This window comes from Chrysochloris asiatica, unplaced genomic scaffold (genome assembly GCF_000296735.1).
Source record: "Chrysochloris asiatica unplaced genomic scaffold, ChrAsi1.0 scaffold00039, whole genome shotgun sequence".
Taxonomy (NCBI): Eukaryota; Metazoa; Chordata; class Mammalia; order Afrosoricida; family Chrysochloridae; genus Chrysochloris; species Chrysochloris asiatica.
This window is the reverse complement of record NW_006408557.1, coordinates 9,803,919-9,867,279: the sequence shown is the minus strand read 5'-3', so window position 1 is coordinate 9,867,279 and position 63,361 is coordinate 9,803,919. Positions and strand designations below refer to the sequence as shown.

At 39.8% G+C, this 63,361-nt stretch overlaps 2 protein-coding genes and 1 pseudogene across 2 annotated transcripts; 2 read left to right on the top strand and 1 right to left on the bottom strand.

Moving 5' to 3' along the window:
• The first annotated feature begins 5,719 nt into the window (after positions 1–5,719).
• Positions 5,720–7,295, top strand: LOC102836678 (annotated as a pseudogene).
• A 118-nt stretch (positions 7,296–7,413) lies between these two features.
• CRNKL1 (crooked neck pre-mRNA splicing factor 1) lies at positions 7,414–30,388 on the top strand. The gene is made up of 14 exons (XM_006860647.1): positions 7,414–7,649; positions 10,099–10,251; positions 11,045–11,136; positions 11,733–11,891; positions 12,701–12,867; positions 17,187–17,365; positions 20,120–20,290; positions 21,238–21,429; positions 22,743–22,802; positions 23,593–23,673; positions 26,517–26,756; positions 28,289–28,390; positions 28,809–29,057; positions 29,927–30,388. Exons 1-14 carry the CDS (start codon positions 7,599–7,601, stop codon positions 30,092–30,094), a joined length of 2,064 nt encoding a protein of 687 aa, XP_006860709.1. The 5' UTR covers positions 7,414–7,598; the 3' UTR covers positions 30,095–30,388.
• Positions 30,389–43,829: 13,441 nt separating this feature from the next.
• On the bottom strand, positions 43,830–59,769 carry NAA20 (N(alpha)-acetyltransferase 20, NatB catalytic subunit). Its single transcript, XM_006860646.1, has 6 exons — positions 59,717–59,769; positions 55,135–55,159; positions 51,661–51,751; positions 49,443–49,578; positions 44,442–44,587; positions 43,830–43,915 (listed from the first exon to the last, which is right to left on the bottom strand). Exons 1-6 carry the CDS (start codon positions 59,767–59,769, stop codon positions 43,830–43,832), a joined length of 537 nt encoding a protein of 178 aa, XP_006860708.1.
• Between the last annotated feature and the right edge of the window lie 3,592 nt (positions 59,770–63,361).

Below are 63,361 nucleotides of genomic sequence, written 5' to 3'. Positions count from 1 at the left end.
CAACTAAGAAGAGAAGGACTAAGAACTGGTGGCCAGGAGCAGACTTGCAGAATGTGCCCTTTGGAGATGTAAATTATTATATATGCCTGAGTGGGGTTTTTTGTTTGTGTGTTTTTTAAAAAGCTAAAGTGGATAGAGAGAAATACTTTTAACTGATGGTATATTGAGGGGATTATAATCAATGTAATGAAGCAAGGTATATGAATTGTTGAATGTGAAACTGATGATGTGCCCTGTAAACTTTCACTCAATGCACAATAAATACCTTAAAAAAAAAAAAGTTCTCAGCTTTATCAGGGTAAAACCCCTTCCAAGACTGAAACTCCAAGACTGAAACTCCAAGGGAACATGAACAAGCTTATAACTAGTGACTGCCCTAGTCTACTTGTGAGTAAAAGTGGGGACATGCAGCAATGAAGGCATAGGCTAAATTTGGTCATGTCCCATAAACACCTGTCAACCTTGAGATGAGAGAGAGAGAACAGGAAGAGCTGGCTGGTCTGAAGTTTAGAGAGATTTGGGAATTCCCAAGCCCATGGACAACTGACCTAACCACTGGGAGCTAGAATCGAGAGTGAAGGGGTCAACTGGTCAGAAGTAGGGAAGGGGAGTGTTAGAGTACCCAAACTTGCAGATGGTACCCATTTAAATAAGCTTAGATGCCTTGCTGATCAGAACTCAAGCAGAGGAAGATAAAGAAATTGAATATAGGAAGCAAGCACAAATTGCTACAATTTGATGAAGTAGACCTATGCTTATGGAAGTAATTTCCCAAAATTCCAACCGAAAGAGAAGGAGTTATCATATGAAGGATCAAGCCCGTCCCTTCAGTACACAGGGTTGACTGGGACAGGCAACTTAGACGCTGGCTATCAAAAATGGGGGCCTATAAAGGCATGTGTGGCACTGTGGGTTAATACACTGGACTGTAAAGTCGGTTTGATCCGCAAGGTCAGGGGTTCAAGCTCACCAGGTGCTCTTCGGAAACCCTATACAGTGTTGCTATAGGTTGGAACCAACACAACGGCACTTAACAACAATAACAAAGGCATGAAGTAGCTGGCTTAAAAGCTTTCAAGATTGTGCTTAGTTTCAGAATGTGGAGGGTAAAGTAGAATCCATGCTTTTTTTCCCCTCTTGTTCAGATGGGTCTGGTGAAGAGGGATTGGGAAGGATGGGGATAGGATTCTTTTGATTCAATAGTGAGTAACTGTCATGATGACTAATTGAAATTGTCACAACTGTAAAGGTAGAAGATGTGCAACAAAAAATGAGAGTAAGTTCATCTTTCATTTCAGAAACAGAGGACCGTAGGACCATCAAGAAGGAAGAGCAGCAGCATTGCCATGTGGGTAGGAAGTCCTGGAGCAGCCAAGGTTCAGGGAATGGGACTGCAGTCATGGGGTCAGATCTCAAATGCCCTTCTTATATATCATCCAGAGAACTCTGGGTTTCTTCTTCCTGAAGATAACAGAGGAACTACAATGACTAGTTTGGGGAAGAGGAGTGGGGTTGACAGAAAGCAGAGAAGTCTGACTTCTAGGGCACCAGTCATAGCACACAATTTGCACATCATCACAGTCACCGATGGCTTACAATTATTTTAGGAATGTCAGACACTCTCCCTACATGATGGATTGAACTGTGCCCCCCAAAACTGCATTTTGTAAATCTTAACTCTTATACCTGAGATTGTAATCCCATTTGGAGAGGAATTTTCTTTATGTTATTAATGAGACAGTAGTCACATAGCGTGTGTTTTGAGTCAATCTATTCTGAGCTATAAAAGGAACAGATTAAGCAAGAAGCAAAGAAGCAGAGATGGGGGAAAAGAAATACCAAGTCACCTGGAGATTGCCCAGCAACAGAAACTCAGGAGACAAGGGCCTTCTTCTGGGGAGAAAAATTTCCCCTACAGCTGCCATTCTGAATGTAGACTTTTAACCTCCTGAACAGTGAGAAAATACATTTCTGTATGATAAAGCCAAAAAAACAAAGAAGGAAGAGCAGGAGTGTGGATCCTAACCAGAAAAACAGCAACAGCAGCGATATAAGCAGAGGCGATGACATAGATGGAGCAGCTAAGGACACCAGACCCATGGAATGAGTAAGGCTGTGTGCCTGTGGGCAGGAGGCTGGCTTGCAAAATATGCCCTTTGGCTATTTAAATGAATATAAATTTTCTGTGTGTTTTCTATACATAAAAAAATAAATAAACAAAGGCGGGTATGGGGAAAGAGGTAAATACTGTTAACCGATGGTGCATAGAAGGGATTATAATCATTTCAATGAAACAAAATATGATTTGTTGAGTGCAAAACTGATGACTTGCCCTGTAAACTATCTCTCAATTCACAACAAAGGCTTTTTTAAAAATATCTAGTTAGATCATTAAATTGTCTCAAAGGAGGTCTGGTAGTATAGTTGGGCTGCTAACCTCAAGGTCAGCATTTCGAAACTACCAGCTGTTCTGCGGAAGAAAGATGAGGCTTTCTACTCCCAAAAAGATTTGCGGCCTCGGAAACCCTATGCAGGGTTACTATGATTCGAAATCAACTCCATGGCACATAAAATCAACTCCACAACTGCCACAAATAGTCTCAAGAAATAATAATGCCAGTAAGCTTAAATCAATTCCCTGAGTCCTTGATGTAGCATAGAAAGAATCTCCACTAAAAGTATTTTGTGTGATACATCTTCTCTTCTAATACTTTCAATTCACTTAAATATGTTCACAAAATAAGTAATATACTTCAATTGGTACAAACTTTTAAAGTATTTTCCCCTTGAAATACAGAATTGCAAATAAAAGTGTGACCAACGGAAGAACAAACAAGATGGCGAATCAGGTGGAAGTGTGGTAAAGGGGCTCCGCCAGCAACAACACAAAGTAACCCACCAAGCAAGCTCAGGGGATGGTTCCAGAACTCTGAACCACATATAAAGGAATATTTAGATGGTTGGAATACTTACAGCTAGGGAAATTTGTGGCAGAAGCAAGAAATCCATTGCTTTGTAATTCGAGACACTTAGCTGCTCGAGGAGCCGCCATCTTGGGTGAGACCAAGCGGGGAAGGATCGGAGAAGCCACAGATGCCTGGCAGAACCGCAGAGATAAAGGTGTGGACATTCTTCTTTTTTGGTAGCTGTTCATTGGTATCTTGCTGTTTGCGCACCTCCATTCGGGTGACTATAGGGGTGCCTGAGTTAGTGGGCACCCCAGCCCCACCCTCAGAGGGTTCTATTACGCATGCACACAGATCTCCTTGAAATTTAAAGAGATAGTTTCCAATTAAAACCAAACTGGCCACAGCCAGCCCTGAACTGTTTACAACTAGAAAAAAAGGCCTGAAAGGGGATTGTGGAGCGGGACAAGCAGACAAAAAAAGGAAATAGGCCAAAAATCAAATCCTAAGTTATGCCAAAACGACCAACAGTGGCATCTTGAAATTTCTCAAGAAGAAGAATGAAAAGAGAAGCCCATTTCCTGATCACATCTACCTGGAGGCAATCAGAAAGCATAAAAAATACCAAAATACATACCAATCTAAGTATTAAGGCCACAGATAACCCCTGAAGATGCCCAAAAAACAGAAGTAGATGACCATATCTGCACATGTCCAGAAATGATATAAGGTGACTGAGGCAAATGAGCTTGAAGTAGACCTACACTCCATACTGGAAGACGAGCAGGCTTTGGAAATGCCTGAGAAGGAATTCAGAAAAATGATTATAAAATGTATAAAAACACTATACAATGGAGTTGAGAAAAATAAGGAAGAAGTCAGGAAAGTGCTACAGGAACAATCAAATAATATAGATACAGCATTGGAAACAATTCAAAACCTACAGAAAGAGGTCCAAATGATTAATAATAGAATATCAGAAATGGACGCTACAATGAAAGGGCAAAAGAGTAGTAGAATTGAAGAGATAGAAGCCAGAACTAGTGAGCTAGAAGATAAATCTCTCAACACTACTAAGATAGAAGAATAAACACGAAAAATGACAAAAAAAAAAAAATCTGAAGAAGGCCCAAGAGTCATGTTGAATAACATGAAGAGGAATAACATAAGAATTATTGGCATTCCAGAACAGGAACAATCACACAGGTCCACAGAGGAGATAGTTGAAGAGCTTCTGGAAGAAAATTTCCCTAACATCATGAAAAGTGAAAAGATAAGCATTCAAGATGCTCAACGAACCCCAGGATGGATAGACCCTAAAAGACAATCAAACTCTCCAAAGTTAAAGACAGGATCTTGAAAGCAGCTAGGGAAAAGAGAAATATAACATACAAAGGCAAGCAAATCAGATTAAGCTCAGATTTCTCATCAGAAACTGTGCAGGCAAGAAGGCAATGGGGAGACATATATAAAACCCTGAAAGAAAAAAACTGCCACCCAAGAATCGTCTACCCAGCAAAGCTGTCAATCAAATACGATGGTGTAATCAAAACATTCCAGAATAAACAGAAGCTAAGGGATTTTGGCAAAGCCAACCCTGCTATGAAAAACATCCTAAAGGAAGTTCTGTGGACTGAGAACCAACAAGAACAGACAACAACTACAGCATGACATACATGACAGCATCAACCTGAACTCAATCGACAAATGGAAGAGTCAAGAACAGAATAAAATTATAAGAACAGAGGATCTGAGAGGTCAGTCTAGGATCAAAACAATTACAATGTGAAAAAAGGTAAACTTAGAGGAACAGAGATCCAGGTGGTGGGAAGGTCAGGTAGATTGCTGGATAAAATAGACTGTCTTAAATGGAGGGAAGAACTAATGGAATATAAGGTAACCACAATGGTGTTGGGGTGAGGGGTTTACTTTGGGCGTTGGGGAGGGCAATACAAGAAGGGAAGAGGAGGCAGAAAAACAAGATAGAGAGGGGAACACTGAGACAAAAATTCATGGCCTAGTGGGACAGAGGGAAATAGTGATGCATACTCAATCTTGGAACAACAGGGCTCTGGGATACTGGGATCTCAGTATAGCTTGAAGAGGGTAAATAATACTAAAATCCTCGACTGCCTTACGTATATTAGTTTCCCTTGCCTACTATTTTAAAACAGACACTTGAGTGGGATAGAAATGAATGTTGGGAAACATGATTAGAAAAAACTTGTAAGCATGCCTTCAGCCTATGACTGATTGGAATACCTAAAAGGGGTTCTACAACTTGCCCAGTGATATAGGCCTCATTCAAAGCCTTTACAGAGTATAGGACCTTAGGTGGAATCCTGAGTCCCATCCACAACCTTGTGAGGTGAGACATTCCCACTAGAAAGGACAAGCAGACTGGAACAGCTACAGTGACAGATAATGCATCTTCATGATGAACCTGACCTATACTCAGAGCGGTAGTTACTCTAAATATCACCAACAGAGAGGGAAAGAGTTCTCAAATCAAGTTTCAGTGCTATCCATTCTGTACACAGGGTAGATAGGAAAAGGCAACTTGGACATTGGCTACCTAAAATGGGGGGATAATAAAGGCACGAAGGTTTCAAGAGGGAGTTTAGCTTAAGAGTATGGAGGAGAAGAAAGAGTCCCCACTGAATAGCTGCCATCTTGTCTGGATGGGTCTGGTGAAAAGAGATGGGGATAAGATTTGTAAGATTCAATAGTGAATAACTGTTATCATGACTAATCACAACTGTCACAACTGTAAAGTAGAAGTTTTGTAACAAAAAAGGGGGAGGGTTAATCTTACAGTCCAGAAACAGAGGACCCTATGACCATCAAGAGAGGAAAGCACAAGCAGAATGTGGGACCTTATCCAGAGAAGCAGCAGTGCCAGAGATGGAGAAGGGGAGTGGCTGAGGACTCTAGATTCATGGACTAAGAAGAGAGGGACTAAGAGCTGGTGGCCAGGAGCAGCCTTGCAGAATGTGCCCTTTGGAGACGTAAATTAGTATATATGCCTGAGTGGGTTTTTTTGTTTGTGTATTTTCTAAAAAGCTAAAGTGGATAGAGAAAAATACTGTTAACTGATGGTACATGGAGGGGATTATAATCAATGCAATGAAACAAGGTATATGATTTGTTGAACGTAAAACTGATGATGTGCCCTGTAAACTTTCACTCAATCCACAATAAAAACCTTAAAAAAAAAAAAAAGTGTGACCAACGCATCACACTGCAATTAATAGTCCCAATATCACATCTTGACCATCAGAAAACATTCCCAACATTGGCCCCTTCATTTTCTGAAAAATTCTAGGGTTTCTGTAGGTTTGACTGTTTTTTTCTTGTTTGTTTCCTTTGTATTGTTTTTTCTTTGCACTGCCTTTGAACAACAACAAAAGAGGAGTATCGAAAGGGGCACCTACAGTCAACACAAACCTTGTCTTCAAGAACTGTGCTAACAACACAATTTATTTTTTGTTTTGTTTTGTTTTTTTGCTAACCGAAACACTTTCAACTTTGTCAATTATTCAGATAATGGACTTACACGATTTAGAACATACTTTTTTAGATAGGGTAAAACAATGACCACTATGCTATTGTAATTCACTGATTTCTTTCTCTAATAAATTATTAAAATTTTCAAAAGTCCCAACTTACTGGACTATGTAACCTCTCACTGAACACACACACAAATTTTTTTTCAAAGAAATAAGACATTTGTGAAAATATTGAAAACCTTTAAGAATGTCAGAAATAAAACAAGTGCCACAAGAGACATAGTTTTGTTATGTTTCCTCCAATGAAGATGAAGTGCTTAAAAAATAAACACTATGTTGTTTTTTAAAAAGTGAAACTGAAATACAAACACTTTCACACTGTGCAAGGTTTCTAAAACTGATGTACCTGTTGATCTGAGACGGGCTTAGGCCCGACTTCACCTTGCTTTTTATCTGACTTTGTTTTGTCAAGTTTGCTTCTACTCTACTAAGAGTTAATCTTTGCACGGACTTAATCATGCAGCTAAGGAAATGTTGCTCTCTGCGGTCAAGTTAAGAATGTGGAACTGACACAACGGCATTTATAACAAACATTTACAACTTCGGAAACGTTAGGCGGAGTCACTATGATTCGGAATCGAGTCGACGGCAGTGGGTTTGATTTTGGGACTCCAAACAACCGAGGGGAGTGACCCTCAGAGATTTTTAAACCTATACTGTAAAGCGAATCTCCGACGCCCGGGAGCGCTGCATCTCGCCGCTTAGCATGCTGGGAGTGATAGTTTCCGCCGCCCTTCTTTCCCCGCCCTTCAGCCTATCCGTATCAGAAGTGTCCGGTGGCGCCTTGCCGAGTAATAGCTATCTCAATCTAGAGGTCTGAACCGGTGATGCGCCCGTGATGCCCGAGACCCAGTCTACAAATCTCTCCGTGCCAGGACGGCGCTACCCACCTTAGGAACAGCTCCAGAGCGGAAGCCAGTTACTTCACCAGCTGTAGGGAGGACGCGCGTTCGTTACCATGGAAACGACGCTTCTTCCGTCACGTCACGTGCGAGAAGTCAAAGGTCAATCAAGTTAGGTCGCTTCCGGTTCCTGGGTCTTGCTTGTTGTCAGAAATCTCTGGGGCGCTCGGGATCCCTCCAAGCTAACTTCTACATTTTAGTGGTTTCCTAGTGTTGCAGACATGGCGGCCTCCACCGCGGCCGGAAAGCAGCGGATTCCCAAAGTGGCCAAGGTACGCGATAGCTACCCGGCGGCCTTGTGATAAGGCATCGGGATATTGGGTGGAATTGGGGGCGGGGGCCGACTAGGAAAGGGGCTGCCTCCAGCCCATCTTCCTGGGAACCTGGGCTGGAGAGGGTGTTGTCCTAGATTAGACCCACCGCTAACGAATTTAGGGGACGAGGGAGAAAGGGTCAGCCGTGGCGAAGCGCGTGGCCTCCGTTTGGAGAGGTGCTTTTGCAGGAAAGGGGAGGGTCATTCAGCAAAAATATGCTGAACCAGGCTCTGCGTAAAGATGCTGAGAAGTCAGCCTTCTAATTCGGGCAGCAAGCGTTACTCAGATAAGACAAATACTGGTAGAAGATGTCCTGTGCTTGAGTGGGGTCCGAGGGAGAGGAGACTATTAGGGGATCTTGAGCGAAAGTTTCGCAGAAGTGATATTTAAGCTGAAAACGGCTCATAGCGACCCTATACAGGGTTTCTGAGTCTGTAAATCTTTACGGGAGCAGAAAGCCTCATCTTTCGCCCGCAAAACAGCTGGTAGTTTCGAACTGCTGACTGCGGTTCGCAGCCCGATTCGTTACCACTATGCTACCAGTAAGCAATAAACTTGATATTCCTATTGATGGGTATTTATTCCTATGGATGGCTGATACTTAAACACAATCCAAACCAATTAGCATTGATTACGACTCGTAGCCACCCTCCTGAATGGCTTAGTATGTGACATTAAACCTTTACAGACACTTTTCTCTCTTTCTGTCTCTCCAGCCTAGATGCCACTCTTGAGGTTGGTTGTTGCAACGTATTGAGATGACATCGTATTGATAATGTACATAAAGCACTTAGTACAGCGTCTAGCACCTATGGTCATTAAATATGAGCAATCTTCAGTACTTTTGCCATTATTCCACATGTGGCATTAAATCTCTTTATACTTCAATTCCATAAATATTTATTGGACACCTTATATGTAAAAAGGAAACGATACTGAGTTAGATGCAGTATAAAAGAGCACTGTCCGATAGAAATCTAATACGAACCACTTACATAATTTAAAATGTTCTTGTAGCCACATTAAACATTAAAAAGTGAAATCATTTGAAATAATGGTTAATCCAATGTGCCAAAATGTTGTCATTTCAGTATGTAATCAGTTATTAAATTTAATCTAAAAACTTTTGATGAGATAGTTTACATTTTTTTTCATACTCTTCAAAATCTAGTTTGTAGTTTACACTTATAAATGTCTCATTTTGAACTCACCACACTAACTTTTGACTAGCTTGTTAGACATAAGACCTCAAGAAATTCACACTCTAATGATGGGAGCTTTCTGAATATGACCTCTGACTTAAAATGCTATTAAAAACCGCCTATCATCTACCCAGGGTATTATAAGAAGTTGAAAAATCCCATAAGTAGAGGCATAATGGGGAGCCCTGGTGGCTCAGTGTTTAAGCACTTGGCACTTGCTAACCAAAAACTCTGTAGTTCAAGCCTACCAGCAACTTCAGGAGAAAGGTATGGCGTTTTGCTTCCGTAAAGATTGGTGCTCTGGTAGCGTAGTGGTTATGAATCGGGCTGTGAACTGCAAGGTTAGCAGTTCGAAACTACCAGCTGTTTCACGGGAGAAAGATGAGGCTTTCTGCTCCCATAAAGATTTACAGCCTCGGAAACCATGTACAGGCTTGCTATGAGTCGGAACCGACTCAACGGCACGTAACAACAACAAAGATTGTTGTTGTTAAGTGCCCTCAAGTCAGTTCAGACCCATACCAACCCTGTATAAGATTTCTGAGGAGTGGCTGGTAAGCTTGAACATCTGACTTTGTGATTCAAACTGACTTTGTAGTCCTATGCACTAACCTCCACCTCTTGTGGGCAATTCTACTCTGTCTTGTTGGGTCACTATGAGTTGGACTCAACTTGATGGCAATGAGTTTAGCAGTTGTAATGCTAGATGTGCTACATTGTCTTGACAAAGCAAAACCCCTGATGAAGATTTTGTTGTACTAAGTTAAAAGAGCAAACTTGATATAGTTTTAATTACTTTTTCTCTTGAGACATTTTTTACTTATGTTTTTAATAATACCATATATATAGAAAAGTAGCGTAGTGGTTACGAATCGGGCTGCGAACCTTAAGGTCAGCGGTTCGAAACTACCAGCCGCTCCGCGGGAGAAAGATGAGGCTTTCTACTCCCGTAAAGATTTACACCCTCGGAAACCCTGTACAGGGTCGCTATGGGTCGGACCCGACTCGATGGCACTTAACAACAACAACATATAGAAAAGTAATGTTTTTTCCTGTTCACCCTCATTAAAATAAAATAAAAAGATGGGAATATGTCATACTAACAAGATATCTTTAGTATTATAAAGTTTGCAAACTAAAGAATGTTTTGTTCTTTAACCCTTGAACACCTGCAAAATATAAAAGTGTCTTTTGTCTTAAAAAAGGTGAAAAACAAAGCCCCGGCTGAGGTACAGATAACTGCAGAGCAACTCCTAAGGGAAGCTAAAGAAAGAGAACTTGAACTTCTTCCACCTCCACCTCAACAGAAGATCACAGATGAAGAAGAATTAAATGATTACAAACTAAGGAAAAGGAAGGTCAGTCAATGCGTTATTTTTCAGAGGGCCTATTCATATTGCTAGAATTTGTAGGTCAGTGTGAATAGTTGTTCATTGATTCAGGAGTCTTTCAAAGGTCGTGTTTTCAGCTACATGAAGACTATAACTTCTGGTTACCAGATACTTATAATTTACTGAACTATCTAAGTATGCCATGGTTAGCTATTTTAAAGTTTACAGAAATTCAGTTCACCACAGAATTCATTTTTGGTGCTAAACTGAAGATAGCTAAAGTGATGGAACAACTGACAGCTGTAAGGTCAGTGCTTTGGTACTTCTGCCTGTTCCACCTGTGTGCTCAGAGTTAAGACTAGGGAAAGAGTGGGACCTGATCCGACTTTCCTACTTTAAAATCAGGGCTTATTTTAAACCAGGATTCTTGTTCTGTATACTTACTGGCTATTTTCAACAGGTTGTGTATGAAATTCTGAAACATTACCGAGAAGACCTAGGGTAATAGTCAAATACATTTTCTTATTAGGAACAATTTTAGTGTGTAGTGCTTGTTTGTCTTAGGCAACAGGAGAAATCTGAATAATTACGTTAATCTTCATATCTAAGGTTTCTCTTTATTTGTATGTAAGACTTTAAATAAGCACCTGTGATTCACGTCCTCTCTAGTGAGTTTCTTACTCTTCAAAATTTTCAGGATGGCATTTCCTTTAAATAAGATTTGAAGAAATGACTTTTTTAATGCAAGAATTGATAAGCAAAGGGTGCTGTCATTTTTAGTTGATTTCTTTGTAATTTGACCCTTTTTGCATTTCTCTAGACTTTTGAAGATAACATAAGGAAAAATAGGACTGTGATTAGTAACTGGATAAAGTACGCACAATGGGAAGAGAGTCTAAAGGAGATTCAAAGGTAAAACTGTTGAGAGGGTAATTTTTATACTTAAGCATGCCATAGATAACAGATACAGAATAAGAAAAAGTTAAAGCCCAAGTAAAAGATTAAGTATTCCACTGAAACCCAACAGCCAACAGGATAAAAGTTCTGAGTGTGATCAGTTCTGACCTGACCCTTCCTATTGTACAGCTTCCCCCTGTTCTAGCATATCCCCTGCCTGAACACATCATGTCTCTTAACCTGGACACTGGGTGTTCTCTCGGTAAACAAAATCTCTTTGAAGTTCTTAATTCTGAAATTACCTACTACTTAGCCTTTTCCATCAGACATTTTTATTTTTTCTGTTCTGCTTTCTTATGTACATTTATCACATTATAATCACCTGCTTGTCTCTCTCTCTCTTTTTTTTTTTTTTTTTTTTTTTTTTTTGGTCTATCTTTTTATAAGAATTTGCAAAGTCTTTGAGAACAAGCCTCATGTCTTTTTACTTTTTTGTGTCCTGCACCTAAACACCTGTTGAAATCACAGGTAGTTATCGATAGTTTGGAATCATCATTGCCGTATATGTTGTATATGTTATTTTTTATGTTCTCCAAATCTTGCTTCCAAAGGGCTCGGTCTATTTACGAGCGTGCTTTAGATGTGGACTATCGAAATATTACACTCTGGCTGAAATATGCAGAAATGGAAATGAAGAATCGCCAGGTCAACCATGCCCGAAATATCTGGGACCGGGCCATAACTACTCTTCCACGAGTCAACCAATTCTGGTAAGTTGCTGATATAACAGAACCGTTTTGTTTTTTGTTTTTTTGTAGACTTGAAACGTCCCACATCCTTGTGTATAAATGTGTATACATTTAAATTTACATTCTGTGTTTTCTTTACTATATACTATAAGTACTTTTTAACGTCCTGTAGTCTTAAGTCATATAAGGAGCTGTGGTAGCGTAGTGGTTACGAATCGAGCTGCTAATCTCATGGTCAGCAGTTCGAAACTACCAGCTGTTCTGTGGGAGAAAGATGAGGCTTGCTGCTGCTGTAAAGATTTACAGCCTCAGAAACCCTGTACAGGGTCGCTATGAGTCGGAACCGACTTCATGGCACATAACAACAACAAAGTCATGATCAATAAGTATAATCAGAATTCAAATGTTGATTGCAGTCTTTTATGCATAGAAATTTCTCGTCAAGCTAGGTTTTTTTAAGTGGAAAAACTTTCCAATGATGGATCTATTTTCAAATTTATATCTTATAAGAAAAGAACCCTGGTGGCACTGCAGGATAAGCACCAGATTGCTAACCGCAATTCAAACCAACCACTGTTCTACAGAAGGAAAAAAAAAAAAGGCTTTCTGCTCCCATAAATATTTACAGCCTCAGAAACCCTATATAGGGTCGCTAGGAGTCAAAATTGACTCTATGGATGTATGTTTTATCTTAATAAAAAAGACATTTAACTTAGGATAAAAATTTAAATCATCTTCACATGTAACAGACAAAGAACTAGAAATTACCAGAGCATTTTTCACCCTGAATCATTGTGACCCACAAGATATTTTCGGATAATTTGTTACAGGTACAAGTACACATACATGGAGGAGATGTTGGGAAACGTTGCTGGTGCCCGGCAGGTATTTGAACGCTGGATGGAGTGGCAGCCCGAGGAGCAAGCCTGGCACTCCTACATCAACTTTGAGCTGAGATACAAAGAGGTGGATCGGGCCCGCACCATCTATGAACGATATATCCTATGGACATGGGAGATGCTGTCATTGATAGTCAGGAAACAGGCATTAATGCTGGACTAGAAGTGTAGAATGCAAGATTAATCTGCTTCATTTTGAGGGAACGTAGACTTGACACTAAATGTTTGTGGTCTTCATTTGTGGTAATTGATGGAGCTTTTTGGATTTATTTGTGTGGTTATATGTGGAAAATGACTTAATAAGATCCTAGTTGCTATATAGCCAGTTCTGTTTTTTAAAATAAGATTTGTGTTTGTCACTAGCACTGTTACTAGAGTTGTGATCCAAAACTTTGCTTGCTACTTGGTAGCTATATAGCCTAAGCAAGTCATTTTACTGTAAAGTGTGCTCATGTTTAAACCAAGATTAAAAATACCTGTCATGAGCTAATGGTGAGTACTAAAGGATGCGTGTGAAAGTACTTTTAAGAACTAAAGCATCATGTAATTTTAAGATCTTACTTACCTTTCCACTCATAGTGACCTGATAGGACAGATTAGAACTGCTCTTTAGGGTTTCCAGTTTTTACAGAAGCAGACAGCTTCATTTTTCTCCCTCTCAGAGGGTGGTGAGTTTAAATCACTGACCTTGCAACCAGGGCTCCTTTGGTTGATGTTCAACCATTTCAAGAGGTAGCATATGATCAAGAGCCAAGGATACTGAAGGAAGAAGTCCAAGATGCATTGAAGGAATTGGCAAAGAACAAGGCTCCAGGGATTGATGGAATAAAAATTGAAATCTTTCAAGAAAGTGAGTCAGCACTAGAGGCACTCACTCATCTCTGCCAAGAAATTTGGAAGACAACTATCTGGCTGACTGGAAGAGATCGTATTTGTGCCCATTCCAAAGAGAGGGGACCCAACAGAATGTGGAAACCATCGGACAATCTCTTTGATATCCCATGCGAGTAAAATTTTACTAAAGGTAATGCAGAAATGGCTGCAAGCATACATTGACAGAGAACTTCCAGAGGTTCAAGCTGGATTCAGAAGAGGATGTGGAACGAGGCCTATCATTGCTGATGTCCAATGGATGTTGGCTGAAAGCAGAGAATACCAGAAAGATGTTTACCTGTGCTTTATTGACTGTGCAAAGACTTTGGATTGGGTGGATCATGACAATCTATGAACAACATTGTGAAGTATGAGTATTCTGGAACACTTAATTGTAAGAATCTACATGGACCAAGAGGCAGTTGTTCGAACAAAACATGGGAACACTGAATCATTTAAAATTAAAAGATGTATGCAATAGTGTTGTATTCTTTCACCATACTTATTGAACCTGTATGCTGAACAAATAATCTGAGAAGCTGGGTTCTATGAAGAAAAACGTGGCATCAGGATTGGAGGAAGACTCATTAACAACCTGTGATGTGCAGATGATACAACCTTGCTTGCTGAAAGTGAAGTGGACTTAAAATATTTACTGATGAAGATCAAAGAGCACAGCCTTAAGTATGGATTACATCTCAATGTAAAGAAAACAAAAATCCTCACCACTGGACCAATAAACATTCTTATCAACAGAGAAGCAGCAGTCAAATCAAACAATGTATTGCATTAGGCAAACCTGCTATACAAGACCTTTTTAAAAGTGTTAAAGAGCAAAGATATCAGCTTGAGAACTAAGGTGCACCTGACCCAAGCCATGGTATTTTCAATAACCTCATATGCATGCAAAAGCTGGACAGTAAATAAGGAAGACCGTAGAAGAATTGATGCTTTTGAGTGATGGTGTTGGAGGAGAATATTGAAAATGCCGTGGGCTGCCAAAAGAACCAACAGATCTATGTTGGAAGTAGTACAGTCAGTGTGCTCCTTGGAGGCCAGGATGGCCAGACTTCGTCTCTCATGCTTCGGACATATTGTCAGGAGGGACCAGTTACTTGAGAAGGATCTCATGTATGGTAAGGTAGAGGGTCAGAGAAAAAGAGGAAGATCCCCAGCGAGGATTGGCACAGTGACAGCCTTAATGGGCTTAAGTGTGGCAACAATTGTGAGGTTGGCCCAGGACTGGGCAGTATTTTGTTCTGTTGTACATAGTGTCACTATGAGTCAGTACCAACTCAGTGGCACCTAACAACTACAACAACAACAACTCACTTTAATATCATTTGTTTACTAAAGGCTTTTGTAGTGCTTACTATGTGTCTGATGTTTAAGTACTTTACAAGTATTGTTGCTGTTGTTGTTTAGTGCCATCGAGTCAATTCTGACCCTTAGCGACCCTGTCTTGGGTTTCTGAGGAGCAGCTGGTGAACTTAAACCATGTTCTTCTTGTAGTCCAGCTTCTCAAATTACTTACTCAACATACAGATTGAATAACTGCTGATAGGATACAACCCTGATGCACATCTTTCCTGATTTTAAACCATGTAGTATCCCCTTGTTGTGTTTGATGTTTTGGTCTATATACAGCTTCCACATAAGCACAAGTCAACAGCATTCTAGAATTCCCATTCTTAACAATGTTATCCAGAGTCAAATCCATTCTTGAGATGGTCTCTGAATTTATGTGGGATATGCTCAGGGTCGTATTTTGGCTCTTGTGGACTTGTTTTAATTTTCATCAGTTTCAACCTGAAACTGCATATGAGCAATTTTTGGTCTGTTTTACAGGTGATCATATTTCCATTGTCTTTCCAAAGATGTAATCATTTTGATTCCTGTGTATCCCATCTGGCAAGGTATACATGTTTAGTCACTATTTATACAGTTGGAAAAAGGTATTTCCAATGAAGACATCATTGATCTTGCAAAATCCATTGGTCTTACACAATCGCCAGCATTGTTTCTGTTACCAAGGCCATATTTTCAACTTCTGATCCTTCTCTATTTCCAGCTTTCACATTCCAGTCACCAGTAATAATTATCAGTGAATCTTAATTGCATGTTTAATCAATTTCAGACTTAAAAAGTTGGTAGAATTGTTCAGTTGCTTCATCTTTGACTTGAGTGGTTTATGTGTAAAGTTGAATAATAGTTGTATTAACTAGTCTTCATTGTAGGTATTTGTATATTTTCCTACCACAGATAGCACTGTACTTTAAAACAGATCTAGAAATTTTCTTTTTATCAATGAATAAAATGCCATTACTCTTCAATTTGACATTCTAACATAATAAATCATGATTGTCTGATTCACAATGGCCAATACCTGCCCTATTTCCACTTACTAGTGCCTAGAATATTGATCTTTATATATTCCATTTCATTTTGACAACTTTCAGTTTTCCTGGACTCATACTTTATCCATTCCACGATGGTTAATGGATAAGGGCAGCTTCTCAGTTTGAGTTGTGCCCCTTCAGCAAATGAAGGTCCCAAATCTTTTCTCTCTCCATGTCATTAAGGTCAACTCAAAGTAGGCAGTTGTATTTTGAGTGCCTTCCAAACTAAGAGACTCATCTTGCAGTACTATATCAATGTTTAGCTGCTGTTCTTAAGATTTTCAAAGGCTAAGGAGCTCTGGTAGCGTAGTGGTTACAAATCGGGCTGCGAACCTTAAGGCCAGCAGTTTGAAACTACCAGGCGCTCCGCGGGAGAAAGATGAGGCGTTCTGCTCCCGTGAAGATTTACAGCCTCGGAAACCCTGTACAGGGTCGCTATGGGTCGGAACCGACTCAACGGCACTTAACAACAACAACAACAATCTTTCAGAAGTGGTGTGCCTCTCCTCCTTCCTAGTACAACTTATTCTGGAATGTCCGCTGAAACCTGTCCACCTTGAATGACCTGAAGTATATGAAGTGGAGGTGTCATAGCTTCCAGCACTGTAGCACCAGCCAAGCTAAGCTATCACAAGTCTGACAAACTGCCTCTAGTTAACAATTTTATGTGACTTTTTTCTCAGTTATTAATTCAAGTATAATATTATTGAACATAAATAGGTACCATTTATTGAGCATGTTATTTGATCAAGAAAATGCTAAGAACTTTACAATCATCTCCATATATAAAGCTGGTAACAGTCCATTGAAATTAATATTATTTCTCCTTAATGACATGAAAAAACACAAACTGTTTAAATGATTTGCCCAAGATCACGTGGCTAGTGATTTTTATTTGGCTCCAAACTCCTGTTCATAGTCACTAATGTTTTGGATAAGCACTGGAGAAAGATAAAAATGAACACTACACAGTCCCTGCCCTGATAAAGGTCATAGCTTACTCGTCCTACATCTTTGTGTAGCTTCTGTAACATGTCTCCTATAATTGTAGTAGTTTGCATTGTCAAGTTTCATTGTTGCTGTTTGCTTTGGTTTCTTTGAAGCCACCTTCCTAGGATTCCATTATTTCCTTAATTCCTTTGTACTTGTCCTCGTACACCCTGATGTGAAGAACTGGATCAAGTATGCCCGCTTTGAAGAAAAACATGGTTATTTTGCCCATGCACGGAAAGTGTATGAGAGAGCTGTTGGTTTCTTTGGAGATGAACATATGGATGAGCATCTTTATGTCGCCTTTGCCAAATTTGAAGAAAATCAAAAAGAAGTAAGTATACTTACAGAACTCTGTTATGTTGCAATACAACTTAGAAAAGATTATCTCTTGTAAACACTGCATTTTTTACTTTTTTTTTTTTTTTTTATTCTCGTAGAAGAATTTCGTTCAATACCAAGCACATAGCTTCTCAAAGAACCCAGCATGAACTTGTGACTGTGCTGCAAATTAGAAGCGGCTAGTAGTTATTATAAGGAGCTCTGGTAGCGTAGTGGTCATGAATCGGGCTACGAGCCTTAAGGTCAGTGGTTCGAAACTACCAGCCGCTCCGTGGGAGAAAGATAAGGCTTTCTACTCCCGTAAAGGTTTATAGCCTCGGAAACCCTGTACAGGGTCGCAACCGACTCGACGGCACTTAACAACAACAACAACAGTAGTTATTATAGATTCTGTAGAATGCTCTTGTGTGTGTTTTGTCCAAAAATTAAACCTGTAAATCTGTGTAGAAACTGACAGTTACTTGGCATCCTTATTAAAGGAGGTTAGCGATAACAAGCCTGGGAAACAAAAAATTCAGCCCTCGGAATAGAGAACAGAATTTGAAATGGAAGCAAAGATTGCCTCACAAACAAGTCAGGCATACTATGGATGGAAAATGATTCCTTCCAGCTGCTCAAATAAGAGACACAGGCTGAGGTGTAGATGCAGGGTTGTGAAAAGGGTAGACTGCTAACCACAAGTCGTTAGTTCAAACCCACCAGCTGCTTCACAGGATGAGGCTGTCTGCTCCTATAAAGATTTACAGGCTCAGAAACCTTGAGCAGTTCTGCTCTGCCCAATAGGGTCGCAGTGAGTCACAGTCAGCTTAGTGGCAGTAGGTTTGTTTTTTGGGTACAAAAGAGTAGTAGGAGGAGTGGCAGAACCTGTCTAACTTTGGAGGACTAAACAACAGAATCAGTCCAAAGCTGATTCTTATAAGGAGGAGGTCAGACATACCCTCCAACCCTTTCACCAATTCTTACACTAGCCATCTCTCCCAGATCCCTCTCTGCTTCTCAGTACTCCATTGCAGTGGCCACACTGAACTCACAGACCAGATTCACAGTTACATTTAAATAAGGAAGTAACCTAGTATAACCCAAGGTCAGGATCAGAAAGCATGTAGGCAGTCCACCTTCTTTAGTGTAGGACCTCTCGGCTCCTTCTGAACCCCTCTTCCTGATCCTATCATCTGTCCTCACCAACTCTGCCACAGGACCCCTTCTGGGACTGTTGTCTGTCACCTCCTGGTCCTGTCACTGTCTTCATTGTAACAGCCCTTGAGCTGTGCTACCACTCTTTAGAAAGTTCCTTGCTCCCTCTCTGTCTGCTTCTATTCTGTTCTTTCATCTATTTCTGTCCTGCTGCTTCTCTCATTGCTTCTTTATGTCTGAAGGGCTGGCTGCTTATATACATGACTACTTATCAATTTCAAGGCAGGAGAACCATAAACATTCCATTTGTATAGTAGGCTGTAGTCACCTCATTTGCATGGTATGTTGACCAGTTCCTGCACAGTGCGTACAAATAACAGTGCAGGTTTTAACTCAGGAGCAGACAAAAAAAATCAAGTTGTTTACAACTTACCCAAGAAAAGTAAATAATCCTCTGAAATAGAAAACTGGGGCAAAAGGAGAAAATGTCTCAAGCTGTTTTTCAAAAAATCAAGGCCAACAACCACATAAAGAAACTAATTTTACCATAGGCATCTTAAACAGCTCATGTAGAGTTCAGATTTTTTTTCTGAGAGCTGTGGAAACCATTAAAGAATTTTGAGCATGAGACTGATAGAGCATACTTCATATTTTAAAGACAGCCTGTAGCTAATTCTTGCAAAAAGAATTAGGGAAGGGTGGCAAAGGTAGAAGTAGGGAATATAGAAGGGAGCTTTTTGAAATGGTTGAGGTAAGAAATGTAGATACATTTGCCAGGGGGTGGGGAGACGTGAGGACTTTGTTGATGCAGAAATGGCAGGGTGTGTTGATGGAGTGATAAGGGGAATGAGGACAAGAGGGGGAATCAAGGGAGACTCGTGGGTCTTTGTCTTGAACAAGTGCATGACTGTGAGGAAGACTGGGAAGTCCCAGGCTTGCTATGGACAGGCAGGACCTCTGCCTTAGATCTGGTAAGTCTGAGATGGGTAGTAGACCTGCACCTAGCAGTGAGAAGGGGACGATTTGAAATGTGTGGTTGAAAGGTAAATGCCAGTTCATCCTGACTGAAATACTCTGAAGCACAAGCAGAAGGAAAAAGAAAGTCTTATTTTAGATATTTTAAGATCTCAGAAATATAACTTTGTTGTTAGCTACCTCCAAGTTGACCCACGACTCATTGCAACTCTACTCACAAGAATAAAATAAAACCCCATCCTGCACATTTCCCAGGATTGTTTGCAGTTCAGACCATTGTGACCCAGAGGATTCCTATTGACTGATTTTCAAAAGTACATTGCCAGGCCTTCCTTCCCACAGTACCCCAGAATATTTCATGTCATAGTTGTTAGGGTGCCTTGTGGTATAGTGGTTAAGCACATGGACCACTAAACAGAAGGTTAGGGCTTAAAACCCTTCAACCACTCTGCAGGAGAAAGATGGGCTGGTCTACTTCTGTAAACCCTAGAGCGGTGCTCCACTCTGTCTTACAGAGTGGCAGTGAGTCAGAGCAATTTCCATGACAACAGGTGTGGTTTTTAGGTCTTAATTACATACCAACTTGTAACTAAAATTAGAATATTATGTTTTAGAAGGTAATCATATCTTTTTTCAGTTTGAAAGGGTACGGGTGATCTACAAGTATGCCCTGGACAGAATTTCAAAACAAGAGGCCCAAGAACTCTTTAAAAATTATACCATCTTTGAGAAGAAGTTTGGTGACAGGCGGGGAATTGAAGATATCATCGTGAGCAAACGGAGATTCCAGTATGAAGAAGAAGTGAAGGTGTGTGATGGTGTAGGATGTCAACTATCAATAACTAAGATGTGCTGACTAGTCTAGTACTAGCTACAATAAAATGGGCAGTATGTTAGGACTACTGATGAATACTGATGATGTGTCTATAATTCATCAGGTGTTCCAGCCAGGGTGGGGTAGATGACCTGATAAAACAGGCAAGCAGATAGGTCTGATATCCACATTTTAAAAGAAATAGGTTGCAGATTACTGATTATGTGTTGTAAAACTTGAGCAAAAGAAATCTGTTATCCATTTGAACTAATTTTTTAAGAGAAGTCGGAGATAAGAGTTAAAAAAAAATTTTTGCCTTATCTTTTATCTTAACTGCTTGAACAGAAATATATTATAGATACAGTTCCATTCTCAGTTCCTTATCTGTAGTGTGCTTTTTGCTTTGGCTTCTAAGATAAAAGAAGGATTTTCCTTTATTATACTATTATATGTATTTTTTTAAAAAATACTCTTGCTTGGTTAAATGAATTACAAAGTCTTCAAACACAGAACTAACGCTGGTATTTAATGAGGTGCTAAGTCAGCAAGAAACATTCAAGATAAATGACAGTTAATTAAAAAAGTAGGTTTCACAATTGCAATCCCATTATAATTTTAAAATGTGTGTATAGATAAGTGTAGTCACATGTGTAAAAACATTTCTAGGATTAGACACCTCATTATTCAGTAGTTATCTTGGAAGTGGTGGCTGCAGATGAAAGGGGTTTTGCTGTGGGACACATGTCTAGTCATTTGTCCTCTATTGTCCTTACTCTCCTATTTATAAAATCTTTGGAGTGGCATTTTTAAAATGAGTTGAAAAATCTAAAAAAAGTTGCTCAAATGTAGAAAGTGAATTAAATGCTTCATTTGAGCTCACGTAGTCTAGCAAAGGTAGCTTTTGTTTTTGTTTTTATGTGTTAAGCTGATTTTCTTTCTAGGCTAATCCACACAATTATGATGCATGGTTTGATTATTTACGCTTGGTGGAAAGCGATGCAGAAGCAGAGACTGTGAGAGAAGTCTATGAACGAGCCATTGCCAATGTGCCACCAATCCAGGAGAAGAGGCACTGGAAGCGCTATATCTATCTTTGGATCAACTATGCACTCTATGAAGAGTTGGAGGCAAAGGTAAAAAATGGAAATACATGTCAACTGTTAATAGCTTCCTCACCTCGGCACTCATAGCTCGCCTGTTGTGGATAGTAACTAATATTTACAAATCATATATTGCTTGTTGTGAGCACACATGAGGTTTTTCTTTTGTGATTTTTATCCTCTTTAAGGCACAATGAGATAGCACTTAATTAGAACCTAAAGGGAACAGTAACCCAACCTGTAATTTAATGCGATGTAGTTTCCTGGGCTTTCTCATAAGTAGAGATCATGACTAGATTATACATTTGCTTCTAGTAAAGATCACGTGGTATTTTCAGAGATTGGTTGTGTGTAAATTAACAGGAAAAGAGTAATTTTATGCTGTTGTCCTGAGAATATGAAACATCTGTTTCTTTCTGCTGTCAGGCACAATCTTATCTACAAAGAAGCCCTCTAGAGTTTGATGGCTATGTTGTTAGTGATCCTTAAACCAACGTTTGATGGCCAAAGGTAGTTAGGGTTTTTTTTTTAATCATAAATGAAAATCAGCTCTGAAAAAACAGCTTGTGAAAGCATATTCGTTGTAATTTATTAGTCAAATTAGTAACTTCAAAAGTTAGTATCATCAGGAAGTGGGCAGAACTTTGGCGCTAGAGGAGAATACATTCCAACTGTTTATGTTGATGGTAGCTGCAGAAACAATGGAAGAAGCGGTGCACTAGCTGAATATGGAGTTTACTGGGGACCTAACCACCCATTATGTACGTCAGAGGGTTTCTAGAAGACAGACGAACCAAACGGCAGAACTAAGGGCAGCCCACAAAGCAATTGAACAAGCAAAGAGCCAAAATATAGATAAGCACACCATTGACACTGATAGCAAGTTTGTCATTAAAGGCATTACAGAATGGGTTAGTAACTGGAAACAAAATGGATGGAAAACAGCCTCTGGAAGAGATATTGTCAACAGAAATGATTTTGAGAAGATTGATCAAGCTTCCCAAGGCATGGATATTCAGTGGAAGGATGTTCCTGGCCATCGAGGCATCAAAGGCAATGAAGAAGCTGATAGACTGACCACACAAGGAGCAAGAAAATAAGACTTTAATTGCTACCTTGTCTCAGCGTTAGATTTGCTGTGGCAGCTTCCAGAGTTTTCTTCCCTTTGTCTCATGGGCATCTCCTTATAAAACTGGTTTCTCCATTTTATTCTTTACCTTTTTCTACCATTAAGAATAACTTCTTTGTTAATTAATAAAAGCTTGGGACTTTCTGCTTTGAAAAAAAAAATGTTAATAGCATCAGCAGATTTCAGTATTTTGTGAAAATTTGTTATCCTATCACAGGATCCTGAGAGGACAAGACAAGTGTATAAAGCCTCTTTGGAACTAATTCCTCACAAAAAGGTATGTTCTAAAGTGTTCGTTTTCACATAGGTCAGAATTCTTCTGTTGCTTGTAAATCATTCAGTAAAATAATTATTAGCCACTTGTGCTAGGCACCATGGAAAATATAAAAAGAGATGTTCCATGGTTGAATTGGTGTTTTTCTTTTGTATTTATTCTCAACAACAAAAAGAAATAAAATAAACTTAAAAAAAAGATACACTCCTTGCCTCTCTAAAAAGAGCTTATAATCCAGTTAAGAGGAAATGTGTTAAGTGACAAATGTCTGGGACAGATCATATATAAAAGGCAGGAGCAAGGGTAATTTTAGTAAACTAAGCCAAACAAAGACATACTTTCAGAGAGTGCAGGGTGTGTGTCAGAAGCAAGTAACTAGGTGTTTGTGGGCACCAGGGTGTATGGACATGCAGGAGTGAAAACCTGCATTTTCTGTTGAAGGTTGAGATGCTATTATGTTTCCCAGCATGAGATGCCAAGTATTTTTCTCCTTTAGAAATAGTAACTTACCTTCACAGTGATGGCATGTTCAATTCCCTAACTAAAAATAAAGCCTGTGTTGTGGTGGCATGTCAAGAAATACAACAAAGGTTCTAGATCAGGGTTAGCAGCTTGTTTGTTTTTAACCTTGTGAAATATAGTCATCTTTGCTTATATGAAAGCACAATAAATTCTTCCTAGCGCTGAAGATTTAGGGAAGACTGATTGCTGGTGGCCTTTAGTTAATTTATTTTATTGAATTGAATTTAAACAAGTCTCTTAAACTAGATGTTTTAATGCTTTTGTTTTCTAGTTCACTTTTGCCAAAATGTGGCTGCTATATGCACAGTTTGAAATAAGACAGAAAAGTTTACCATTTGCCCGAAGCGCTTTGGTAAGTAAGTAAAGAAAGGATCAGAAGCATTGTTAAGTTCTATGAGAAGGAAATTAGAATCTTAGTGCTGACAGTTATACCATTCCTATTTAAAAACAAACAGAATTTTTATACTTCTTTAGCCCCGAACATGTTAGAATACACAAGATTTTAAATAAAAATTAGATGATAATGCTTAAAATTATTTTTATGAGCTAGAGCAAATGAACATTCTGTTTCAGCATAGGAAACTTTTTTTAAGTTTTATTGTAAATTGAATGAAGCTTTACAGCGGTAATCATTAGTTTTATAATCAAGCAATCATACATTTCCATTTCAATGATTGTAATCCCCTCAGTGTAACATTGCTTATTCCACTTCCTCCCCTTTTCCAGTTTCCATTCTTCCTTCTTTCCCATCCCTTCTGAATAATGCCCTTAGGTGAATGCTGCCCTTTTGATCTTGAGTGGTTGACCATTCCATGGTGTGCGTACACCACTAGTAGTGGTGGTAGTGTTAGGTGCTGTTCAGTCAGTTCCACCTCATAGTGAACCTATGCACATCTGAATAAGTACTGCCCAGTCCTGGGCCATCTTCACATCACTATGTTTGAACCCGTTACTGCTGCCATTGTGTCAGTCTGTGTCTTTGTGGGGGTCTTCTTCTTTTTCACTAACCCTCCATTTTACCAACCATGATGTTCTTCTCCAAGGACTGGTCGCTCCTTACAATATGTCCAAAGTCTGAGAGACCATGTCTCACCACCTTGGCTTCTATTCTGACTGCACTTATTCCAAGATAGATTTGGTCTTCTGGAAGTCCATGGTACTTTTACTATTCTTCTCCAACACCATAATTCAAATGCATCCATTATTCTCTTGTCTTCCTTATTCATTGTCCAACTTTAACATTCATATGAGGTGACTGACTTGGGTCAGGCACACATTAGTTATCAAGCTGACATCTTTACTAGTGTTGTTGTATATATCACATTGTCCCACCCTATGTACCTCCCTATTGCTTCGCTGTAAATGAGCCATGGGGGTAAGTTCAGTTCTAGACCTGTAGGGTAACCAAGGCCATAGTCTCGGGGTTCTACCAGTCTCTCTCTGTTAATAAACCTTGTCTTGTTTATGATCTTGTATTTTGTCCACATTTATCCTACTACCTACTAATGTCATCTCTTCCAGAGCAGTTGGTTGTGGTACCGAGCACCATATATCTCTTCCGGTCTCCAGGTCTTAGAGACTGATGTTCATGTGATCCATTTGTCCATTTGTCCATTTGTCTTCAGTTGTCATGACTCTTCTTTCCTCCAGATGGAGAGACCAGTAGATGCACCTTAGATAGCTGCTTATGAACTTTTAAGATCCCAGTCACTCACTACTCACGAAAGTAAGATGCAAAATATTGTCTTTGTGAACCAACATAGGAAATTTCGGTAGTTGCCAGACCTTTCTTTAGACTAGAATTAGTCATGTAATTCTGTGTGCAATTACTGTCATATTAAATGTACCATTTTTAAAAAAATGTTCCAACAGTTTAAAATTCCTTGATAGGGTCAGGTACTATATTTGAATGCAGTTGTTCTTATGAGCTATTTGCATCTGGCTATGAGAGCAAAGAAGGAGCTCTGGTAGTGTAGTGGTTACGAATTGGGCTATGAACCACAAGGTCAGCAGTTCGAAATCACCAGCTGTTCCATGGGAGAAAGATGAGGCTTTCTGCTCCCGTAATGATTTACAGCCTCGGAAACCCTGTACAGGATCGCTATGAGTCGGAACCGACTCCACGGCACAAAATAACAACAAGGAGAGCAAGTAACCCTGGTGGCCCAATAGTTAATCACTTGATTGCTAACAGAAAAGCTAGTTGTTCAACCCACCGGCGCCTTCACAGGAGAAAAGAAATGGTAGTTGATTCCCATAAAGTTTACAGCCTGAAATGGTGGTGGTGGTGATGTGCCGTAAGTTAAATCCAAAATATTTGTCAAAACCTTTCTGAAATGATGCCCTGTGCTAAGAAGTTAGCAGTGAGTTTTGTGCTATCAAGTTGGTTCTGACTCACAGTGACCCTGTATAAGGTATCCAAGGAGCAGCTGATAGGTTTGAACTGCTATCTTGGTTGTTAGCAGTCCAGTGCTTATCCTACAGAGCCACACCAGTGAGCACAGGCCCTCTTGTCAGTGGCTATCTTCTAAATTTCTAGGCATAGAAGAGTGAGTGACTCCAATGCTTCATCAGTTTGTTGAACGATTTCAATTTGTATTCTATCAACTCCTGAAGCCTTGTTTTTCCCCCTGCCTTCTAGTGCAGCTTGGACTTCTTCCTTCAGTACCATTGGTTCTAGATCATATGCCACTCTTGAAATGGTTGATCATCAGCCATTTCTTTTCGATACAGTGATTTAGGAGATCTTACAGGGAATGTGGCGCTGTGGGTTAAGGCGCCAGACTACAAAGCCATTTGAACTGCAAGGTCGGCGGTTCAAGCTCACCAGCTATTCCTCGGAAATCCTATACAGGTTTGCTGTGGGTTGGAACCGACTCGACGTCACTTCACAACAACAACAACAGGGAAGTTCTGTTTTGTCTTATTGGGTCACTATGAGTCAAAACCAACTCAACACACACAACAGTGTGCAGCAAGCAGGTTTCCTTCTTCAATTACCTCTTTATTTATGAGAAGTTTTATGTATCTGACATCCATATTCCTAATAAATCCTGAGAAACTTTGTTATATCCAAAATAGTTGCCCAAAACACTACTGAAATACTGCCGTGTGCTAAGCAGACTCCAGCAAGTACAAGCCCTCCTATCAGCCAAGTGAATTATTCAAGGAGTTTGTTTTTGGGTTATTTTCTAGGGGACTTCCATAGGCAAATGTCCAAAGAACAAGCTATTTAAAGGCTACATAGAATTGGAGTTACAGCTTCGAGAATTTGACAGATGCCGGAAGCTTTATGAAAAGTTCTTGGAGTTTGGACCTGAAAATTGTACCTCTTGGATTAAATTTGCAGAATTAGAGACGATCCTTGGCGACATCGAACGAGCCCGGGCCATCTATGAGCTGGCCATCAGCCAGCCTCGTCTGGACATGCCGGAGGTGAGGGTCTCAGGCTAATCATAACTGTCTACATGCTTCTCTGGGAGTATTTTGAGGACCTATTATCTATGCATTTTCGAATATAAAGACTGACCAACTAATTTCCATTATTTTTTACCATTGGATAGTAAATCCTGAGTGTGATACCCACAAAGATTGGGATGTGTGTAATGGGTGATTGGCTCCCTTTCTCCCCTTTTCAGACAGGGCTGACTAAAGGGATTAGGAGCGAGAAGGCCAGGCAACAAGATAGCTAGCAGGCAACCCCATCTGGAGAACAAGGGAGGTGATGGGTAAGATTCTCCCAGCATAGTGTTGCTTGGCTTGGGCCAACAAACCAGAATATTTCTGGAATTAACTACAGTTTCTGTCCTGAAAGTCCTGGTCAGCCATAGGACCTGGAACCATCCCATCTGTACCAGGGGACTTCAGAAAATTCATAGAAAAATGAATTAAAAGATTTAAAAAAAAAAGTTTTCCACAAACTTTTTGAAGCCTCCTTGTATTTAGGCTTGAGCCACGTGGGGGTGTATCTGGGACCAATTTGAATCTCTCAGGAGCCATAGCATTCAGCCCAGTCATTTTGTTAATCTTCCCCTAATATGGCACTTTGTGGGTCTTGGTATGACACTATAGGATAAGCACCAGACTGCTAATTGTAAGGTCAGCCTTGTAAACCCACCGTCTACACTTCAGAAACTGACTTGACAGCACTTAACAGTAGCAACATGACCCTGCATCTAATGGTTTGGATCCTTCTAAACACATTAGAGCAAGGTTTTTATGTTTTACCGATTCTATCAGTTCAGCCACTGGACTGTGTCTTGACAGAGTGTACCTAGCAGGGGCAGCTGCTCAGTGAATGCATGTTGAGGTAACCAGTAACAAGGAAACTTAGGTGGAGGTGAGAACAGTACATACGAGCTAATCCAGGCCTATGGCCTCAGAAGCTCCACTGCCTGTGACAGGATCATGAAAAAGTACCTAAGAGACTTTGGCAAGCTTTTCAGCTCTTGTATCTGAAGTTAGCACTTGAATGAAAACCCCAAAATGAGTCCAAGGTCTTTTCCCTTATGTTCTAGAATCTAGTCAAGATTTGTCCAGCCTGTAAATACCATTACTATTTATTTTATCCACAGACTATCTGTTCTTTAGTTGTTCAGTAAGCATCCAGGATTCCTGGTTTTTAATTGATCATCTTTATAAGACCAAACAGTAAACGGTGACTTTAAAACAAACCTAAGAAGGTAAGGGGAGAAGGACACTAGACTAATGAAACGGAACAAGCAGAACAGGAATAATGAGAATGCTCACACCTAGTGAAGAATCTAACCATTTCCATTCAACGATTTGTGTAGAAATTATTGAATGAGAACTCTAAACTACTATGTAAGCCTTCACTAAAAGCTCAAATGATTATTATTATTTTTAAAAAGTCCTAGATTCCTTGATGTAGGTTAGATTTGTAAGCAAGATACTCTTTGGATAGGAACATCTTGCTTCCTAAATGTCAAGACCATTCTCTTTTTTAGGTGCTTTGGAAATCATATATTGATTTTGAAATTGAGCAGGAAGAAACTGAAAAAACACGAAATCTTTACCGACGATTGCTTCAACGGACACAACATGTCAAGGTATTCTGTGCTTTGTGTATCTTCTCTGGCTTTTCTTAGATTGAAGTTTCAAATCAAGAAAACATTGTATTTCTGTATTTTAAGTGTTTTTTGAATTTTTTTTTTTTTTTTCATTTTTAATGACTCATTTTTAATAATGAGAACCCGTAAGTCTCAGAGGACTTTGGATTACACAAGGTCAATATTTACATTTTTTATAAATAAATTGGATTATCACAGGATTTGGGATGAGAGGGAGCTTAAATGCTTGTCAGAATTTTAAGATTATTTCAGATACCTATATGTTATATTTTATTGAATACTAGAGATACGACCACATTAGTGTGCCATTAACAAAAAATCAACTTTATTATGACTACATTATTAACTTCTGGGTGGTATGGCTAATTTGGTTTTATAATAACTTTGTTTTTCCAAGGTGTGGATCAGTTTTGCTCAGTTTGAGTTGTCTTCAGGGAAAGAAGGAAGTTTGGCTAAATGCAGACAAATTTATGAAGAGGCTAACAAAACCATGCGAAACTGTGAAGAAAAGGAAGAGAGACTTATGTTGCTAGAATCTTGGCGAAGCTTTGAAGATGAATTTGGAACCATATCTGATAAGGAGAGAGTAGACAAACTCATGCCAGAGAAAGTCAAGAAGAGAAGAAAGGTTCAAGCTGATGATGGGGTAAGAATTCAGTTCCTGGAGCTGCTCTCATAGCAAATGAACAGAAAACACATGATTTGGAAAATGTTCTTTTATGTGGCATGTATTCAATTTTGAGATGGAATTAGACAGCCTAGAGTAGGAGAGTTTACTTCTTCCCACTATGGAAATATAGAGCAGGGCATACAGTCCAGTCAGAATTGGGGAGTAGGAGAGGGTTGGCAAAGACTGCTTTATTAGCTACTGATTCCTGAAACAACATGAAGTGAAGTAACATTAAGCCAGGAATTCAGTGTGGTGTGAAATGAAAATGTACTGTTAGGTGGAGCCAATCTATAGAAGGCATTTGGTGGGAAACATGGAAAGATTTTGCACAAAACGTGACATGATCAGGTCATCTTTTGATGGCATCCTTGACATTTCATATAGGCAGACTGATAGAGACAAGATCAGTCAGAGGCTGTTTAAACTAAGCAGGTGTTGAGGAAGTTGGAACTAGAGCAGCACCTAAGTGAAATAAGTGATTGGAGGTGGGATGTGAGGACAGGGAATCAGGTAAATAGTAAGTCAATCTTAAGCACTCATTTAAAATTTTTACCAGAAGACCGGAAGATGAATTGTAGGCACTTGAATAGCTGCTTTTTCCCCACAGGTTTTTACCTCTCATTTAACTAAAGGTACATATATGAATCTGACAACTATTTTTTCACTCTCAGTCTTTCAGATTCCGCCCTTGTTCTTTCTGCATACCTTGGGGTTGTTTTGTAAAATGCATATAAGTTCAATTTGAACTCTAGTGTACTAGTGAAATTTTCTTCTACTTGAAAGTAACCAAAATGTGTTTCAGCCACTTAACCTTACCTTTTAACTGCTTTACTTTATTTCTGTAGTCTGATGCAGGCTGGGAAGAATACTATGATTACATCTTTCCAGAAGATGCTGCTAACCAACCCAACCTCAAGCTCCTGGCTATGGCCAAACTTTGGAAGAAACAGCAACAAGAAAAGGAGGCTGCTGAGCAAGATCCAGACAAAGACACTGATGAGAGTGAATCCTGACTGGTTTTTTCATGTTGATAAATGTTTTTTTCATGTTGATAAATGTTTTGTTTTTATAAATGAATACTTTGCAACTCTTGTGACTCCTGTAAGTTTCTATATATTTCACAAGTAATGAATTGGCTGAAATCTTTGATAGCTACTTCTTTAATTATTTTTAAAATGCCCTTGAGTCAGTTGGGGCCGGGTGGGTTGCAAGTTAAGTTTTTAAACTCATGGATTTCTTCATCTGACTGATGCCAAGCTTTCCTAATCAGTTTGTCCGAGTCTTGCATTAGAAGATCTAATTAAGGTGACAACCTCTATTTTAAATGGATATTTTAAGTCTCTTTGTAGACATTTTCAGGTTAAATTCTATAGTAACTTTGAAGGTGCAATTTTATATAGTGCTTGTGTTCGTTAAGATGATTTTATGCATTTGCTGTGAATCTGGAACTTTTACACAACTTCAAAGTCAGACCCAGCTCTGCCATTTAGTAATATGTAATTTGACATTTATTTTCTGTTTACTCATTCAGAAAATGTGGCTAATAATACGCCATCTTAATTTTATAGCTTAAATTAGGGGAAAAAAAACACCTGGTACAATAAATGTTCATTCCTAGCCACTTTCTTATATATGTTAATTCCTATCAAATTAAATGAGCTCAGATTAATATAAATTCTGAATATCTACCTTTTAAATAGTGGGTGATAATAGTTAAGTACTTTTTAAAACATTCCTTGAAAAATCATTCTCAGTAACTGTCTCTAACCAGTTTTTTTTTTAATATCTTTTCATGGGTTTACTTGTAATTGTATCTTCTTTGATGAGGTGTCTGTTTAGATATTTTATCCACTTTGTAGACGGGTTGTTTGATTTAGAATTTTTTGTGATTTGGGTGAAGGTTTAGAGAGCAGATCGTTTTCCATTCAATAGTTCACCCACATTTTGTTTGAATTCAGTGGTTGCAATCCCCACAATGCAGCACCACGCACCTCATTTACTCGTGAGTGGCCTGTTTCTCTATTCCTCCCTCTTCCTAACCCTTCTTAACTTTGTCCTTGGGTAGGTCCTGTCCTGATGATTCTGCTATGTGTGTACCAACCTTGTTCCTCAAATAGACTTGTCTATTGTTTGGTTAAGGAGCTCTGGTAGCATAGTGACTATGAGTCGGTCTGCTATCTCACGGTCAGCAGTTCGAAAGTACCAGCTGCTCCGCAGAAGAAAGATGAGGCTTTCTGCCCCTGTAAAGACTTGTAGACTTGGAAACCCTATGCAGGGTCATTATGAATCAGAACTCAGTCTATGGCACACCACCACCACCAATGTTTGGTTGACAGTTGAGCCATGAGATGAGTTAATTTATAGAACTGAAGGATGACTAAGGGCCACAGTCTTAGAGTGCTACTAGTCTCTATCTGGCTAGTAAGTCTGATCTTTTTGATGATTTTGATTTTTGTTGCATATTTTTCTCCCACTTTATCCAGGACCTTCTAAGGTGATTCCTTTCTGAACAGCTAGCAGTGGTATCCAGGCACCATCTTGTTCTTCTGGTCCTTAGGGTTATGGAGACTGATGTTCCCATGGCCCATTACTCCTTGGACTACTTGTTTCTATTACTCCTTGGACTACTTATTTCCAGGTATCTTCAATTTTCTTCTCTTTTTAACCTGACAGGGAGAGACCGGTAGTTGCACCTTAGATGCCCACTCACAAGCTTTTAAGACCTCAGTGACTACTCATATATTCTACATCCTACTGTCTAGGATGTAGAATGTTGCATTTGTAGACTATATGCCAACTGTTCTTGGTGTCCCCTGAGACCATGGTCCTGAGCTCTCAGGCCCAGCGACTCATTCCCTCAAGGTGTTTGGTTAGGTCTAAGATAGTTTCCTAATTTTGCCCCCTGTATATTCCACCACGGAGTCCTGGTGTGGCACTATGGGTTAATGCGCTGGACTTCAAAGTCGGCAGTTCAAACTTACCAGCTGCTTCTCAGAAACCCTATACAGGGTTGCTATGGTTGGAACCTAACAACAACATATTCTAGCACATTTATGGATATATGTTTGCAGCAAAGGTAAATACAAACCACACCACTCACCCTGCATGTCTGTCTGTGCATACTCATGTATCACCCCACTTGCAGGATTGTGTATACAACAGTATTCTGTTATGTATAACTCTTGCTCTCCTCCCAGTGCCTTCCCTTGCCACCATCGTTTTTTGCTAATGTCCTTCTGAGTGTATATTGCCTTCTTCACCTAAGTCAGGAGGGGAACATCTGGGTCATGGCTGTATAAGGTCCTTGGAATTGTTTGGTCTGGCCTTGCCAAGAGAGCCACAGTTCCAGCCATCATATTTGTTGATGTTGTTAAGTGCTGCTGTTAAGTGGGTTCCAATTTATAGCCATCCTGTATAGGGTTTCCCAGGAGTGGCTGTTGAGCCTGAACCACCAACTTTACAGCTCAAACTGACATTGCAGTGAAGTGCTTATCCTACGGTGCCACACCAAGGTTCCTAGCCATCACGTTGTTAAGTGCCATCAAGTCAGTTCCAACCCATAGCGACCTTGTATAGATAGGGTTTCCGACAAGCGGTTGGTAAGCTTGAGCTGTCAACCTTGTGGTTCAAATCAACTTTTCAGTCCAGCTCCTTAACCCACAACACCACACCAGGACCCCAGCCATTACATTAAGGGTGAGTTAATTAAATGTTTCAATAAATGTATCAGGCTAATTTTTAAGTTGATAATTTTGTATAGCCCACAAATGATGTTATATAAATTTTGACAAAAGTTTCCCCACCTCTGACCTAAGTTAGCATGTGTCTACCTCTAGTCCTGGTGGCCAAGTGTGTTAAGCATTGAGCTGCTAACTGCAAGGTCAGCAGTTGGAACCCACCAGTTGCGCTGTGAGAGAAAGAGAAGGTGGTCCGCTCCTGTAAAAGATTAAAGTCTCAGGAACAGTTCTGTCTTACAGGATCAGCTTGATGGCAGAGACTTTGGTTTGGATTCACCAGCCAGTAATTTACTTTTCTTTCCCTTCCAACTTCTGGTAACCATCAAAGAATGTTTCTTTCTGCCATTTTCAATAGCAGTCTTATGCAGTAGTTTGTCGTTTTGTAATTTTGTGACATATTTCACTCAGTATAATCTTTCAAAGATAAGGCTTTCTGCTCCCATATTTATAAAACCTCAGAAATCACAAAGAGGCTTGCTGTGATTACTCAGCTCAACGGCACTGGTTAGCGTAGTGGTTACGAATCGGGCTGTGAACCTTAAGGCCAGCAGTTCGAAACTGCTCCAGTTTCCAGCCGCTCTGCGGGAGAAAGATGAGGCATTCTGCTCCCGTAAAGATTTACAGCCTCGGAAACCCTGTACATGGTCGATATCAGTCAGAACCGACTCGAAGGCACTTAACAACAACAACAGTGTCCTTCAGGTGTACCCATGGAGTCCTGATATGGCACTGTAGATACACACTAGACTGCTAACCACAAGGTGGTAATTCAGACCCATAATCTGCACCTCAGAAATCCTGTACAGAGTCACTGAGTCAGAACCAACTCAGCAACACTTAACAACAACAGGTTCATGCATAAAATATTTCAGATGGTTACTCTTTAACATTGCATAGTATTCCAATGTGTGATTGTATCAGCTCCATTCTTCCATTGATGGCATTTAGGTGGTTTCCATCTTCTTGCTCTTGTGAATAGTACTACAATGAACGTGGGTGTGTGTATGTCTATTCATGTCACAGCTCTTAGTTTTTTATGGTAAGTACAGAGGAGAGCGATTGCTGGACCATAGGATTTTCTATTTCCAACTTTATAAGGAAGTATCTGACTGTTTTCCACAGAGGATTTTTTACCTTCCCACTAGTAGTTCATGAGGGTTCCACTATACACACTCTCATCTGTATTTTTGAACATTGCTATTAATGTTGGGGTGAGATGATGTTTTGATTATATCTCATATGGTTAATGGAAGTCCTGGTGAAGCATTGTAGGATAAGCTAACTGCAAGATTAGCAGTTCAGGCCCACCAGCCACTCCTCAGAAACTCTATACAGGGTCACTATGAGTCAGAACCGACTCGACAGCACTTAACAATGACTGATAACCGTGGACACTTCTTATTTATTGACTGCCTGAATGTCTTTGGGGAAGTGTCTGTTTATACCCTCTACCCAATTTTTTAAATTGGAGTGTTGGCCTTTTTCTTGTTCAGGTGTTGACATTTGATATAAACTTGAGAGATTAGTTTAGTCCTTTGCCTAATATGTCCCTGCTACAATTTTTTTCCCTTTCTGTGGGATCTCTTAGTGAAATTTTTTGATGTCCCAGGCATCTTATCTTTTGTTGTTTTTTATGTTTGATAGTATACTATGCCATGCATTAGGGCTCCAAAGTCTGTCCTTATTTTTTCATTGATGTTCCTTTTCATGCTGGATTTTACATTTAGGTACTTGACCCATCTTTAGTTTGGGTATATGGTGTGAGAAGTGGGTCCTATTTCATTCTTCTGCAAATGGATATCTGGTTTTGCCGGTACCATATTTTAGATACTCTTTCTTCCCCATTTAATGCATTTTGAACATTTGTCAAAATTAGCTGTCCATAGGTGGATAGATTTGCTTCTAGATTCTTAAATCTGTTTCATTGGTTAAGGTACCTAATATTGGTACCAGGCTATTAAGACTACTGTAGCTGTGTAGCATAGATATTAAGGTTATGAACTTTGAATGGTCTTCTCTACTATTTCCTTGCTTACCCATTGTCGCTTCCTTTGATTTGTTGATTTATTTTTCCATCTCTTTAAAGAATGATGTTTAACTCTGGAATGTGATTGCATTATATCTGTAGATTGGTTTGGGAACTTTTTTTTAAACACTCAGGCATATATGATTTACACCTCTAGAGGGCACATTCTGCAAGTGCTTGTGCTCTTCTCCCTTATTGGTCCTAAGTCCTCTGTTTCTGGACTGTAAAATTTAACCACTCCCCTGTTTTTGTTACAAAACTTCTACCTTTACATTTGTGACAGTTGCAATTAGTCATGATAACAACTATTCACTATTGGATCATATGAATCTTATCCCCGTCTCTCTTCACCAGACCCATCTAGCCAAGATGAACACTATTCAGTGGGGACTCTTTCCCCCCCACACTCTTATACTAAACTTCCTCCTGAAACCTTGTAAGCCAGTCACTTCATGCCTTTATCGTCCCCTCATTTTAGGTAGGCAATATCTAAGTTGACCGTTCCTATCTACCGTGTGTACAGAGGGGATAGCATTGATACTTGATGTGAAGACTCTCTTCCTCTCTGTTGGTATTTAGTTACTACCTCCATGAATGAGTATAGCTCAGGTTCATCAAATTGTCGCCATTTGCCCTTGTTTCCTTTATCAAAAAAAAAAAAATTTTTTTTTTTTGTAATTTTCCTCTAGTTCTGATTATCAAGCCATCAAGACTAGGTGAAATGAGTACTGTCTACAAGTTTGGGTGTTCTTTTGCATCTTCCCTCACTTCATATCAGCTGGATGCTTCACTCTCAACTCTATCCCTCTGTGGCTATATCCTTGTCCATGGGCTCAAGTGTCCCCAGGTCTCACTGCACTTTGGACCAACCAGCCCTTCCTCATCTCTCTCTCATCTCCAGGTCAATGGGAGTCAATGGACTGTGGTTGAACTCAGCCCATTTCTTCATTGCTGCCTTTCCCCCTCTTCCACTCACCAGTAGACCAATGTGGTCACCAGCAAGCTTACGTACCTGTTCATGTCTTCCCATTGAGTTTGTCTTAGAGAGGAGTTTGTCCTGAAGGAACCTGATTGGATTGCTTGCTTTGATGGCTTCCTGGTGAACCGCTTGCTAATTCTTGTAGTAATAGTCGACATTTTTGTTTTGGGTTTTTCCTGATGATCATTCTTTGAAGATGTATCTTTTGTTGCTCTGGCTGTTCCATGCTGGTTTGCTGGTTCTTGCTAGAGGGGATGTCCCACCTCATAAGGTTCTGGATGGGTCTCAGGATTCCACCTTTGCAGAGTATAGGATACCTAAGGTCCTATACTCTGAGTATAGAGTACCTAAGGTCCTATACTCTGCAAAGGCTTTTGCCTATTTCACTGGGCAAGTTCTAGAACCCCTTTTAGGTATTCCAATCAGTTATAGGATGAAGACGGCCTTAGAAGTTTTCTGTAATCATGTTTCCCAGCATCCTACTCAATTGTCTGTTTTACAATAGTAGGCAAAGGAAACCAATAATCATAAGACAGTCAAGCATTTTAGTAGTATTTCCCCTCTTCAAACTATGCCTAGATCCCTCTTATCACAGAGCTCTGTTGTTCCAGGGTTGAGCATGCATCACTATTTACCTCTGTCCCACTTAGGTCAAGCAAACCTGTCTCAATTGTTCCATATTTATCTTGTTCTTCCACCTCCTCCCCAATACCTGAACTAACCTCCCACCCCAACCCCACTGTTGTGGTTACCTTATTTATATTCCATTAACTCTTCCCTCCATTTAAGATAGTCTATTTTATCCTGTAATCTACCTAACCTCACTACCTGGATCTCTGTTCCTCTGTGTTTACCTTCGTTCACATTGTGATTGTTTTGATCATAGACTGACCTTCCAGATCCTGTATTCTTATAATTTTATTCTGTTCCTGACTCTTCCATTTGTCAGTTGACTTCCTTGATGCTGCCACGAACGTCAATCTCTGGTTGTTGTCTGTTCGTGTTGGTTCTCAGTCCACAGAACTTCCTTTAGGATGCTTTTCATAGCAGGGTTGGCTTTGGCAAAATCCTTTAGCTTCTGTTTATCCTGGAATGTTTTGCTGGGTAGGGTGGAGGGTCAGAGAAAAAGAGGAAGACCCCCAATGAGATGGATCAGCCAGGTGGCATCATTGATAGACTCAAGTGTGGCAGCGGTAGTAAGGTTGGCCCAGGATTGGACATTGTTTCGTTCTGCTGTGCATGGGGTCGCTATGAGTCGGTTCCAACTCAATGGCACCTGACAACAACATCGTATTTGATTGACAGCTCTGCTGGGTAGAGGATTCTTGGTTGGCATTTTTTTTCTTTCAGGATTTTATATATCTCTCCCCGTTGCCTTCTTGACTGCATAGTTTCTGCTGAGAAATCCGAGCTGAATCTGATTTGCTATCCTTTATGTTACACTTCTCTTTTCCCTAGCTGCTTTCAGGATTCTGTCCTTATCTTTGATTTTAGAGAGCTAGATTATATGTCTTGGTGATTTTCTTGTGGGGTCTGTCCTTTCTGGGGTTCATTGAGCTTCTTGAATGCTTATCTTTTCACTTTTCAGGTTGTTAGGAAAATTTTCTTCCAGAAGCTCTTTAACTAGCTCCTCTGTGGACTTGTGTGATTCTTCCTGTTCCAGAATGCCGATAATTCTTAAGTTATTCCTCTTCATGTTGTCCAACATGAATCTTAGGCCTTCTTCAGATTTTTTTTTATCCTCTGTTGCACTTGATCTTCTTACTTAGTAATGTTGAGAGGTTTATCTTCTAGCTCACTGCGTTCCATCTCTTCAGTTCTACTCCTTTGCCCTTCCAGTGTATTGTCCATTTCTGTTATTCTGTTATTAATCATTTGGACTTCTTTCTGTAGGTTTTGAATTGTTGCCAATGCTGTATCTGTCTTATCTGATTGTTCCTGTAGTGGTTTCCTGCCTTCTTCCTTATTTTTCTCAACTCTATTGTATAGTGTTTTGGTACATTTCATAATCATTTTTCTGAATTCCTTCTCAGGCATTTCCAAAGCCTGCCCATCTTCCTGTGTGGAGTGTAGGTCTACTTCCAAGCTCATTTGCCTCAGTCACTTTATCTCATTTATGGATAGGCTGATATGGTCATCTGTTTCTGTTTTGGGGCATATTCAGGAATTATCTGTGGCCTTAATACTTAAGGCAGGTGTTTATTTTTTGGTATTTTTTATGCTTTCTGATTGCCTCCAGGTAGATGTGATCAGGAGATGGGCTTCCCTTTTCACTCGTCTTCCTGAGAAATTTCAAGATGTCACTGTTGGTTGTTGTGACGTAGCTCAGGATTTAATTTTCAGCCTATTTCCTTTTTAGTCTGCCTGTCCCACTCCACAATTCCTGTTCAGGCCTTTTTCCTAGTGATAAATAGTTCAGGGCCAGCTGTTGCCGTTTTGCACTGCCTTTTGGTTTTAAGAGGAAATTGTCACTTTGAATTTTGAGATCTGTGCACGTGTGTAGTGGGATGGATTGTCAACTTGATCAGGGCCCCCCTCTAGTCACCAGAATTGAGGTGCGCAGACAGCAAGATACCAATGAACAGTTACACCCCTTTATCTCCGCGGTTCTGTCAGGCGTCGGTGGCTGCTCTGATCCTTCAGAGCTTGGTCTTGCCCAAGATGGCAGCTCCAGGAGCAGCTGAGCATCTTGATTAGAAAGCACTGGATTTCTAAGTATTCCTTTATATGTGGTTCAGAGCTCTGGCACCATCCCGAGCCTTCTTGGTCCAGTATTGTGTGTTGTTGACGGAGCCTCTCACTGCACGTCCACCTGATCCGCCATCTTATTTGTTCCGGTTTGTGTACTATTGACGTTCTCTGAACGTCTTCCAATCCTTGATAATGGTATATGTTCTAATGCAGACTCAATGGCACTTAACTTGGCTTTTTGTATTAGTGGTTTGTAGTTTTCTTTGTACTGGTCTTTTTTCTGGTTAAATTTATTTCTAAGTATTTCATCTTTTGGCTATTGGTATTGTTTTCTAATCATATCCTGCCATGTTGAGAACACACTGGTCACAGCTGAGACACCTACCCTTGGTTTAGAGCATGTGTAAAAAGACTGAGGTAGCTGTTATATAATTAAAGTAGCAAAAGGATGATACCTCTGCTCATTCTATCTTAAATATATGCCTTAACTAATCTAAGAAGTTGTTTCCTTTCACCTGGCTTCTATTTCTCAAGCACATTTTTCTTGTTTTGATCACTGACCAAGATATTTAACTAGCATTGTCTTCCAGAGAATGTTATTTACACAAAGAACCAGAGGTGATTTATGATTCAACATACAAATTTGTTATTCACTCAAGGGATTAAAATAAAGTCAATAGTTCTATTATAACTTGAAAATAAGGTGCAGTATATGAGGGCAAAAGAAAATCAAACTATTTGGATAAAAAGCAAATCTGTGCTCATTGGACAATGTCTGCCACTAGGGTAGGGTGTTAGATGGGTTCTGACTTTGGTGGGGTCTAGTACTGGTTTTAGGGAGCTCTGGTAGCGTAGTGGTTACGAATCGGGCTGCGAACCTTAAGGTCAGCGGTTCGAAACTACCAGGTGCTCCGCGGGAGAAAGATGAGGCTTTCTACTCCCGTAAAGATTTACACCCTCGGAAACCCTATACAGGGTCGCTATGGGTCGGAACCGACTCGATGGCACATAACAACAACAACAACAAGTACTGGTGTTGGCGCTGTAGGATAATGCACTGGACTGCAAGTTCAGTTTGAACCGCAAGGTAAGCGGTTCAAACCCACCAGCTGCTCTTCAGAAACCCTTTATAGGGTCGCTAAGTCAGAACTGACATGATGGCACTCAACAGTTCTGGTGTGCTATGGGATTAAGCACTGGGCTGTACAATCGGTTTGAACCACAAGATCGGCCATTCAAACTCACCAACCACTCCCTGGAAGCCCTGTATACGGGGTCACTATGGGTCAGAACCAACTGTACAACACTTAATAGTCAGTGAACAGACTTCTTAATATCCCTTCATTAAGTCAAGGGATGAAATAAAAGCTGGTCAAAATACTCATGTAAGTAACTAAATTTATGAAATCTTTCTAGAATGATAAGATTCCTGGTATGGCACTATAGGATCAGCACTGGACTGTGAACCACAAGGTCAGCAGGTCAGATCCACCTGCTGCTCCTCAGAAACCCTATACAAGGTTGCTGAGTCGGAACTGACTTGACAGCACTTTACAAGTCAAGGGTGAAATAAGAGCAGGTCAAAATACATAAGTAACTACAGTCATGGAATCTTTCTAGAATTTTGTTTTATGTTGCATGCATAAATAAGAAAAAAAAACCCACCACTCATGTACTCAGTGTAAACTCCTAACAAATTTCTTACAAGTACCAGTGTGAATAAAATGCATGAAGAAAAGTTATTCTCAGTAGAAAACAAAAATGATTCTTAAAACTATAGTAACATAGCAGGATGTTTTGATGAGAATCATGGAAACCTTTTACTAAATGATATAATCAGGTCATCTTTAGGCAACAGCCCTTAGCCATACCAAAATAATTCCTTTTAATAGTAAAAGCTTTTTCATAAACATTATTTGTGGATTTTTCTCTAGCTATATCTTCCATTCCCTGGATATTCTGATAATTGCAGGTGATGGAACTACATATTACTACATGATGGCTTATGATCTAGCTTTATGGCTTTTCGTTGAGTTAGATTCTTTTTCTCTTTATAAAACAATCTCTGAATCTTTATGGAGAGAAACTAAAGCAAGAAAAGATCAGGGACTCTCAGGACAAGGTGGTAGGCAGATGCACCAAGCCAGCCCTCTGCAACAGACATGGGAAATCTAGTAAGGCAGATAGGTGATCCTGGAACCCTGAACAGAGAAGAGGACAGAGGTGGACTGCATGCCATCTGGAGGAGGAAGCTGAACAGGAGCAATGAGAGAAGAAAAATAGGTTTGTGTGGAATGGCACAGCAATCGAGCTTTTGCTAGCGTAGTGGTTACGAATCGGGCTGCAAGTCGCAAGGTCAGCAGTTAGAAACCACCAGCTGTTCCGTGGGAGAAAGATGAGGCTTTCTGCTCCCGTAAAGATTTACAGCCTTGGAAACCCTGTACAGGGTTGCTATGAGTCTGAACCGACTCCGTGGTACATAACAATCAGTCGCTGGAGAAGGACATCATATTTGGTAAGGTGGAGGGTCAAAGAAAAAGAGGAAGACCCCCAACGAGATGGATTTGACTCAAGTATGGCAACAGTAGTGAGGATGGCTCAGGATCGGTCAGTGTTTTGTTCTGCTGTGCATAAGGTGCCATGTGAGTCGGTACCGACTCGATGGCACCTAACAACAACATTGATACAGCAGCCTACAGGCACAGGATGAAGCTAGAAGTTGGCAGCAAGGGGGTGCAGTTCTCTCTTGTTGCCACACTATCCTGGTGGCCAATGTACACCCAATCCCCACCCTCGCCAAACCAAAGGCTACTACAACCTGTTTCTAGAGGTACATGAATCCACCCTTAACTACAACACAGTGAACAGAGAACTGTGTTCACACTCTAGTCTACCACATCCACTAAGACACAGGAGGTGAGTGCCTAGAACACACCAATATACAAAGAGCAATTAAATAAAAATATGACTTCACAATGTCTCGGGAAAAAGACAATTTCAGCTTATATGAAAAAGCAAGTGACCAAAATGTAGTCAGAAAATAGAACACCAGAAATGGTATCAGAATTACTTTATTAGGAATTTAAAAGAATGCTATTTAGGCAACTTCATCTAATTGACAGAAAACTGCAGATGAAATCAAGGAAAACATGAAAACTATACAATTCTTGGAAAAAACTGACAAAATTAATGGAAAAATAGAAACCCTACAAAAACCAATTAGAAAGCTAGAAGGTTAACACCTTGACTTCAGAAATCGATAACACGTCGAAAGGGCAAAGAAGCAGAATTGCTGTCAATGGAAGGCCAAATTATTGAGCTTGAAGAAACATCTCAATATTCATCTGCTAGAGGAACAATCAGGAAAAAAAAAACAAAAGTCCAAACAAAGCCTAAGACTTTTGTGGAATAACTTTTGTTTGTTCAATTAAGAGGAATAACTTGCATCTAATTAGGATTTCAGAATTTTAAAAAAGCCAGAGATCACCCAAGAGTTGTTGAATGAAAACTTCCCAGACATCGTAAAAGATGAGAAGATAGCCATTTAAGAAGTTGAATGAATTCCAAACAAAATAGACTCCAAAAGAAAAACACTTAAGACATAATCAAACTTTTAAAAACAAGGACAGAATCCTGAGGGCAGTTCAGGAAAAACGAAGTTATCTACAAAGGAAAACTAAGACTAAGCTCTGATTTCTCAGCAGAAGATGATCAGGTAAGACAAAGGAATGACATATAAAACTGAAAGAGAAAATTGCCAACCAAAAATCACATATACACCAAAACTCAACATCAAATATGATGGTGAAATTAGATCATTCTTAGATAATAATGAAAAAGTATTTGTAAGAACTAGACCAACCTTACAAAAATTACTAAAGGGAGTTCTTTGGACAAAATAACAGCAGAAAACAACCTGAGACTAACATACATGACAATATTACCTAGACTCAACCCAGATATGGGTAGTATTTAAAGTAACAGACCTCCATGACAAAAAATAAGAGAACCACATAATTTTAAATAAATAATATAGCTACAGAACTTCTATAACTGTAACCCTAAAATCTACACCAAACTATTGTTAGCCCTAGCCCAAAGCTTTACCCTTAACATTAAAGGCCTAAGCTTAGCCTTGCTGTGGTTAAGTGCCATTTAGTCGGTTCTCTGAACCATTCAGTATAGGGTTTCTGACAAGCAGCTGGTGAGCTTAAACCGCTAACCTTGCAGTTCAATCTTGCAGTCCAGAGCACCATACCAGGACTCCAGGTCTCTAGCCTACACCTAGCCAAAGTCCTTACCCTAACCTCACTCCTTAGTCCTACCTACTTTCCCCCCTCAAAAAAAAGATTATCAAGGAACAGAAGCTAAAAGAGACATGGACTTTTTCCCCAGAGCCAACAGGGATAGAAAGCCTTCCCTTATAACTAGGACCCTGATTGCAAACTTGTAGCTTCCTAAACTGTGAGAAAGTAAATTTTGATCGCTTATGTCACTCCCACCAAAAAAAGGTTCAGGATTAACAGTACGAAAACAAGTAACTATGAAGAAGCATATGCTAGGTCGGGATTCTTTCAGTTATGCATAAAATTATTACAAAGCACAATCAGTAACTTAAGAGAAACAGAATACCCTCAATGACTTTTCTCAATTATGATTTAATTTTATAAATGAGTAACAAACTTCCAGAGAACATTTTATAGGGTTAACAGTGTATTTTATTATACATCTTAGATTTATACATTTCATATATGCTTTTAAAGCTTCAATTAACAATTGAATACAAAATAAAATATATATATACGCAGCAGTGATTCTTAGGCATAGAATTTAGGAGTAAACTGGATTAAGTTTTCACCCAGCATTTATTAGACATCATGAACCATGATAGTGGAATGTCTTTTGACCTAGCTGCCTTCCTGATTACATTTTACTACAGAGAACAGCTTCTTTATGTGCCGTAAAGCAGGTGCTGACTCACAGCAGCCCCATGTGATGGAGTGGAACTGCCCTGTAGAGTTTCCTAAGCTGTAATCTTTTTGGTAGTTGTTGGGGATTTGATCCACTGATCTTTCAGTTAGCAGTCAGTGCTTAACCATCATACTACCAGGATACCTTTTAACAGCTTTAGTAATAAGAATGATATTGCTAAATGAAAACAATGAGGTTTAGAATAAGTTTATAACCTGAATTTTCTTGATGTCTGTAACAGCTAAATGATTCTTTTTCTCCTAATGCAGTTCCAAGATCATCTAATGAAAATAATATTGTCCATAAACTGTCTGGAGCATCTGCCTAAGAACCACTGCCCATGGTTATTCAATGTCTTCAGGCCTTACAGGATGAGGTAATGGTATGATGGATTTCTTCTCTGTGTCTCTGGAAAGTGCTTTCCTCATATCTATAATGAAGCAAAAGTTAATGTAGATAATCAAATATAACAACATTTATGTAAAATTTAAAGTGTATAAATAAAGTGACTGTAAGAAATCTCACCCACTGCCCCTAATATGCAGTTGCTCTTAGAACAACCTGAGTTTTAGGGGTGTCATTCTCCAATCAAAAATCCGTGGTCACAGTTGCCCCTTGAACAATGCAAATACAATGGGGCTTCAAACCCTTAAGGAAAAATTCTATTACCTTTTCATCCTATTTTTGCATGATTTTTTTGAAGCCCATTTGTGCACTAGATGTTAGCCAGTCCCCACCTAGAATTCAGCTCAAAACACAAATGTTCTTTTGCCTGAATCGTAGTAAAGTAACATGCCTAGACATCATAAAACATTTACAGGATTTAACCATTTGTTGGTTAATCTAAGTAAACTGGTAGGTTTTCTTTTACATTTTTTTAAATACTTGGATATTTATCTGTAGAATAATTCTAAATGTTTCGGCTTCTTTTTGAGGGAACTGTCCCAAGAGCTTACCATAAGCATCTTCATCAGGCTCCCCGTTGCTGGCCGAGTAGTACTCTATGACCGTCCTATAAACGCTGTAGCCCAACTGCTTGTACATGTTGACTGCAACTTGGTTAGATACTCTTACAAAGAGATCAACAAAAAAGCCACCCTTTCTTTAAAAACAAACAAAAAGGGAAATGTTAGGCTGTGAGACACCTAGAACACAGATGCATACATATTTTAGAAGATGGTTGTTCTCTTTACTTTGTTTTCACTGTTAACTCATAAAATGGTAGCAGCAGGATCTTATATTGGATTATCTCATAGTATCAATTTTTATTACCTAGATTTATAACTATTTTGTAGTATAAAAAGATGACTTTCTGTGTTCTTATGTGCGTGCTTAGGAAAGTTCATGGAAAATTCATTCCATTATCTTCAAACTCTATCTTTCCAGGAGCTTTCTGAAGCCTCCTTGTACTAGTATTTCACAATCTGTAGGTCTTCTCAGACGATAAATGCCCAAACAGCACTTTTTTTTAGTCACAGTTCTACATTCTAGCTTATAAAAGTTACGTGTATTTTGTTATAGTAACTCAAGTGCTCATTTTACAAATTAGTCGTAGCATACAATGTTTTCACTCATTAGACTGTGAAACATGACCCATGTGGCCGTGACCCACATACAGCTATAGGACAATGGTCCAAGCTCTGAGGTCCCTCCCATCAGTAAGATCCCTCCTTGTTCATCCAGGTCTCTACATCCTATTCTCAGTGATAATCATCTTGCTTTTTACTGCAGATTTATCACCTACTATAATTTAGTTTCTCCTAAGTAAATTCTTGGAGTCCTGGTGTGGCGCTGTGGGTTAATGCACCAGACTGCAAAGCCGTTTGAACTGCAAGGTCAGCGATTCAAGCTCACCAGTCACTCCTCGGAAACCCTATACAGAGTAGCTATGGGTTGGAACCAACTCGACGGCCCTTAACAAAAAGTGAATTCTTACTTTGTTAAAATCTTTAGTGATTTGCCTGTTAGTCAATGTTGTTGAGATTCAGCCTCCTGTGTAGCTGCAGCTTGTTCATCTTCGCTTCTGCTTTATCATTCTGCCACAACTATGATCCTACTGATAAACATTTCCACTTTTTATTATTACACACTACAAGCTGCTGTGAGTATTCTTATTGTGCGTCTCATGGTACAATATTTAAGGTCTACATCTAGGAATGTCAATATTGCTCATTGGAGTATGTATACCTTCAGCTTTTATTAGATGATGCCAAACTGTTTCCAGCCGGGTTGTACCAATTTACACTCCCACATTAAGTGGGTAAAGTTCTAGTCCCACAGTACCAAGGCTTGTTCTATCAGACATTTTTATTTTTGCCAAACTTACAGTATAATGGTATCTCAGTGTGACTTCAATTCACATTTCTGAACACTAACAAGGCTTAGATCATTTTTATGTTTACCAGCCATTTGGAGCCACACATTTTTCTTTTTTCACAGTTATAGTTCTGTATGTATTCTGGATAGTCAATCCTGTAATGTTCTGCCAATAGATTCTAACTTACAGTATGTCTTGTCATTATCCTTATGGTATCTTTTCATGATACCATGTAACATCATTGAAGTTGAATATATAAACCTTTCCTTCATAGTTAGTGCTTTGTATTCCTTAAGAAATTCTTCTCTACCGTACACTCATGTTGTTAAGTGCTATCAAGTCAGTTACAACTCATAGTCACCCTGTATACAGTTTTGTTGTTATGTGCTGTGGAGTCTGTTCCAACTCATAGCGACCCTGTATAGGGTTTCCAAGGCTGTAAATCTTTATGGGGGCAGAAAGCCTCATCTTTCTCCCACAGAACAGCTGGTAGTTTCGAACTGCTGACCTTGAGGTTAGCAGCCCGATTCATAACCACTACCCTATCAGAGCTCCTTGTATAGAGTTTCAGGAGGCTGTAAATCTATGCAGGAGCAAAAACCCTCATCTTTCTTCCACAAAGTGGCTGGTGGGCTCAAAATGCTGACCTTGTAGTTAGCCATCCAGTGCTTATCCTACAGAGCCACTGTACTTCTTTTTATATTATCTACAGGGTCTTTTAGTTTTGTTTCTCATGTCTAGTTTTAAATAAATCAAGAACTGATATTTTATGTCTCGTAAGGTAGTAATCTGAGAAAGTTTTTTCTCATAATAGTCTTATCTTCTCACCATTGCTCTACTGTGTCTCCGCCTATCAGATATGTCAAGAATCCATGGATGCTTGGATCTGTTTCTCAAATTGTTCCACTGGCCTAGACACCTAGCCCAGCCCTAATACACATTCTTAGTAGTTTTCTAATCTGAAAGGGAAAATCCACCCATTTTGTTTCTTTTCTTGACTCTTTTTATTCCCCCAAATTAGAGTCACCTTATCAAGTCATACAAAAATACTTGAGATTTTGACTTGAATACAATCGCGTATGTGGATCAATATGGAGAGAATTGTGCATTTTAAAATATCAAGTCCTATAATCCACGGATGTAGTTTTTCTCTCCACTTGTTGTTATTGTTAGATGCCATCGAGTCGGTACCGACCCAAAGCAACCTTATGCACAGCCAACCTCACTACTGTTGCCACACTTGAGTCCATCGATGCTGCCACTTGGCCAATCTGTCTTGTTTGGGATCTTCCTCTTTTCTGCTGACCCTCCACCTTACCAAACATGATATACTTCTCCAGTGACTGGTCCCTCCTGACAATATGTCCGAAGTATGAGAGACGAAGTTTGGCCATCTTGGCCTCCAAGGAGCACTCTGGCTGCACTTCTTCCAAAGCGGATCTATTGGTTCTTTTGGCAGCCCATGGCACTTTCATTATTTTCCTCCAACACCATAACTCAAAAGCATCAATTCTTCAACGGTCTTTCTTATTCACTGTCCAGCTTTCACATGCATATGAGGTTATTGAAAATACCATGTCTTGGGTCAAACGCACCTTAGTCCTCAAGCTGACATCTTTGCTCTTGAACACTTTAAACAGGTCTTGTGCAGATTTACCTAATGCAATATGTCGTTTGATTTCTTGACTGCTGCTTCCTTGAGTGTTGATAGTTGATCCAAGAAGAATGAAGTCTTTAACAACTTCAATCTTTTCTCCGTTGATAAGAAAGTTGTTTATTGGTCCAGTGGTGAGGATTTTTGTTTTCTTTACATTAAGATGTAATCCCTACAGAAGGCTGTGCTCTTTGATCTTCATCAGTTAATGTTTTAAATCCTCTTTACTTTCAGCAAGCAAGGTTGTATCATCTGCATATCGCAGGTTGTTAATGAGTCTTCCTCCAATCCTGATGTTACATTTTTCTTCATATAAGCCAGCTTCTCAGATTATTTGCTCAGCATACAGGCTGAATAAGTATGGTGAAAGAATACAACCTTGTTGCACACCTTTTTAATTTTAAACAGTTCAGTGTTCCCATGTTCTGTTCAGACAACTGCTTCTTTGGTCCAGGTGACACACTTAACCATAAGAGTTGACTTCATTTCCTCTCTTGTCTGAATGAGTTCAAGTTCCTCTTGCCCCCAACTTGGCTCAGTGTTTGCCAAAACACGATTACTTTTTAAAATTTACCTTTATTAAATATATTCAGTGGAAATGAAACCTCAAAGCCCTTCTCAGCAACTACTGTCTCTTTTCTAAGCCTCTAGGCATTTGTAGATGAAAAAGAAACGGAAGCTTGACAAATGGTTAAACTTACATATACAAGGGGGCTTCAAAAAGTTTGTAGAAAAATTCCATTATCTTTTCATTCCATTTTTCCACAAACTTTCTAAAGCCATCCATATGTCTCTTATCTCTTTTAAAACAGAACTAGGAAACGAGTTTTTTGCTTTTAATTACTGTACTGCTTTTTAACTCACATGACGGTACCTACCACTTGGTGTGGAATCAATTCTAAGTTATGGTGTCCCCATGTATGTCAAGTAGAACTGTCCACAAGATTTTCAACAGTTGATTTTTGGGGGAAGTAGATTAGCAGGCTTTTCTTTCAAGGCACCTCTGGATGGACTTGAACTTTCAACCTTTTGGTTAGTAGCCGAGCACAGTAACCATTTGCATCCCTATATAGCTATGCCATAATCTTGGCAGTTTTTAACTGTGCATCAAAGGCACCCCAGCAAACTCAGGCACCACAGGATATTTTAAATGTTCAGGGAAAACTTGGTGAAACCAGAATGACAAATTATTAGTTTGAGGTAGTTCACAAATTAAAGCGCAAGATCATGCTACATTCCTTTTGATGAAATATCTTTATGAAGCTGGGTTTTCGCGATTTGTTTTTTTAAGTATCAAATAAGAACAGGAAATGGAATGCAGGTGGCTAGTGTTAATTGCTGTCAAGTCAGTTCTGACTCACAGTAACCCATATAACGTTTCCAAGAGTTGGCTGGTGGGTTTGAACTGCCAGTCTTGTAGTTAGTGGTCTAGTGCTTATCCTACAGTGCCATAGCAGGAGTCTGGGAATGTAGATACCAGTGCAAAAATGGTTTGAGACATCAATGCAACCATAGTTATTCATGAATGAAATAAAAATATTTTTTCTTTCAATGTTATTTTTTTCCAGTTATTAGGTTAAGCCATATGTGATGCTTATTAAGCAATTTGAACATAACTGTTTTCAGATTGAAGTAATAGGTATTTCTTTTGGCCTATAGCACTCTGGCAAAATGGGGACAATTTCTAAATGCTGTTAAGTCAGTTCCAATTCATAGCGATCTTGTATAGGGTTTCCGAAGAGCAGCTAGTGAGTTTGAACCACCAACCTTATAATTGAAACCAACCTTGCAGTCCAGTGCTCATCCTACAGTGCCATACTAGGACTGCTCTGAATATTAGAATTGTTATGAGGAAGCTTAAAATGAAATTCCTGAAACTTTAAAGCACAACAGAAATTCAGCGTGAAGGAAAAAAACAACTTAGAAACGGTCACCAAGATAAAAATGAAATGGTTAGGATCTAACAAATCATTAAATATATCTTACCTTTCTGAAATCTCTTCTAACAACTCCATAAGTTTAGCAGCCAAACCGAGGCGTCGAAATTCTGGGGCAACAGACAGAGCTGTGACGTGTCCGTGCCATTCTTCCCTTGCCACTGAGCCTTCTGCTTTCCCCATGACTGCCAACAAAAATTTACATTCAGTAGTTAAACACACAGTTAGGTATACATATGTAGTTACTGCTGGTATGTTTTTATTACAAAGGAAACAGCAGTTTTCATTTTTAAGTATGATTTAAGGTCAAGTAGATGCTCGGAAACCCTACACAAGTTGGTATGAATCGGAACCAATGCAACTGCACTTAACAACAACAAAACTAACTATGAGATGGAACCAACTCAATGGCACTTAACAACAAAACTAACAGTTAGTGCTTGTATTTTAATTTCACGTACAATGAAATATTAAATCTAGTTCTAGGACCAGTATTAGAGGGTTTTTTTTTTTGTTGTTTTTTTTTTTAAGAAAAGGGAATGATATACTCAAAACCTGACTTTGTAAAAAGTCAGAGTACTGGTGTGGCATTGTAGGGCAAGCTAACCACAAGACTGGCAGTTGAAACCCACCAGCCACTCTTCAGAATCCTGTACAGGAACACTGAATCGAAACTGACTCAACAGGACTTAAAAACAAAAACACTACTAATACACCTCTACCAAAAACATGTGTTTAGCATATTATGTGCCAACTAAATCATACAGAAACTTAATACAAGGATAAGTCAAAAAGTGTGCTAGTAGAAATCCAGTTATATATGCACAGGTTTATTCCAACAAATCATGTTTAAATGTCTGTTTAAACATCAATGAATGGCTGCAGACAAGTTCTCTCAGTGGTACATTTGTCTTAGTCTCATTAGGGTGCCTTCAAAAAAAGGTCCAATCAAAATTGTGACTTCCAAAGGGATTGGCTGCTGCTGCTGCTGCTAAGGGCCATTAAGTCAGTTCTAACCCAGAGCGACTCAGATTAGGGTTTCCAGAGCTGTTATCTTTGTGGGAGAAGAAAGCCTCACTATTCTCCCCTGGAATAGCTGGTGGCTTGAACTACTACCACCTTATGGTTTGCAATCCAGTGAATATCCTACAGAGTCACCATACTCCAAAGGGATCTGCTAAGCCAGTTAAGTTCAAGTCAGGTCAGCAACTTAAATTCAACTCAGAAGATTACGGTAACTATGTTTAGGAATTCCAAAGGGGTAATCTTAATAGATTTTCTCAAAGGACACTGGACAATCACAAGGTCTTATGGGGAAGAAGTTTTAAGAAAAATGAAAGCTGCATTGGGGAGAAAAAAAAGTTAAAAAAGTTGTTCTGAAGAATTTTTTCTATCATGCCAATGGACTTGCTCATTGTTAAGGGTAGCAAGGGCTGTCCCATTTTGTTGGGGAGCCTTACTTACCCCATCCACCCTCCAGCCCTGATCTCGTCCCTTCAGACTTTTTTTTTTTTTTTTCTTCAGATTTCTTCTTCTCAAAATTCCAAGTGCATTTACTAGGAACACAATTTGAGTCCCTCAAGGATACCAAGGAGTCCTGGTGTGGCGCTGTGGGTTAATGCACCAGACTGCAAAGCCGTTTGAACTGTAAGGTCGGCGGTTCAAGCTCACCAGCTGCTCCTTGGAAATCCTATACAGGGTCGCTATGGGTCAGAATCGACTTGATGACACTTAACAAGAAAGATACCAAAACTACCATTTTGACACAGTGTAAACCAAAGAGCACAGATTTCTTTGGGCAAGTGTATAAACCTAGATGGGGGATAGGTCAAGAAGCATTTTGTTTTAATAATAATTTCTATGATTTATGTAGCAATATATTTTGACTTATCCTCTCATAGAAGGAAAGATTCGTGAAGACTGCGACCATGGCTATCTGGTTCATTGCTTTACCCCTGGACCTAGCATAATGCCTAAAACCTGATGACATCAATAAATTGTTGAATGGTTGGAATGGAAATAATAATAAAGGCACCGGATTACACAGTAGTTCCAAATTTGCAAACAGGATAAAACCTATATATTAAAACCTTAACTTGTTAAGTGTCGTCGTTAAGTTCTGACCTACAGCAACCCTGTACAGGGTTTCCAAGGAGCGGCTGGTGAGCTTGAACTTCCGACCTTGCAGTTCAAAACAACTCTGCAGTCCAGAACATTAACCCATAGCTTAACTACCTACCCCCAAAAGTACTAGTGGTATTACTTACTGTAACCCATTAGTTCTCCACCAGGTGCTTCTGCAACGATGAAATACTCTGGCCAGTGGGCAAGGTACTGCAAGTAAAAAGGAATCCCATACTAGAGTCATGTTAAGGAGTGTGAATAACAGTAAAAAGTTTCCTTTAAAAAATTTATTTGTGACTTTATCTTTAGCTCTCTATATTTTTATAATCATAGTCATATGAGTACAGAGATAAACACTGACTTTTAAGAAATTCCTTGAACATATAACCTTAAATGTGGAATACAGATATCATCTAATAGAAAGCAGAAACTAGGGCTCCAAAGTTTTTTTAATTTGTTTCACTGATCACATTGTCTAAATCTCTACATAGCCCTTACCATCACCTGACATTTCTTCAGTCTGTTCACTGCCTACCTTCTCTCCATCAGAATGTGAGATCTTTGCCCTATTCTCTCTATCCATAGTGCCTAGTGCTTGACCCACAGGAGATGCCTAATACAGTTGTGTTTCCGTAATTCCAACTGAAAACTAATGGCTAGTTTCTACTTGGACTTCAGCTAAGAAAATAACTTTCTAAACTTAAATATTTTGAGATGCAACTTAACCAGTTTTCTCTCTCCAGTGATTCAATTTCTCCAAATATCTTTGAGCTGATTAAAGTAATCAAGTATGTTAAGAGGGAATGCCAGAATAATGTGTTAAATCTTCCATTTTGGGTATCTTTAATGACATGTTTCTTTTTAGTGTGTTTAGGGGCTACAATAGTGAGAAAACCATTAATCATACAGAAAACAAATTCCAGAAAAATCTATTCAGTGTTAAATTCTTCACACTCTCTTTGTAAGGACAGCTATTATTTTGAGTACTCCTCAAACACACATGGCAAGCCAACCTGACTTTCTGTAAACCCAGTTACTGACATACAACATAATGAGCACCCACCATACTCACCTTTCTTTCTCCTGAATACTAGGAACAAACAGGTTACTTTCAAATCTAGGTCTACCTGGACTACAATAAACCCAGTAACTGACACACAACATAATGAGCACCCACCATACTCACCTTTCTTTCTCCTGAACACTAGGAACAAACAGGTTACTTTCAAATCTAGGTCTACCTGGACTACAAGACTTCTAATGTAAAATTTACATGTAACTGGAAAAATAGTTGATTTGCATCCTGGTACTTTTTCTTTTCTGTCATTCAGAATTTTTCAACAGCCATTTTTTCCCTTGGAACTACTTCCCTTAGATAATGCTTAAATCATAAACCACAAAAATATCCTCTGAAGTCATCCTAAAGTAGTAGGTTACCATCATGCTCTTTTAAGAGCTGTTTAAGATCCTTGACAACAGAAATTCAAAGATGAGATACAAATCTTAAGGGGCAATGAGTTTGTTAATGAGGGAGGAAGAACTCAGAAAAGGGGGGCCAGAGTGGTTGTGCAAGAATGGCTTTGCACAACTCAAATAACAATTGTGTCATCAATATCACTAAACTGTATGTGTAGAAACGAATTAGTGTATGTTTTACTGTGTGTATTCTCACAAGGAGCCCTGGTGGCCCAGTGGGTTAAACATCAGGCAGCTAACTACAAAGCTACCGGTTCAAACCCATCAACTGCTCCACTGGAGAAGATGAGACTGCTCCCATAAAGAGTTAGTCTCGGGAAATCTTAAGCAGCAGTTCTACTCTATCCTATAGAGTTGCTATGAATCAAAATCAACTCAATGACAGTCAGTATTCTCAACAACAAAACAAAATTTAAAAACAAAACATACATACCTTTTAAAAAAGAGACAAGACTTTAATCATCAACAAAATTTAAAATATAAATGAAAATTATAGAAATGCTTTTGCTTTTCTCACTCAACTTTATTTCTAGTGTATAGCCATGTTATTGCTAAAACCTGTAAGTTAATTGGTATGTACTGCTGTACAGTATTCCACTGTGTGAATGAATGAATAGTTAAAATATCCTGTCTCCTGACAGCAGATGTCTGAGCCATTTCCAAGTTCTCAAAAAACTTTTTAAATCCTTCATGAATACAGTATAATTTGTTTGTGAACATTATTCCAAATTTTTAATATGATTCCCCTGTAATAAACACTTTTATAATGGTATTACTCAAGGCTCAGCAAACTGTTTCTGTAAAGGGCCAGATAGTAAATACTTAGCTTTTTGTACCATGGGATCTCTGTCAAATGATTCAATGTGCGAAAGTCACATACAATACATAAATTCATTGGCATGGCTATGTTCCAATAAAATGGTACAAAAGCAGGCCATAGTTTGCCAACTCCTGATATGAATGCCTCCATTTCTGAAAGGTTATAGGAATTCATACCCAAGCCACTCCACTGAGTCCATTCCAACCCTCTGGTGGTTTTCTGGGAGTCCTGGTGTGGCTTTATGGGATAAACCATTGGAATGCAAGGTTGGTTTGAACCACATGGTAGATGGTCAACCTTGGAAACACTTTACAAGGTCACTGTGAGTCAGAACCAACTCAATGGCGCTTAACAACAATCGGGTTTCTGAGGAAATAAAGCTCCATCATAGTTACCCACTACCAAGGCTCTCATTAGCATTTTATGAGCATGTTCTCACCCTCACCAGCTTTCAGTTGTCTCATTTTTATAAATACTTGATAATTTGATAGGTAAAATATGGCCATCTCATTTTTATTTTAAATCACATCTTTTGACTGTTGAGTATGAACTCTTATTAGTTTCGTATATACCCTATTGTTAAATTGTCATTTAATAGAACCTTCCTACCCAGCTGAATGGACAATGCACATAACCCCAAAATCCGATTTTGTGTTTTAAGCTGCAGAAATGTGGAGGCTATTTACATTTACACAACTTTGTTGTTGTTGTTATGTGCCGTCAAGTCGCTTCCGACCCATAGCGACCCTGTACAGGGTTTCCAAGGCCGTAATCTTTACGGGAGCAGAAAGCCTCATCTTTCTCCCGCAGAACAGCTTGGTAGTTTCGAACTGCTGACCTTGCAGTTTGCAGCCCAATTCATAATCACTATGCTACCAGAGCTCCTCTTTACTTTAGTAACAATTTATGCTGGGCACATTTCTGAGCAAGTGTAGGAGCACATATGGGAGAGGAGGACAAAGTGCCACCCTAGGAATGGTAGAATGGTTAATATGCCAGGAACTCAGTCAGCTGGTGACTACAAGAAGCCACTACCTGGCCTAGACAACTTATCTCCAAACAGGGTTTACAGCAAAGAGATGTAATCCAGCCCCAAGTCTCGGTGCTTCCTGTTGTAAACAGCCACAAGTCAATTTATATGAGGTCATCATTAGTAACAATTTGTCAAACACATTTAAAAAAAACTCTTGTTCCCAGTTTTCTTTTTTTAGTTTCTTTCATTACTGCTTATGAAGTTTCATGACCCGTAAGTTTTCCTTTTGTTTTCTCCATTTCCTTTCCTCTTAGAAAATCTTCACGTAATGTTTTAAAGAAAGGATACAGTTTCTGTAAGTGGATCCAAGTTACTGAAAGAAATAAGAAAAATGTCAATAGTAAGCACTGTTTACAAAAACAAGTTTAAACAGCCCAATGAAACATAAAGGAAAACAATACATGCTAAATCCACAACTTTTAAGATCAACTTTAGGGTCAAACAAGATAGCTTAATAATGGCCACGTAAGCCATTACAAGACTTTAAAGTCATCTATACATTTTCATTAAACATTTCCTTCTTTACAAATTACAGTTACTAAATCTGTATCAAGGAGTCCTGGTGTGGAGCTGTAGGATAAGCACTGGACCGCAAGGCCTGCAGTTCAAACTCACCAGCAGCTCCTCGGATACCCTGTACAGGGTCCCTATGAGTCAGAACTGACTTGACGACACTTTAACAACAAATCTTTCTAATTTCTAAAGGGCAGTAGATTATTAATGCAAAATGGGAAACAACTAGGAAATACTAGCATAAGTCAAAAAGTACTGCTACAAAATCATAGCAACCTTTTTGAAATAAAACTATCAAAACAAGAAGCTATTGTTTTTCAACATATTCTCTATCTAGGTCTATAAACTACTGAAAGAAAAGTTGCCATCTCGCTAACCCTTTTTAATTTTACACCACATCAAAATAACGGCAGTTTGGGCATCCTCATGGGATTCAAATCATGTTCCCTTATAAGTACTCTTTGAGTTCTAAGAACTAAAGTCTAAAGATGAACGACAGAGTCTGTAGGGTGGATGGAGTATAGCTTCTCAATGACACTCTCATAGGACAGTCCTTGCCACTGTGGAAGAATAAGCAGGTACATCATCATAACGGGAAAAATTCCTCTGTACAACTTAACCTGTTTCTCCCCAAAGCTGTTTAAACTTCGTATTTCCTCCATCAAGACAACCCCCTTGGGGTCCCCACAAAACAGCTGCCATAACCTTCTGAGCTGACCTCTCTGCCCTGAAATTAACAAACCTAGCAGATCCCCTCAGAAGCCAAGGTTTTGATTGGACCTTTGGACTTTCTCCCCATAAGCTCTGGTAGCGTAGTGGTTATGAATCGGGCTGTGAACCTTAAGGTTAGCAGTTCGAAACTACCAGCCGCTCCACGGGAGAAAGATGAGGCTTTCTGCTCCCATAAAGATTTACAGCCTCGGAAACCCTGTGCAGGGTCACTATGAGTCGGAACCGACTCCATGGTACTTAACATCAACAGCAACGTGACTAAGACTTGTGTACTACTGAGAGAACTTGTCTGCAGTATCTGGTGATTGCAGAGACATATTTAAACAGGTTTTCTTTGGAATAAACCCATGTATAGATGAACTGGTATGGCGCTGTGGGTTAGTGTGCGAGACTGCAAAGCCGTTTGAACTGCAAGGTCAGTGGTTCACTCACCAGCCGCTCCTTGGAAACCCCATGCAAGGTCACTATGGGTCAGAACCGACTAGATGGCACTTAGCAGCAACAACATAGATGAACTAGATCCTAGTGTTGTTATTGTTAAGTGCTGTCAAGTCGGTTCCGACTCATAGTGACCCTGTATAGGGTTTCCTAAGAGCAACTAATGGGCTTGAACTGCCGACCTTGTGGTTCGCAGTCCAGTGCTGATTCTACAGCGCCACACCAGGAGTCTAGATCCCTAGTAGCAATACTTTTTACTTACCCTAATATGTTACAAAAACAAGGTAAACCCAGCCTGTGCCAGCATGTGACTATGTGAACCCTCCCCATCTTGTCTCTGAGCCTTCCCTGACAAGTTTTTCTTCCTCTGTCCAGTCCTCTAAGGAGTCCTGACAGTGTTAGTGTAGAGGGTTACAAGTTGGGCTGTGAACCGCAAGGTCAGCAGTTCAAATCTACCAGTCACTCCACGGAAGAAAGATGAGGCTTTCTGCTCTCGTAAAGATTTACAACCTCGGAAACCCCATACAGAGTTGTGTGTGGGACACAACCACAACCACCATCCAGTCTTCTAAATGTGGGTACTCTGACCACTCAGCCTTTGCCCTCCCATTCTCACCTCCCCATCTCAGGTCCCGCATCCCTATCTTTCAATGGTATCTTTTCAGAGGAAGCCTCCCCAAATGGGCTCTGATGCCTCACCAGCATCCCCATCACTACCTCCCAAATCTTAACACTTAAGATTCTTAACACTGGCCACCTCTTCCATCCCCAATGAGCTCTGACCCCACAATCCTATTCGATTAATGGACCTATTACTTTGCCATTCTCAAAATCAGCTACCTTCACCTCTTCATGTGGATGGACCTTACTGCCTTTTTCCACACTCAAATTCTTCTTCAGAACCCTTAATGATGCTGACAGTCATTTCTTTAGTCCAGCAGTTTTCAAACTTGTTGGTTTTTGTACCCCTTTAATCTAAAACCATGAGGACCTCCAAAAGCTTTTATGTGAACTATAACTATTGGTATTTTCAAATTTTAAATATTTACTTATTGGTTTATAAGTAAATTTATATGTTAATGAGTCATTTTCACAAAAGTAAATACAGTTTCCAAAACAAAAACTTTAGTGGCAAAAGTAGCATTGCTTTATGAATCTCTTTAATGGCTGACTTAATAGAAGGCTGCTGGATTCTCCTATCTGCTTCTACAGTTAATCTGTTATAAGACCACACATCTGGAAAACTTGTAAATATATATACTTGAAAGAAAATGAATGTCTGTAAAAGGGGAAAAAAAAATCCTAGGATTATCATGACAATAGCTTTGACCTCACAAATTCATAAAACAACTATGTGGAGACCCCATACCCACAGGCTATATACTTGGAAAAGTGTGCTTTAGTCCAGAGTTGAGATTCACTCTCCCACACTTCCTGATGACTATCTTATATACCCTCTCATCTATCAACTCTCCAAGAGGCCTCCACCCTCCCTCTTCAAGATCTCAGCTGCTCCTTATTTCACAAAGAAAACACAGTAAAAAGAAAGCTTCACCCAAGTCCCACCACCAAACTCACTAACCTATATTCTCCAACTTGCTTTTCTGAAGCCACAAAAAGAATGCTGGGGAGTAGATCCTACCCCTCACTAACTAGCATCCTGCTCCTGCAGTTCTCTCCCCCAGAAGAAATGTACAAATACGCTATACACTTAGCACCAGTTCTTGACATAGTTTCCCTACTCCCTCCACTGAATATGCTCTCTTCATGTGGTTTCTAAGCCCCCAACATCTTGGTTTCTCTGCCACTTCACTAGGCCATTTAGTTTCCTCTACTGGCTATTCTTCCTGTCTCTGAGCTCTAACACCTGAGTGTCCTGGGGCACTCTCCTTGAACTTGTTTTCTACTTACATTCATTCACTCCATCAATGATGTCCCCTAGCCTTGTGGTTTTACATCATGCTCACCAGCTGCTCCTCAGAAACCCTATACAGGGTCGCTCTGGGTCAGAATTGACTCGCTGGCACGTAACAACATATAAAGTAAAGCTCTGGTAGCATAGCGTAGTGGTTATGAATCCGGCTGCTAACCTCAGGGTCGGCAGTTCGAAACTACCAGCGGTTCCGAGGGAGAAAGATGAGGCGGTCTGCTCCCTTAAAGATTTACAGCCTTGGAAACCCTGTGTAGGGTCACTATGAGTCTGAACCAACTCCACGGGACTTAACAACAACAACATATAAAGTAAGGTACTCTGGTAACGTAGTGGTTATGAGTCGGGCTGCTAACCTCAAGATCAGCACTTCGAAAATACCAGCCGTTCCATGGGAAAAAGATAAGGCTTTCTGCTCCCGTAAAGATTTACAGCCTCAGAAACCCTATACAAGGTTGCTATGAGTCGGAACTGATTCAATGGCACACCACCACCGCCACCATATAAAATTAATCCTCAAATGTCTACCTTCAGCCCAGAACTGAACTTGAAAATCCTATGTCTTAACAACAGTAAAACCTAAAAGTGGGTCCAGGACTGATCGCTTAAGGGACAGGTAATGAAGCCAATGTAACAAAATGTTAACTGTAATCCAAGGGATGTGTTTACTGGCGCTCACAGTCCAATTCTTTCAACTTGTCTAAATGCTAAGAAATGTTCATATTTTCATCAGGACAAAGTATTTGAAACTTACAAGGCCTGCCGGGCTGGCTCAAGTCTTACACTGGGCTGCCCAGGCATCTGCCCACCGCTCACCGGAGACAAAAAGGTGTTGACGACGTGGTGCGAAGCCAAAAAACAAAATTTATTTATACCAGCAGCCACTGAGTTGGGGTGCAAGGTCTACAATGTTCCCTCTTTTAGAGACAAGCGAACCGTGCCGGGCTATTTACCGCCGACCTCCACGCAGGGCACACTAGCGACTGTCCCCGCACTCTGCGCCCTTCCACGTCCTTTCGACTCCCCCAGCGGCTCTCTGCGACCGGGACTTCCGGCCTGGCCACCTGACCGTGATCAACATCAAGAAGCAGCAAGACGTCCCAGAGCCCGTCCGGAGCCACACGTCCGCGCGCTGGACCTGGCCTCGAGCCGTCCGCCCTCCCGCCCGCCTGGTCCTCGAGCCTGGAGGCGCGTGTAGCCTCCGCTAACCCGAGGCGGGGCCAACGCACAATCGCCGTTCCCGGGCGACTCACTCACATATTGTTGAAGCGGAACAGGTCATCACAGGTGAAGGCCCTGAGCGTGGTCATCGTGCGGCTACTGCGGAAATCGGCTCGCTACGCCTCCGCCCCACCGGAAGTCTCCCCGCGGGCGGCCACCTCCAGGCGGGCAGGAAAACTATTTCCGGGCTACAGGATGTTCAGCAACGACGGGCGGCAACGCAGCTCCCCCTGGTGGCCAGAAGCCCATCTGCTCCACTGTCATTCTATTCAGACTCACTCAGTAAAACTTTTCCATAGGATTTCTGAGGTTACAAATTTTAAGGAAGCCTACTGCCACATCTGTTTTCCTTGTTGTTTTGTTTGAGTGCCATCGAGTCGATTCTGACCCATAGCGACCCTGTATTGTGTTTCCAAGGAGCAGCAGGTGAGCTTGAACAGCCAACCTTGCAATTCAGCGCATTAACCCACAGCGCCACAGTAGGACTCTGTTTCCCTTGTTATTGTTGTTATGTGCCGTAGAGTCGGTTCCGACTCATAGCGACCCTGTATACAGGGTTTCCGAGGCTGTAAATCTTTACGGGAGTAGAAAGCCTCATCTTTCTCCCATGGAACAGCTGGTAGTTTCGAACTGCTGTCCATGAGATTAGCAGCCCGATTTGCAGCCACTACGCTACCAGAGTTCCTTACACTGAATATAAATGTGAAGAGATACAAAGAGCAGAATGGATAAGAAAACAGGATTCTTCAACATGCTGCCTGCAAGAAACATATCAAAAAGATGGAGACAGGGTAAATGCCCATTAACAGAAGAATGTCTAAGCCAACTTTGATACATTCACACAACGGAACATTACAAAACATTGAAGAACAATGATGAATCTGTGAAACACCTCACAACATGGCTGAGCCTCCAGAACATTACGCTGAGTGAAATTAGTCCATCACAAAGGATAAACAGGGGATGAACTAACGTAAAGTTGTTCTGTTTAAAAAAAAAAAAAAGGCTTTCTTGATAAAAAATAATTTATAATAGTTATGAGGGGAACAGGGAAAGGGAAAATTATTCTTGGGCTAGAGGACAGACACATGTTAACATGAGTGACTAGTGATGATTTTTTTTTCTGAGTTTTCTTTCCTTATTTATGTTTGACACATGAATCACACTTGCTTCCTTCCCTCTTTAAACAAAACCAGAATTGGAAAGTCCTTAGATAGTTTTGTGAAAGCATATTATTGGGCCAACAAGCCTGTGTACTAGATTCTTGGCTTCAAGATTTTTTATTTTTTCATTTAAAATGTAAAGAATTTCTTCATTTAAAAAAAAAAAAAACAACTTTTTATTGTTAATTGAATGAAGGTTTAGAGAGAGAGCAGATCATCAGTTTTACATTCCAAAAACCATACACTTTGCTTCACTACATGGCTGTAATCCCTCCCATGCACCAACAGTTAACAGCATTTACCTTTACTCACTTTATTGCATTCTTCCCTATGGCTCCTGCTACCTTCATCTTTCCTCTGCTAACCTCCCTCTGTTTCCCTTAGTGGCTGGTTATATGAACACAACCTTCCTTAGGGTTAGCGATTAACCCCTATGCCTCCAGGTCAGATCCCAATACCAACAAACCGTTTCTGTTAAGTTGTGATGGTTTAAATTCTCTAAGAATCCCATAACCCTCATATTCATGACTGAATAAACTAGATGATGTGATCACTTGGGAAGGAAAGAAAAGCAGAAAAGAGGGTTCCGACTACTTGGAAGCCTCAGGGGGTTTGAAAAAAAAAAAAAAAAGGAAGCAATAAATAGGTGGAGCAGAACCCTGTCCCATAGAATTCCAAGGGGACTTCAAAAAGTTTGTGGAAAGATTACATTAAGTTTTTTAATCCTCTACATATGATGTGAGCCTTCTATCTAGTTGTTAGCTGCCATTGAGTATTCCAACTCATTCCCCATCTATGTTAGAACTATGCTTCTCAGGATTTTCAAGGCTGTGACCTTTAGAAGTAGATTACTTCTTGTTGAGCACTTAGCTGTTTGCATCACCCAGAGACTCCAAATTTCCTAGTAACCACTTTTTAAAAACAGAAAAAAGAAGTAATTTTTAAATAATATCTTTTATCCAATTATGGTACTGTGAATTTACTTGATGTGGCTTTTCTATCCAAAGTGTTCTTAACTCTCACCAAGTAATTGAATGGGTTTTTGTGGTGGTGTTTATGTGCCGTGGAGTCTGTTCTGACTCACAGTGACCCTGCACAGGGTTTCAGAGGCTGTAAATCTTTATGGGAGCAGAATGCTTCATCTTTCTCCCGCGAAACAGCTGGTAGTTTTGAACTGCTGACCATGAGATTAGCAGCCCGATTCATAACTACTACGCTAGGTGCTATCAAGTCGGCTCCAACTCAAAAGAATGAAACACTGTCTGGTCCTGTGCCATCCTCCAATTGTTATGCTTGAACACATTGCTGCTGCCACTGTGCCAATCCGTCTCCTTGATTGGTGGGTTTCAACTGATGACTTTGTGGTTAGTAGTCCAACACCTAGCCCACAGTGCCACCAGGGTTCCTGAATAGTCCATGTTGTTGTTAAGTGTCCTTGAGTCACTTCCTACTCATAATGACCCTCACAGGGTTTCTGAGGAGCAACTGGTAGGTTTGAACCACAGACCTTATATTTAGCAATCCAGTGCTTATGCTACAGGGTCACAGTCACTAATTCATGTCCATAATTACATCAAAAGCACCAGGAGAGCAGAATGAGACACTATTAAGCTCAGTTAGTGCCTGCCATTCATGTATTACATTCAGAATGTTTTACAATGCACTGTAAAGAAAACAAAAATCCATACAATTAGACCTATAGACAACATCATGGTAAATGGGAAAATACTGAGTTGTCAAGGAATTCATTTTACTTGGATCTACAATCATCCCTTACATAAGCAGCAGTCAAGAAATCACATGACATATTGCACTGAGCAAATCTTCTGGGGGAAAAAATAATCTCTTTAAAGTATTAAAGAGCAAAGATGTATTTTGAGGATTAAGTTGTGCCTGACCCAAGCCATGATATTTTCAGTAGCCTCATAACCATGTGAAAGCTGGACAATGAATAAGGAAGATCAAAGAACTGATACATTTGAATTATGGAGTTGGTAAAAAAATATTGAAAGTACCATGAGCTGCCAGAAGAACAAACACATCTTTGTTGGAAAAAAATATAGCCATTATGCCCTTTAATGGTAAGGATGGTGAGACTACATCTCACATGCTTTGAACATGTTATCAGGGAGGGACCAGTCCCTGGAAAAAGACATCATGTTTGGTAAAGTAGAGGGTCAGTGAAAAAGAGGAAGACGTCCAATAAGATTGATTGACGTAATGACTGCAACAATGGCCTAAATCCTAACAGTTGTGAGGATGGCACAAGACTAGGCACCGCTTCGTTCTGTTGTGCATAGGATTGCTATGCACCTAACCACAATAACAGTTCCTGCCATGTAGTTAAACAAGCAGAAAATTTTAGAAGTAATTTTGTATCAGTAAAACCAACCACATTAAATGATTGTGAAAGAAGATTCACACTCCCAAGTGATTTCAGAGGTTAATTTTCAGGAAAAAAAAAATTATAGTTGTCATATAAATGTAAAATAAACAGATGTTATCTTAGGCCTGGTTT

What these genes read in the sequence shown, in the direction of transcription:
- NAA20 (XM_006860646.1), bottom strand. Translation starts at nt 59,769, where the DNA reads ATGACCACGCTCAGGGCCTTCACCTGTGATGACCTGTTCCGCTTCAAC. An exon ending in CTGTTCCGCTTCAACAATAT is followed by an intron (nt 55,160 to 59,716) that starts GTGAGTGAGTCG and finishes TATTTCTTTCAG; the next exon opens with TAACTTGGATCCACTTACAG. An exon ending in TGGAGAACTAATGGGTTACA is followed by an intron (nt 49,579 to 51,660) that starts GTAAGTAATACC and finishes TTTTGTTGGCAG; the next exon opens with TCATGGGGAAAGCAGAAGGC.
- CRNKL1 (XM_006860647.1), top strand. Translation starts at nt 7,599, where the DNA reads ATGGCGGCCTCCACCGCGGCCGGAAAGCAGCGGATTCCCAAAGTGGCC. An exon ending in GGATTCCCAAAGTGGCCAAG is followed by an intron (nt 7,650 to 10,098) that starts GTACGCGATAGC and finishes GTCTTAAAAAAG; the next exon opens with GTGAAAAACAAAGCCCCGGC. An exon ending in CCGCACCATCTATGAACGAT is followed by an intron (nt 12,868 to 17,186) that starts ATATCCTATGGA and finishes ATTCCTTTGTAC; the next exon opens with TTGTCCTCGTACACCCTGAT.